The sequence below is a fragment of the Schistocerca americana genome, chromosome 8 (assembly GCF_021461395.2).
Source record: "Schistocerca americana isolate TAMUIC-IGC-003095 chromosome 8, iqSchAmer2.1, whole genome shotgun sequence".
Taxonomy (NCBI): domain Eukaryota; kingdom Metazoa; phylum Arthropoda; class Insecta; order Orthoptera; family Acrididae; genus Schistocerca; species Schistocerca americana.
In genome coordinates this window covers 453,849,292-453,921,380 of record NC_060126.1, presented here as the reverse complement: position 1 = coordinate 453,921,380, position 72,089 = coordinate 453,849,292, and positions in this window count along the sequence as shown.

The window sequence follows — 72,089 nt, the reverse complement described above, 5'->3', positions numbered from 1 at the left end:
GCAGGCTTCGTTGCATTTAACACGTCCCGCCCTTTAGGTTTCGTTTTATTACCATGAGAGGACGTTCCGTAGCAGCTATCGGTTGTTCCGTAAAATCAAATCGAGCTATCACACTCGAGATCGAGCTAGCAGCAAACTGTCTCGACGTCCACTTTCCAGGGCCACCTTTAAATCCACTGCAGCCGGCACATTTAACATTCTGGACAAATGTAATTTGCCTGAGCCCACGCGCGCCTGCGCACGCGCTGCTCTTTTGTCACCGCTGGCGTCGTTAGGCGCGGCCGGCGTCCCGGGCCGGTCACGAGGCGCTTCCCGCTTCCCAGAAGCCGGCGGCCGCTGACAGGTGCGACACGGCCCCCGGCCGGCAGCCTCCGCCCCCGCACCGTGGAGGAACCTGCCGCGTCACGGCCGCTTACAAGGCGCGGCGCGGCGCGCGGCGGAGAGGTCCCCGCGCCCTCAATGGCCGGCGTTTATCGCCGCGCGCCGAGGATCTGTCCCTTTATGCGATCAGAATCCCCCCTAATGATTTGTGGTCCCGCGAGCCTTGTCCGCTACCAAAAAGTCAGTCGCCCTTTGTGTGTCGCGTCGCGTCGCTTCGTGCCGGCGGGCTGCCGTCGCTGACGTGTCCCCAATTACGGCAATATTGATGTGGAAATAGGTGCGCGCCGTTCGTGTTACGCCGTGCTCCAGCCGCGTGTGTATTCAGTAGCCTCGCGTTATATGCTGCTTATTATCGTTTTCCCTGGCGGTAACTAGTCTTCTGGAAAAGCCTCCCTGTGAGAACTCGGAGTCAGCGCAAACACACGTACACACGCACACACACACACACACACACACACACATACACACACACACACACACACAGCATATATATTAGTGGTTTATTCGCCCGCGACCCTCCAAGATCCCATGATCTACAGCACGCCATTTTCTTCTGTCCTCCAGTATCTCCTGCTGACTTTCCAGATCGGAATCCATTACTTCTGTGTTGCCATCAATCCTCCTCATCTTTTCCTGTCTTCCTCTACTGTGCCTTCGATCTTGTTCGTGATTAAGTTCTTCTCATGAAGTTCCCAAACTGGTCAGCTTTTATTTGAGAATGAAATGCACGTTTGCCGTTCTCAGCGTGGAAGTCTGGCTACGAAATCTCCAGAAGATCGAATGATCTCTGATAGGATGTTAACGAGAACGGAACTTCGCATTGCCACGTTTTGCATCTCTTACCAAATTCATATTGGCTGCGTTCTGGATCTAAACAGTAAAAATGCTCCTTAGAAAATAGCAGCCCCTTTCCTCTGACTGATTAACAGGTGACGTTCGCCCTACGGTCTTCCGTAGAAAAAAGACACTTCAATCTCTCTCTATCTCTCTGTATGACCAATGAGAAGGTTTTCATCGTCACTATCCTATATCTCTCTATAACCTGTAGTTTATTTAAGTTAGCTAATGCTAGTGGTTCTTATATTGCGTAAACATTTGCTTTTTGCAGCGTCAGTATGTTCAGCCGTGTCTCACATTTTCAAAAGCCCTAATCTGTTGGTTCCCAATACGTCTCTGAGACGTTTATCTCTGTGGTATCCGGTGCTTTCTGGAGATACAGCCAACTTTCTGCATCTGAGGGCAATAGTGCCTTCTGCTAGGTTGTAAAAACGCTTTCGCCATGAGTTTTTGCCATGGGAGATCCTATCTGCGTTTGCCCAGAACAAAGGTGGATGACCTGGTGCGGCATTACCAAAGCAAAGAGCGGCCATTGGTCAGTTGGCTATTGACCCTCGCCTCACTGACCCTCACCTCACCCTCGTCAAGCCTTCTGCAAATTGGCGCTGGGGGCGGCTGAGACCTCTGCTGTCCCTGAAGATTGTTCCGTTGCTCAGAATGCTTTCAACGTTCACTCACTTCAACAAGGCACGCAAATCAAAATCATAAGTAAACGAAGAGTAAGCTTGCATTAGCCAGTTGCCAATAATCACTGTTACTGTTGTTTATCATATTCCTCAGCGTCAGTTCTTATCAAATGGGTCTCTTAATATGAATCTGCATATGTTGCATGACTGTTTCTGTTAAAATGGTCGCGTAACATCACGGTTAGCTTAACTGATTCGTCGGGCATCAAAGCACTGCGTATTTACAACTATACAACATACAAGGACACGTGATACAGAAAAGATATATACACTCATCAGCTATCTCGTTAATTGTACAAATAATACAATCTTTTTTAAAAGTTCTTATACCAAATTTTGAAAAAGTGAGTAAAGAACGGTATGCAATTCTATACACCATGTGATTGAATGTATCTAGACACCCACAAAAAATGCGTTTTCCATATTAGGTGCATTGTGCTGCCACCTGCTGCCAGGTACTCCATATCAGCGACCTCAGTAGTCATTAGACACCGTGAGAGAGCAGAATGGTGCGCTCCGCGGAACTCACGGACTTCGAATTTGGTCACGTGATTTTGTGTCACTTGTGTCGTACGTCTGTACGCGAGATTTCCACACTCCTAAGCATCTCTAGGTCCACAGTTTCCGACGTGATAGTGAAGTGCAAACGTGAAGGGACACGTACAACACAAAAGCGTACATGCCAACCTCGTCTGTTGACTGACAGAGACCGCCGACAGTTTAAGAGGGTCCTAATGTACAATAGGCTGACATGTATCGAGATCACCACACAGGAATTCCAAACTGAATCGGGATCCACTGCAAGTACTATGACAGTTAGGCGGGAGGTGAGAAAACTTGGATTTCATGGTCGAGCGGTTGCTCATAAGCCACACATCACGCCAGTAAATGACAAACGACGCCTCGCTTGGTGTAAGGAGCGTAAACATTGGACGATTGGAAAAACGTTGTGTGGAGTGACGAATCACGGTGCACAATGTTGCGATGATGGCAGCGTGTGGGTATTGCGAATGCCCGGTGAACGTCATCTGCCACCGCCTGCAGTGCCAACAGTAATATTCGGAGGCGTCTGTGTAATGGTGTGGTCGTGTTATTCATGGAGGTTACTTGCACCCCTTGTTGTTTTGCTTGGCACTATCACAGCACAGGCCTACATTGATGTTTTAAGCACCTTCTTGCTTCTCACTGTTGACGAGCAATTGGGGGATGTCGACTTCATCTTTCAACACGTTCGAGCACCTGTTCATAATGCACGGCCTGTGGCGGATTGGTTACACTAATGTAACATCCCTGTAATGGACTGGCCTGCACAGAGTCCTGACCTGAACCCTACAGAACACCTTTAGGATGGTTTGGAACGAAGACTTCGTGTCAGGCCTCACCGACCGCACATCGATACCTCTCTTCAGTGCAGCACTCCGTGAAGAATGGGCAGCCATTCCCCAAGAAACCTGACTGAACGTGTGCCTGCGAGAGTGGAAGCTGTCATCAAGGCTAAGGGTGGGCCAACACCGTGTTGAATTCTAGCATAACCCATGGAGGACGGCACGAAATTGTATGTCAGTTTCAACCAGGTATCCGGATACTTTTGACCATATAGTGTACGTCTTTCTGTATGAAAAGGGGTTTATTCCACACATTGCACATGTATTTTTGCAACTTCGTAACAGCGACATCATTGACATCATTTGTGAATGGGTTTTACTCCTGAACTAATGGCCTCTCAGTGGTGATCATCTTTGCATACCATCTATCGAATAACTAATTCACTACGCGTTAGTTTCGCTTTTTGTAGTGCATCTGTTGTTATTTGTGAACGCTCTTGTTAGATGTAAAGTGGCGTCAAGTATTGAGTTGGAACGTAGTGAAAGTACCAAGAATCTTTCATTTCTGGTAGTGTCTGCTGTTTTTAATTTAGGAAAGTCTGACACTGGACCAGTGGCTATTAATAGGAACAATACGCAAACAACACAACGTTTAGTTGAGTATATTCCGCTTGAACATTTCTGTGATGGTCTGACAACTGGCCTGTGCGTAACAGTACTGCTGATGATGAAACCATTTAGTGTGTACTTTGAAGAGAGATACAATACTGTGGAAATGTATGAGTAAAACAAAACACACAAAACGCTACTAAAAACATAACTTGACCACGCGAATGAATTACTTCCTCAAGAAAAGAATCTTTTTTTAATTTTGGACCAATTTTTCAAAGTCACTGCAAAACTTAGTAACCGCAGTAATGGCAAAATATCCATTTCCTTCTGTTCTTGAAACATTGGAAAACGCATACTGTTACGTTCCGTGCACTCACTGGCAAAATGTCTTCCTCAGTTCTTGAGAGCCGGCCGCGGTGGTCTCGCGGTTAAGGCGCTCAGTCCGGAACCGCGCGACTGCTACGGTCGCAGGTTCGAATCCTGCCTCGGGCATGGATGTGTGTGATGTCCTTAGGTTAGAAGGTTTAAGTAGTTCTAAGTTCTAGGGGACTGATGACCACAGAAGTTAAGTCCCATAGTGCTCAGAGCCATTTGAACTTCCTCAGTTCTTGAAAACTTGGGATTTTGGAGTAAGGTTCCCTCAGAAATGACTCTCAAATGTTCAAGGTGCGCATGCGTGCTTACCGGACACACATCCAAATGGCAATCCAGTTCTATTCATACGTGCACTAATCATCTTGCAGAGTGCGGTCAAAAGTTTGACATCTAGTGTGAACGCGAGCTACTCTGTAGCCTTCTTAAACATGCTGGGTGTCTGTATTTGTTTCATTTATCACACGTCTTTCTACGTCGAATCCTTGATACTAAAGAGTGTTTGAAAGCCGATTAATCATTTAGTCTAACCCTGCATAGCGGGAGCTATACTGTCTATTGCCACCGAACAAAGTGACACAGTGCCATTTTGTTCGGTGGCAAAAGACTTTCTGAAGGACAACGGTTCAAATTCCCGTCCAGTCATCCAGATTTGGGTTCTCCATGATTTCCCTAAATCGCTCAAGGCAAATGCCACAGCTATTTCTTTGAAAGGGTACATTCGATTTCCTTCCCCAATTTTCCTTAATCCGAGTTTGCTCCATCTCCTCATTGTGGAAGGGACCATAAGCACTTATGTATACGGTCCTTCGTCTTTTGCGATCGTACGAGGTTTTTATTCAGACAAAATGTGTTTCGTACTCACATTACATAATTCCCATGTGTTCTCCCATACACAGGTGCCCGTTTTCTGGTACACTGTCCTGCACTAGGCACAGTATTGTCTCGTTTGCGTGTTCTCCCTTATACATCCCTATGTTGGGCAAATGCCCTTTTTTTTTAGTTGTCAGTACTAAAAAGTAACTAAGTCTTTGAACTATTTGTGGTCTCCGTAAGCCGATATTTAAGCAAGATAAAAAAAAAATGGCTCTCAGCACTATGGGACTTAACTTCTGAGGTCATCAGTCCCCTAGAATTTAGAACTACTTAAACCTAACTAACCTAAGGACATCACACACATCCATGCCCGAGGCAGGATTCGTACCTGCGACCGTAGCGGTCGCGCGGTTCCAGACTGTAGCGCCTAGAACCGCTCGGCCACTCCGGCCGGCTAAGCAACAGTGACGACTGATGATTCTTTAAAGAAAAGCTATGCGCGTTTGGTCTAAGTAAGACTTTATATAGTCGTAAGAGGCGGCTTAATCCGCAGCTCGTGGTAGCATTCTCGCTTCCCGAGCATGAGGTCCCGGGTTCGATTCCCGGCGGGGTCAGGTATTTTCACCTGCCTGGGTGTTGTTGTGTCGTCTTCATCATCATCACCATTCATCCCCATTACGGTCGAAGTAAGGCAATGACAAACCACCTCCACTAGGACCATGCCTAGTACGGCGGTGCGGGTCTGCCGGATCGTTCCCCTACGCTATGTCTAGAGTATGGGACTTCATCATCATCATCATCAAGCGGCGGCTTAACCCTCATGTTATCTGAAAAAAAAATTGTGACTGCACGGAAGAAGCCTAAAAAACGTAAGAACGTGCAGGGTTTCAGAAGAGGACTGTGCGTAATCTAGAGGACATAAAGAAAAAATACACATATCGCTGGACAGAGCTTCTCTCCAAGCCTCGACTCGTAATACTCGCCGTGGCATGGTTACAGGGCACACCACCAGAGGACAGGCGTGTCAGAACATGGCGTATAACGGAGCGATGCGTGCGTTTTGTGACCTTGGATTCGTAAAATGCGAGGTAGCTGTGACAGACGCTTCAACGACGATTTCTTGCGAAATATCAGATAAAAGCTCCAACTGACAACAATACATTGATGCTGTAACACGTTCCTGTAGTCAATAAAGACCTTTTGATATTTTTTATTTTTCTTGACTTTTTTTAGTTTTATTTTGGCACTCCAGAGGGAAGCACAGTTTAGCCTTCTGCTAAAGTATATTTCGAAGCCTTTTTCCATAGTTCGGTTCCTGGATCAAGTCTATGGACGTGCAACAGCGTAAGAGAACACAATAGGACCGAAAACGCGTCTTGCGGAAGAATTTCACTTGCGACGTTTTCGATTTTCACACTCCAAATAACAAATAATGTTGTGTGTGTGTGTGTGTGTTTGTTTGTTTGTTTGTTTTCTTCCCTACAACGTCGTTGCTGCACGTAGTTTCTTACGGAATGTAGGAAGTCTACAGACAGGTACCTCACACGTACTGTTCATTCAAAATTTCGAGCCACCTGAAATGTTTATTTTCGACCTTCGGTTCTTCATTTAAAACACTCAGTTTAGCACCTTCTGTGGTGTTCACACGTTATCCCTAAATATTGGGAGTTCCTGTGCTTGCCGTGTAAACAGTCCTGGTGTTAATACGGAACGCGTACTTATTCATTAGTAACGATTTAGAATCACTACTTAACCAAAACCGTATACAAATTCTTTAATTACTACTTATGTTAACTTTAATGCTATTAAAATAATTAATTTTGATCGTGTTTGTGTGCTGTTGCTGCAAACGTATTCGATACATGCATGTGGGTGTTTCTGGTGCAAGTGTGTGTCGCAAGGCCAACGGCCTTGCCGCTATGGTAATACCGGTTCCCGTCAGACCACCGAAGTTAAACGCTGTTGGGCTGGGCTAGAATTTGGGTGGATGAGCATCCGGTCTGCTGAGCGCAGTTGGCAAGCGGGGTGCACTCAGCCCTTGTGAGGCAATCTGAGGAGCTACTTGATTGAGAAGTAGCGGCTGCGGTCTCGTAAACTGATATACAGCCGGGAGAGCGGTGTGCTGACCACATGCCCCTCCACATCAGCATCCAGTGCTGCCTCTGGCCTGAGGATGACGCGGTGGCCGGTCGGTGCCGTTGGGCCTTCATGGCCTGTTCGGACGGAGTTTAGTTTTTAGTTTAGTGTAGCGCATCGAAAGCGGTATGGGACGTTGACCGCTCAACTCGCCGGAGGGTGAATGTACAGCACGTCATTGGAAAATGCTGCCCCTACATTGTTACGCAGCAGAACGCCATCTTACTTGCCTACAAATTTATCGCGTAGTTAACCATTTGTTACAGAGGCAGAGATAAGTTTTGATCATCAGGAACGGGTTCATGCAGGGAATTAAAAGAACAGATACAAAACGAAATACGAAGAACTGTTGTTGAGATGTTGGAGCAGATACTAGCAAAATTTTGCGGTAGATTCTATGTGCTCATGCGTTGTGAGGGATGCCATCCATGACACTTAATTTTGAAACGTCGATCTTAGGGGTCACTGAACCTTTAAATGACATCTCTGTTGGTAAATTTCATGTCCGTAAAATGTTTCCTTCGAGTTGTTACAGTTTTGCTAGATTTTTCAAATATCATATGTTCTTGTGTCACTCGATATTTCAAGAAAATCAGGCACATGGCACAATATTGTCGGGACAACACATCCCTTTTCGAACTCCCGATTATTTCACTTACATATCCTTTGACGACGATAAGAAAAGATGAACATAGAATTGTATTCACTTATTACACAAAAACATTGAAAGCATTTGGAACCAAATGCTGGCAGGGAATAAAGTCATATTGTACTACTTTATCTACGAGACTGTAAATACGTACTACCGAACTTACGAAAGAACATGTTTCGCACAATCCCAGGAACAGAAAATATATACAGGGTGAGTCACCTAACATTACCGCTGGATATATTTCGTAAACCACATCAAATACTGACGAATCGATTCCACAGACCGAACGTGAGGAGAGGGGCTAGTATAATTGGTTAATGCAAACCATATAAAAATGCACGGAAGTACGTTTTTTTACACAAACCTACGTTTTTTTTTAAATGGAACCACGTTAGTTTTGTTAGCACATCTGAACATATAAACAAATACGTAATCAGTGCCGTTTGTTGCATTGTAAAATGTTAATTACATCCGGCGATATTGTAACCTAAAGTTGACGCTTGAGTACCACTCCTCCGCTGTTCGATCGTGTGTATCGGAGAGCACCGAATTACGTAGGGATCCAAAGGAAACGGTGATGGACCTTAGGTACAGAAGAGACTGAAACAGCACATTACGTCCACATGCTAACACCTTTTTATTGGTCTTTTTCACTGACGCACATGTACATTACCATGAGGGGTGAGGTACACGTACACACGTGGTTTCCGTTTTCAATTACGGAGTGGAATAGAGTGTGTCCCGACATGTCAGGCCAATAGATGTTCAATGTGGTGGCCATCATTTGCTGCACACAATTGCAATCTCTGGCGTAATGAATGTCGCACACGCCGCAGTATATCTGGTGTAATGTCGCCGCAGGCTGCCACAATACGTTGTTTCATATCCTCTGGGGTTGTAGGCACATCACGGTACACATTCTCCTTTAACGTACCCCACAGAAAGAAGTCCAGAGGTGTAAGATCAGGAGAATGGGCTGGCCAATTTATGCGTCCTCCACGTCCTATGAAACGCCCGTCGACCATCCTATCAAGGGTCAGCCTAGTGTTAATTGCGGAATGTGCAGGTGCACCATCATGCTGATACCACATACGTCGACGCGTTTCCAGTGGGACATTTTCGAGCAACGTTGGCAGATCATTCTGTAGAAACGCGATGTATGTTTCACCTGTTTGGGCCCCAGCAATGAAGTGAGGACCAATGAGGTGGTCGCCAATGATTCCGCACCATACATTTGCAGTCCACGGTCGCTGTCGCTCTACCTGTCTGAGCCAGCGAGGATTGTCCACGGACCAGTAATGCATGTTCCGTAGATTCACTGCCCCGTGGTTTGTGAAACCCGCTTCATCGGTAAACAGGTAGAACTGCAACGCATTCGCTGTTAATGCCCATTGACAGAATTGCACTCGATGATTAAAGTCATCATCACGTAATTGCTGATGTAGCGACACATGAAACGGGTGAAAGCGGTGACTATGCAGTATGCGCATGACACTACTTTGACTCAGTCCACCGGCTCTCGCAATATCCCGTGTACTCATGTGTGGGTTCATGGCAAAAGCAGCTAACACACCAACTGCACCCGCTTCTCCTGTGACGGGCCTGTTACGGACCCGTTTGCGTGCTACGACCATACCTGTTGCATACAGTTGGCGGTAGATGTTTTGCAATGTGCGGCACGTTGGATGCTCTCTGTCCGGGTACCGTTCTGCATACACCCTGCAGCCTTCAGCTGCATTTCATCGACACCCGCCATAGATGAGTATCATCTCCGCCTTTTCAGAGTTCGAATACACCATGGTCACAGTTCCCACAACACTACACTATCACAGACGTCTGGTAATACGGTGTACTACAGTTGGTCTGCGTGCGGAGACGAATGCAGAATAACAGTAGCAGCAAGCGCTACATGCGGACACTGCGACAGCTAGACCAAACCACAACAGTGCACTACAGCCACACTCGTAAACACGGTCGTCATCGTAAACATGTCCCTGCAGATGCTGCTCGCCGACCGTGGCCCGTGTTTGTTACAACACGCAACTGAACGTCGGAGGTTTCAAGGGTCAACTTTAGGTTACAATATCTACGGATGTAATTAACATTTTACAATGCAACAAACGGCACTGATTACGTATTTGTTTATATGTTCAGATGTGCTAACAAAATTAACGTGGTTCCATTTAAAAAAACGTAGGTTTGTGTTAAAAAACATACTTCCGTCCGTTTTTGTATGGTTTGTATTAAACAATTACACTAGCCCCTCTCCTCACGTTCGGGCTGTGAAATCGGTTCGTCAGTATTTGATGTGGTTTACGAAATATATCCAGCGGTAACGTTAGGTGACTCACCCTGTATAAATGAGAGAACTACAGCATAAACCCGTTAGCAGCTCATGCATACAAGTGGGATGAAATGGAATGGAAAATAAAATAAGAATCTGCCATCTGATGGCCAGTTTAGTTAAAGTAAGGATACTAGCAAGGTACCTCTGATATCGCGCTTTAAAATGGGAACAATATTTAAGGCCGGCCGGTGTGGCCGTGCGGTTAAAGGCGCTTCAGTCTGGAACCGCGTGACCGCTACGGTCGCAGGTTCGAATCCTGCCTCCGGCATGGATGTGTGTGATGTCCTTAGGTTAGTTAGGTTTAATTAGTTCTAAGTTCTAGGCGACTGATGACCTCAGAAGTTAAGTCGCATAGTGCTCAGAGCCATTTGAACCATTTGAACAATATTTAAGAAAAATCAGATACCTGATATGATATATAGACACACAAAAAGATTTGGGTAAAGTAAAATGGCGAAAGATGCTCAAATTCTCGGAAAAGTACAGGGATGCTACGATTAAAAAAATGGTTCAAATGGCTCTGAGCACTATGGGACTCAACTGCTGTGGTAATAAGTCCCCTAGAACTTAGAACTACTTAAACCTAACTAACCTAAGGACAGCACACAACACCCAGCCATCACGAGGCAGAGAAAATCTCTGACCTCGCCGGGAATCGAACCCGGGAACCCGGGCGTTGCTACGATTAAACATTCGCTACTTGAGAGGGGCCCCACTACAAACGAGTAAACCGAGAACAATGCAATTTTAAAAGGACATGCGGAAGAGAAATGACGAATAAACCGTTGAAAAAAATACATTTTAATTTCAACGTTACAGTAACAAACGTTGCTCATTGTGATGGCCATCTGTGTTCACGACAGCCTAGAACCGCACTGCTGTTAGCTCTACTGCTGTCCGAAACAACAATGGACCATGCAATTCTCAGCTGTCGTGACACAGCTCGTGTAGTGCTTGAATATCGTACACTGCGTCCAGAATTCTCAGCCATAACAACAGTAACTTCTTTAATAATTTGTGGTACAGCTGGCTGTCGGCCTCTCCCGAGAACAATTCCCAAATAGCCAATCAATTCAAACTTCGAAACACGTTCCTCAATCCTGGTGCGGAAAGAGGACGTCTCCGTACTGCTCTAAAGCGTCGATACTCGCGAAGAGCAGCAGCACTGTTGCTGTCGTTTCGATAAAACAGGCTTTACGAGTAAAACGCTGATCGCCTTCTCCGGACCCATGTTGACTGTCTGCACTGACGGTTGTGTTTCAACCCTACGTCGCCGTACCAGTACTGACGCCCGACTGCAAGTCACGACGCTACTAACAACGCAAATCCTGCCGCGTACAGTGTGAACATCATTCCTACACTACTGGCCTTTAGAACTGCTACACCAAGAAGAAATGCAGATGATAATCGGGTATTCGTTGGATAAATATACAGGGTGATTCAAAAAGAATACCACAACTTTAAAAATGTGTATTTAATGAAAGAAACATAATATAACCTTCTGTTATACATCATTACAAAGAGTATTTAAAAAGGTTTTTTTTTCACTCAAAAACAAGTTCAGAGATGTTCAATATGGCCCCCTCCAGACACTCGAGCAATATCAACCCGATACTCCAACTCGTTCCACACTCTCTGTAGTATATCAGGCGTAACAGTTTGGATACCAGCTGTTATTTCTCGTTTCAAATCATCAATGGTGGCTGGGAGAGGTGGCCGAAACACCATATCCTTAACATACCCCCATAAGAAAAAATCGCAGGGGGTAAGATCAGGGCTTCTTGGAGGCCAGTGATGAAGTGCGCTGTCACGGGCTGCCTGACGGCCGATCCATCGCCTCGGGTAGTTGACGTTCAGGTAGTTACGGACAGATAAGTGCCAATGTGGTGGCGCTCCATCCTGCTGAAATATGAATTGTTGTGCTTCTTGTTCGAGCTGAGGGAACAGCCAATTCTGTAACATCTCCAGATACTGTAGTCCAGTTACAGTAGCACCTTCGAAGAAAAAGGGACCAAAAACTTTATCGGCTGAAATGGCACAGAAAACGTTCACCTTAGGCGAGTCACGTTCATACTGAGTTGTTTCCCGCGTTCGAAATGCACGCTGAACAACTCTCGTCGATTCACTTCTGCCGTACTCAATAACACAAAAAGCTTTCTGTTGAGCGGTCGCCATCTTAGCATCAACTGACGCTGACGCCTAGTCAACAGCGCCTCAAGCGAACAAATGTACAACTAAATGAAACTTTATAGCTCCCTTAATTCGCCGACAGATAGTCCTTAGCTCTGCCTTTTGTCGTTGCAGAGTTTTAAATTCCTAAAGTTGTGGTATTCTTTTTGAATCACCCTGTATTATACTAGAACTGACATGTGATTACATTTTCACGAAATTTGGGTGCGTAGATCCTGACAAATCAGTACCCAGAACAACCACCTCTGGGCGTAATAACGGCCTTGATAGGCCTGGCCGTTGAGTCAAACAGAGCTTGTAAGGCGTGTACAGGTACAGCTGCCCATACAGCTTCAACACGATACCACAGTTCATCAAGAGTAGTGACTGGCGTACTGTGACGAGCCAGTTGCTCGGCCACCATTGACCAGACGTTTTCAATTGGTGTGAGATCTGGAGAATGTGCTGGCCAGGGCAAAAGTCGAACATTTTCTGTATCCAGAAAGACCCGCACAGGACCTGCAACACGTGGTCGTGCATTATCCTCCTGAAATATAGGGTTTCGCAGGGATCGAATGAAGGTTAGAGCCACGGGTCGTAACACATCTGATGGTCCATGCTGCTGCAAACGTCGTCGAATTGTTCGTGCAGATGGTTATTGTCTTGCAAACGTCCCCATCTGTTGACTCAGGGATAGAGACGTGGCTGCACGATCCGTTACAGCCATGCGGATGCCTGTCATCTCGACTGCTAACGATCCATATTACCCTCCTGAACCCACCGATTCCATATTCTGCTAACAGTCATTGGACCTCGACCAAAGCGAGCAGCAATGTCGCGAAGGCTACAATCCGACCTTTATCAAAGTCGGAAACGTGATAGTACGCACTTCTCCTCCTTACACGAGGCATCACAACAACGTTTCACCACGCAACGCCGGTCAACTGCCGTTAGTGTATGCGAAAGTCGCCACCGGCGCCATCCTTGTGTGAATGCTCTGAAAAGCTAATCATTTGCATATCACAGCATTTTATTCCTGTCGGTTAAATTTCGCGTTTGTGGCACGTCATCTTCGTGGCGTAGCAATTTTAATGGCCAGTAGTGTATAAAGCTGGGTACACATAAGGTAAACAGTCTTCCGTCTACACTGGCTCAAATAGCCAAAATTGTGTGTAAGCAATAGGGAAGAAGGGGTGATATATAGTATGCACAAGAAAGAATAAGAGAACTGAAGTCCGAGGAAGAAGTGGTATGATTGGAAAGGTTCACCCCTGCTAATCAATCTGTACATCAAAGAATCAATGATGCAAATAAAAGAAAGCTTCAGGAGTAGGATTAAAATTCGGTGCAAAAGGATATCAGTGACAATATTAGCTGACGACTTTTGCTCTGCCCAGTCAAAGTGAAGAAAAGTTGAATGGAGTGAACAGTTTAATGAGTGCAGAATATGCTTCGAGAATCGAAGCCAATCAGATTAGCGATAAACTTAACACCAAAATAGGGGACCACTTAGTAGATTATGTGAAGCGATTCTACCACCTGGCAGCCGAGCTAATACATGGTGGACGCAGGGAGAATTTAAGAAGTAGAGTAGCGCAGAGGGTATTCCTCGCTGAAAGAAGTATAGTAAAGTAAAACACAGGCCTTAATTTCAAAATGGTTCGAAGCACTATGGGACTTAACATCTGAGGTCATCAGTCCCCTAGACTTAGACCTACGTAAACCTAATTAACCTAAGGACACACACATCCATGCCCGAGGCAGGATTCGAATCTGCGACCGTAGCAGCCGCGTTGTTCAGTACTGAAGCGCCTAGAACCCTAATTTCAGGAAGAAATGTATGAGAATGTGCATCTCGAGCAACAGGGTAGTATGGAGATGAATGACTTACTGTGAAAATTATTTCAGATAAAATTCAGTTATTAGTTGCAAGTTTTTCTTCCTTTGCAATTGATGACTGACTTGACGACCAAAAAAATATGTAGAAACCACTGGTCATGGCGCAAGGATTAGACGCATACTAAAACATCAGAGAATAACATCCATAATACCAGAGTTAGCCGCAGCGGGCAAAAACTGCAGAGGAAGACAGGGATTGGAATACGTCCAATATATACTCTAAGGGGAAAAATCGACGCAACTCGAAGGAGTTACGCAAATTGGTCACAAATGGATATTCATACATGTGTCGATGGACTACGCAAAACTGTAAACGTTGGCGACCGATAGATGAATGTGTGACGTTGCAGCGCAATTTCACCGCGCCCCTGGCAATCGTAGTTACGATATTTTTGGCTCAGAAACTGGCGGTTCGGGCAATAAGTGGTGTTGTTCATGAACCTCTTCTCGACCTCTGTTCACGAGTCTGGCTATTTTGACATTGGCTTCGCGATACGTATATTCCTTATTGTAGTTTCTTGTTACCAATATTAGTTTATTCTCAAGAATAAGCAACTTTCACTCGGTTAATACTCGGCAGAAATCAAACCTGCATTTGGATCGGATTTCCTTAACTCTTGTGCTAAAAGGTGTGCAGTATACTGCTGCATCCATTTTCAATAAGCTGCCACTCGAATTCAAAAATCTCACCAGTAATCCACGCGCTTTCAAGTCGAAACTGGAGAGTTTCCTCATGGGTCACTCCTTCTATTCTGTCGAGGAGTTCCTTGAAAAATTAAGCAGATTTATACTGTATTGCTGATAGCGTTTACTTAAACTTGTGGGCTGAGTTTTTTAAGGCTCATGAACATTTATTTTTATCTGCCATTATGTTTATGTTGTATTTCGTGTACTGGCACGTTCTATGACCTTGGAGATTTGCTCTTAATTTGGTCCTACGGAACTTGACAAGTAAATAAAATAAAATAAAATAAAGAGCACATGTCGTAATAAGGGCATAAAGCTATTGCAAATTTTATCCCGTGTACGCAATTGGACAGTAACTATGCCTCGCAGACAGGTGCGTGAACAATATACGAAGATGTCCGTATTTGAGAGAGGACATGACAGTTGGGCTCAAAGAAACCGGTTGGCGTAATTGGCGAATCGCTCGACTTTGGAACAGGAGCGATGCCACTGTTCTATGACATAGGAAGGAATGGGAGAACCATACCCGAAGAAGCGTCAACAAGGAATCGGTCGACCTGGAGAGACGACAGAACATGAAGATCTGGAAATATCAAAAAAGCGGAGTCCCTGATTCGTCATTTCATCCACCCCACGTCCAACTGATGCTTCAATGAACTGCGTCAACAACCATTGACCTCCGTAGACCGTTTTCAATGATGTCGGGCACATTAGACCTGGGTTCTCATTGATTGGAGTATAGCTGTCTTCAGTGGTGAGTCCCATTTCGAACTGTCCCACGATGACGGGCGAAGACATGTCTGGAGACGCCCCAGACAGCAGTGGGATACCAACCTGACTGCGCGAGGACAAGGAGTGATGGTCTGGGGTGCCATTTCGTTTCACAGCAGGACCGCCTTGGTTGTCATTCGCGGCACCCTTACAGCATGGTGATACGTCGACAGTATTCATCAAGAAAAGTCATTCTTGGTTTACGTTACAGCAAGATAATACCCGCCTGCAGATGCTAAGTGTTTCTACAGCTTGTCCTCGTGCTTGTCAAATCCTACTTCGGCCAGCAAGGTCGCCGGATCTCTCCTCAACTGGGAACGTTTGGAGCATTACGGGCAGGGTCCCAACCACCTCAGGGTTTTGACGATCTGTTGTTGTTGTTGTGGTCTTCAGTCCTGAGACTGGTTTGATGCAGCTCTCCATGCTACTCTATCCTGTGCAAGCTTCTTCATCTCCCAGTACCTACTGCTGCCTACATCCTTCTGAATCTGCTTAGTGTATTCATCTCTTGGTCTCCCTCTCGATTTTTACCCTCCAAGCTGCCGTCCAATACTAAATTGGTGATCCCTTGATGTCTCAGAACATATCCTACCAACCGATCCCTTCTTCTCGTAAAGTTGGGCCACAAGCTCCTCTTCTCCCCAATTCTATTCAATACCTCCTCATTAGTTATGTGATCTACCCATCCAATCTTCAGCATTCTTCTGTAGCACCACATTTCGAAAGCTTCTATTCTCTTCTTGTCTAAACTATTTATCGTCCACGTTTCACTTCCATACATGGCTACACTCCGTACAAATACTTTCAGAAACGACTTCCTGACATTTAAATCTATACTCAATGTTAACAAATTTTTCTTCACCATGAACGCTTTCCTTTTCATTGCCAGTCTACATTTTATATCCTCTCTACTTAGACCATCATCAGTTATTTTGCTCCCCAAATAGCAAAACTCCTTTAGTACTTTAAGTGTCTCATTTCCTAATCTAATTCCCTCAGCATCACCCGACTTAATTCGACTACATTCCATTATCCTCGTTTTGCTTTTGTTGATGTTCATCTTATATCCTTCTTTCAAGACACTGTCCATTCCGTTGAACTGCTCTTCCAATTCCTTTGCTGTATCTGAGAGAATTACAATGTCATCGGCGAACCTCAAAGTTTTTATTTCTTCTCCATGGATTTTAATACCTACTCCGAATTTTTCTTTTGTTTCCTTTACTGCTTGCTCAGTATACAGATTGAATAACATCGGGGATAGGCTACAACCCTGTCTCACTCCCTTCCCCACCACTGCTTCCCTTTCATACCCCTCGACTCTTATAACTGCCATCTGGTTTCTGTACAAGTTGTAAATAGCCTTTCGCTCCCTGTATTTTACCCCTGCCACCTTCAGAATTTGAAAGAGCGTATTCCAATCAACATTGTCAAAAGCTTTCTCTAAGTCTACAAATGCTAAAAATGTAGGTTTGCCTTTCCTTAATCTTTCTTCTAAGATATGTCGTAGGGTCAGTATTGCCTCACGTGTTCCAACATTTCTACGGAATGCAAACTGATCTTCCCCGAGATCAGCTTCTATCTGTTTTTCCATTAGTCTGTAAAGAATTCGAGTTAATATTTTGCAGCTGTGACTTATTTAACTGATAGTTCGGTAATTTTCATATCTGTCAACACTTGTTTTCTTTGGCATTGGAATTATTGTATTCTTCTTGAAGTCTGAGGGTATTTCGCCTGTCTCATACATCTTGCTCACCAGATGGTAGAGTTTTGTCAGGACTGGTTCTCCCAAGGCTGTCAGCAGTTCTAATAGAATTTTGTCTACTCCTGGGACCTTGTTTCGACTCAGGTCTTTCAGTGCTCTGTCAAATTCTTCACGTAGTATCATATCTCCCATTTCATCTTCATCTATATCCTCTTTCATTTCCGTAATATTGTCCTCAAGTACATCGCCCTTGTATAGACCCTCTATATACTCCTCCCACCTTTCTGCTTTCCCTTCTTTGCTTAGAACTGGGTTTCCAACTGAGCCCTTGACATTCATACACACGATATAATGCTCCATAATTTGGCACAATACCCCTCAGGATTGCATCCAAAAACTCTATCAACGCCGAGCCGAGCAGCCGCTTTCATAATGGTCAGAGACAGACCAACAAGTTATCGACTTGCTCACTTCGTGAAGCTCTTTCTCTTGAATAAATAAATCCATTTACTCTGAAACAGTAATAATTTGTTTGTCTCTACATATATGTCACATCTACCGATTTATATCACGTTCGGATAAATCCTTCATGATGCGCCATTTGCAGCCACATAAAACCAACTAGGCGACTTATGACGCAAAAGAAATCCCTGATTTTCGGCCCAGAAGAAAAACAAACCGTAGAGAAACTATTGATGCGTCAGCTTTATAACTTAGGCCAGATGGGTGGAGCTACAGCTCAGGGAGACTGGGCAAACACATTCGTAGTGCTTCGAACCGGGGACTGCGCCCGCGGCAGTCTGGCCGACGTTCAAACTCGGGTAATCCTCGCAGCCATTAAGAGCGCACATCAATCAGATCGGAGGAGCGGACCGCGGCGGCTGGTGGGTGGACCCGTAATTATATTCACATTATTGCACCGCGCAGGCGCGCGACTGCTTCTAATCAATTTCCTTCTCCTCTCCTCCGCACTGTTTCCCCTCAGCTATCGCCTACTCGGAAAATTAGGGTTGCTCGGCGCGTCTGTTCTGTTTCCTTCCAGGGATCCTAATGTCCTCCTGGCTCCTTACTGTGGAATTTCCGGCTCATCACTCTAAGAGCGCCGTCCGGCATCTGTTCCAGAGTGTTTGACCGTCCCAGGGTCTGACTCTAGTCGATAACCTGTCCCCTGGGCTCTTCAGTGCCTGTACCGATGTGACCGCCTGCCTTTGTCACGCTCTCGTATACCACATCGATAGTGTTATGGTAACGGCTGTCCAAAAAGTATCCGACCTTAGTTTTTATTGGTGGAACCAGAAGTGGTATCGCGGCGTGCGTGCTTTCTTTGTTCGTTGTCATACGTATTGCGCACGCCTGATTATTTTCGCGATTGCGGAAATAACCAGTTGCTGGTTATCCGCTGGTAGGTAAACACGTGTAAGTGCTGAACATCTGATTTCGTGTTTTGAACAAAATAACAGAAAAATTTGAAACAACGTTATTGCATAAAATTTTGTTGTAAGCTCGGTGAGTCTCAATTTGAAACAATCCACAAGATTTGACAGTGTTTGGGAACGAAGCAGTAGGTACCACACAGATAAAGGAACGACGCACCCGTTCCAAAGATGGCCGATCTTCAGTGAAGAGTGGAGCCTCTCTGGGTAGGCCCTCAACATCCGCAAATGAGATCTTTATCGATCATGTAAGGTGTTGCTGGATAAACGAATCAAGATCGGAGAACATTCAGAAAAGCTTAAAATTAGTAGTGGATCCATTCATTTCATTGTAACGTAACAGCTGGACCTGAAGAGAATCTCAACAAAATCTGTGCCAAAGCTGCTAACTACTGAACAGGAACAATTTAGTTCAGAGATCGCACAGGTCATGGTGGACACTATAAACAGTAATCCAACTGGTGATGAGTCCTGAATTTATGGATTCGACTTAGAAACAAAGTTCCAGTTATCGCAATGGAAGAATCCATCACCTCCGTCAATCACGAGTACGCTCTAGAAGATACTAACGTTAGTAAGGTGTACTACCAAGAGGATCTGCGTCGCCTTTGTGAAGTAGGGAGACGCAAATGGTCTGACATTTACCACGATAACGCCCCTTCCCATTGTTCCCTAAAGGGACCAGATTTCAGAACAGGGAAGATACACGCATCATAAACAGTTTTGCATCGCCCCGGTTACCAGAACTCCGGAAGAGAGACGTTGACTGTGGATATTGTATCACAGATACAGTTCCTTTGACTGTTCAGAGTTGTCACTAAACCCGCCTTAATAGGTAAACAATCATGCATGAACAGCGCCTATTAGATGGAGGGAATACGACTGCCGATCAGTTCCTGTCATTCCACCAGCATGGAGGTACATGGCTAGTGTTGTCTGTAGTTCAACCATGCCTAGACGGTCAATACCGCGGTTCGATCGCGTTCGCATTGTTACTGTGTGCCAAGAAGGGCTCTCAACAAGGGAATTGTACAGGCATTTCGGAGTGAACCGAAGCGAATATTGTTCGTACCTGGAGGAGATGCAGAGACAGAGGAACTGTCGATGACATGCCTCGCTCAGACCGCCCAAGGGCTACTACTACAGTAGATGACCGCTACCTACGAATTATGGCTCGGAGGAACCCTGACAGCATCGTCTCCATGTTGAATGATGCTTTTCGTGCAGTCACATGACGTCGCGTTACGACTCAAACTGTGCGCAATAGGCTGTGTGATGTGCAACTTCAATCCCGACGTCCATGGCGTGGTCCATCTTTGCAACCACGACACCATGCAGCGCGCTACAGATGGGCCCAACAACATGCCGCTCAGGATTGGCATCACGTTCTCTTCATTGATGAGTGTCGCATATCCCTTCAACCAGACAATCGTCGGAGACGTGTTTGTAGGCAATCCGGTCAGGCTGAACGCCGTCCAGAGAGTGCAGCAAGTTGGAGGTTCAATGCTGTTTTGGGGTGATATTATGTGGAGCCGTAGTACGCCGCTGGTGGATATGGAAGGCGCCGTAACGGCTGTACGATACGTGAATGCCTTCCTGCGGCCGATAGTGCAACCATATCGGCAGCATGTTGGCGATGCATTTTCTTCACGGACGACAATTCGCGCCGCCATCGTGCACATCTTGTGTATGACTTCCTTCAGGATAACGACATCGCCTGACTAGAGTGGCCAGCATGTTCTCCAGACATTAACACTATCGAAAAAGCCTGGGATAGACTGAAAAGTGCTATTTATGGACAACGTGACCCACCAACCACTCTGAGGGATCTACTCCGAATAGCCTTTGAGGAGTGGGACAATCTGGACTAACAGTGCCTTTATGAACTTGTGGATGGTATGCCACGACGAATTCAGGCACGCATCAATGCAAGAGGACGTGCTACTGGGTATTAGAGGTACCGGTGTGTACAGAAATCTTGACCACCACCTTTAAGGCCCCGATGTATGGTGGTACAACATGCAATGTGTGGTTTTCATGAGCAACAAAAAGGGTGGAAATGATGTTTATGTTGATGGTTCAAAAAATGGTTTAAATGGCTCTGAGCACTATGGGACTTAACATCTGTGGTCATCAGTCCCCTAGAACCTAGAACTACTTAAACCTAACTAACCTAAGGACATCACAAACATCCATGCCCGAAGCAGGATTCGAACCTGCGACCTCAGCGGTCACGCGGTTCCAGACTGAAGCGCCTAGAACCGCACGGCCACACCGGCCGGCCGTTTACGTTGATCTCTATTCCAATTTTCTGTACAGGTTCCGGAACTCTCGGAGCCGAGGTGATGCAAAACTGTTTCTGATGTGTGAATTATGCAGAATTCGGCGGAGCAGCTGCGCTCCACAACAAAAGAGGCATTCCAGCTGTGCTTCCAGCAGTGGCAGCAGCGTTGGGAGAGATGTGTAGAAGCTGAAGAGGACTAATTTGGAGGTGACTCTTGTGAAACAGTTGTATGCGAGTGAAGACTGATCTAATAAACAAAAGTCGGATACTTTCTGAAGAGCCATCGTGTAAGTTGTACGTGGCATTAAGGGATTTAAAAGTTGTTGTTGTATTGTGCTTGTTCATGGAGAATCCGTAACCTGTGAAATCCAGTGGACCATGGTATGCTTTGTGCTGATCAAGCACCATTTACCCCCACCCAGATCGGCCAATAGCAGAAACTAATAAAACCGCCAAGGTCACTATGGTGCTAAGTTGAGAGAAGACTGTTTTTTATTACAGTTGTCACGTCTCAACGACAGTACATTACTGATTTGCTTTTCGGAAGCACTATGCCGTGAGTCAGCGATCTGAGAGGAATGATCATTTGAAGCAAAATAACTTCGTAAGGATATATGCGCTATTACGAATGCTTACCGAGACAGAGCACATTTAATGTACACTGTAATTTTTCTACAGTATAAAGTGCAGGAAAATGACTTTTAAGGCGGAATTTTACGTGCTCATACGATAGAGCGGTCCCATATTAGTCTTGTGCGATATTTGTTTGTTGATAGTTGTTAGCAGGGACAATGAAACATGAAGAATATCCAGCAGCGCAGACCAGGACACCGCTATTGCTGCTGGATTGCTGTTCACTCTTCGTGTTTTACTGTCCATGTTAATACATATCGATTGAACACTAAAGAAAACAAATGACAATGTATATAAAATGTGTTCTGTCTCGGAAAGCTTTCAAAATAGAGCACGTATCAATATGAAGTTTTTTTTACTTCAAATAATCGTTTCTGTCATATCGCTAAATACTGATCATTCTTCCTGGGACATCCTGTCTATATAATATACTAATCGTCTGCAGTAAATCGGTTACGGACTGGGAAAACCAACACCAAGTGTGCAAGGTAATAGATACACAATGTCTCACAATTCCAACCGAAAAGCTAAATACAAGATTTCATGGATTTTTATAGAACTTCTCATTCCTTTCCAACAATACTTAAACACGTATTCTTATATTTTTAACCGAGATCCAAATACAGATTTTAATAGATTTACCTTTGAAAATGCTTTTATAATGGATGATATACATAAAAATTGTTATCCCGTCTTGAATCCCCTTAGTGGTTGAATTTACAAAAACGTTGAAGCACGTATTTTTTTTATTTCTGACTGAAAAACGAAAAACCAAATACCAGTTTTTTGAAGAGGTTGAAAAAAATCAGCCAACCACTTGAAAACCAGAGGTCTATTTAGCCGTTGACCTAGGGGTTTCGATATTTCAAAAAATATCTTTTCCAGAAGGAACAGGCCTTGTTACATCACCGAGCGAGGTGGCGCAGTGGTTAGACACTGGACTCGCATTCGGAAGGACGACGGTTCAATCCCGTGTCCGGCCATCCTGATTTAGGTTTTCCGTGATTTCCCTAAATCACTCCAGGCAAATGCCGGGATGGTTCCTCTGAAAGGGCACGGCCGACTTCCTTCCCCATCCTTCCCTAATCCGATGAGACCGATGACCAAGCTGTCTGGTCTTCCCCAAACCAACCAACCAACCTTGTTACATCACATCGTGGTTAAGGTCCACTCCTGACGAAAATATTTTTAGACATATCGAAACCTAGGTCAGGGGCTAAATAGACCTTTGGTTTGCAGCTTGTTGGCTGATTTTTTTCAGCCTCTTCAAATCCATAAAGTTGCTGATTCGCAGCCGTGTTTAAGATTTTTACCAATGTTTTTAGTTATAATTTCAAAATTGCCTTAATAGCGACATATTTTCACAAAGCCTTTCATCCAGTATTTCACCCCATTAGGGATGGAATATCGGAAAAAGCGACGACTACGGTGTAAGATCAACACCCTTTGCAAATATCAAGTTTCTGTCCGTAGTGGTTTGGGCTGGGCAATGATGAGTCAGTGCATGAATCAGCCAGTAGGGACATTGCCTTTTATATAGAGAGAAAGTACACAATTTAAATGTAAGGAAGATTTCGTTTCCTACAGTATTTTTGCCGGATGAGGTCAGATCGATCTATCGCTGCCGCTGCTGGGCGAGAAACGATAAGCCTGGCGTCGCCCTTTTGGCGAAATCGAATTGCAGTGTCCCTTCACAAAGGGTTTTAGTATCTCTACTCCGAGCCACCGGGATGGCATCTTTCCACTCCTCCATCTGCTTCATTACAACAGCTGCATCTGCGGTTCCCAAAGCAAGTGTTACAGCCCCTCTGCTGTTCTTAATGTATATACCCGATTTAAGTGATCATCTCAGAAGCCTTCTTACTTTGTTTGCTGATGAAGCTGCGTAGTAAACTCATCAAAAGATCAAAACATGTTGCAGAATGTTTTAGGTAGGGTATCACAATGATGCATAAAGAAGCACATGATCCTGAACAATAAGAAGTGCGAGTTCTTCGAAATGAATACTAAGAATTCGTTAAGTTTCTGTTACAGGATAAATAGCACACGTTTACAATTTGCCCATTCAACTGGTTACCTAGAGCTATAATTTTGATCAACTTAAATTGTATCCATCACACAGAAAATGTTGTAGGGAAAGTGATCCAAAGACAGTGCTTTATTGTTAGAGAACTTGCATACGCAAAAAATCAGTTAAAGGAAAATCAATTAAAGGAATGCTTAAACTGCGCTTGTCCGTCTCCCTTTGGAGTACCGCACGCTATGTCTTCAATTATTTGTTGGATGCATTCCAATCTCTGCCTTCCCATACAGTTTTTACCCTGAACTACTCCCTCTAGTAATCCGACTAGTTACTCCCTCACACTGTCTAATTATCCTGTCCCTTCTTGTTGTCAATGTTTTCCATGTGTTGCTTTATTCACAGATTCTGCGGAGAAGCTTCTTATTCTTTCTGTTAACAGTCCAGCTAATTTCCAACATTCTTCTCTAACACTACAGCTCAAACACTTCCCTTCTCTTCTGGTTTTTCCACTGTCCATCATTCACTGTCATACAATGCTGTGTTCAAAACGTACATTCTCAGTGATTTCTTCCTAAAATTAAGGCCTGTGTTTGACACTAGTAGATTCTCTTGACAAGAAATGCCATCTTTTCTGCTTTTAATATCCATCTTGATTCCTGCATCATAAATTATTTTGCTTCCAGGGTACCAGAATCCCTTCAGTTCGTCAACTTTCTGATAACTTATTTCGAAGTTAAGTTCCTCGCTATTCTCATTTCTGCTACTTCTAGTTACTTTTGCCTTTTTACGATTTACTCTCAATCCATATTCTGTACTCATTAGACATATCCTTTCAACAGACCCTGTAACTCTTCTTCACTTTCAGTGAGGATACTAATTTTTTTTCAGCCAGTTTCAAAATTGAATTTTAATCCGATTTTTTAATCTTTCTTTTATTTCTGTCATTGTTTTTTCGACTTATAGACTGAACAGTAGGCGCCAAAGACTACATCTTGAACCATTTTCATTGACGCAAGCTTCATGTAGGTCGACAAATCATTTGACCGGATCATGATTTCTTTTTCTTACGAGATAAAACTGACGGAATACAATGACAAAGTTGAAGGAATGGCAGATCTTTTGTATTACGGCTGAGTGGGAAAGAGAGAGAGAGAGAGAGAGAGAGAGAGAAAGAGAGAGAGAGAGAGAGAGAGAGAGAGAGAGAGTTATATACATGATATGCGCATTGGCATGGCATTTCTAAGTTCTAAATATTGTAAGTATACCTAATTTTCTAATCGGATATTAAAGAATAAAACACGGTGAACTCGTCTCTTTTATAGCTACAATGCTAGCAGAACAAATTACTATAGTTTCTTTTGACAAAAAGACCACTTTTGTAGCACAGCTATGGAAACAAAAAAAATTCAAATGGATCTGAGCACTATGGGACTCAACTGCTGTGGTCATAAGTCCCCTTGAAGTTAGAACTACTTAAACCTAACTAACCTAAGGACATCACACACATCCATGCCCGAGGCAGGTTCGAACCTGCGACCGCAGCGGTCGTGCGGTTTCAGACTGAAGCGCCTTTAACCGCGCGGCCACTCCGGCCGGCGCTATGGAAACAAAATAAAAGTCTAATAATGACCAGAAAAATCAAGAATTTTATTTTGTCTAAGACCTAAACATGTTTCACCACAATTGTGGCATCCCCAGAGATTTAATTTTTCGTTCTTTGTTTATGAAAAGTACACACATAAATTTTGTGTATGCTAGGAATTCGATATATAAAAAGGGGTTGTGGTGTAAATTACGTGCTTACTTTACCTTTTTTATATTATACGTATGTATTCTGTTGCTGGAAACTATCAGTCGTTTAGTGCATACTTTTTCACATGTCATGTGGTGGGAGAAAACAGACTTGCGACATCTTGAACAGTTCAGGAAATATCTGAGGTGAACGTCTTAACCATCTTGTATCTACAGATCTCCCGCACTAATATCACCTGACCAAGACGTATGTGAAGACGTAATTACACTTCTAATTAAAGCAGAATTTCGTGTCTCTTGCCCAAATGCTGCATTGATGACCATAAGACAATATTTTATATGCGAGACGCACATCGCACCGTGTAAAGATGACTCATTTGATAGAATATGCCTCGAGTATTTCGAATCTCGGCTGGGCGGTCAACAGTAATCTCGCGAGTAAGTAAGCGATAGATCCGCTTGAGAATGACCAGTCAAATGGTAGAATATACAGGGTGTTACAAAACGGTACGGTCAAACTTTCAGGAAACATTCCTCACACACAAATAAAGAAAAGATGTTATGTGGACATGTGTCCGGAGACGCTTAATTTCCATGTTAGAGCTCATTTTAGTTTCGTCAGTATGTACTGTACTTCCTCGATTCACCGCCATGATTTCATACGGGATACTCTACCTGTGCTGCTAAAACATGTGCCTTTACAAGTTCGACACAACATGTGGTTCATGCACGATGGAGCTCCTGCACATTTCAGTCGAAGTATTCGTACGCTTCTCAACAACAGATTCGGTGACCGATGGATTGGTAGAGGCGGACCAATTCCATAGCCTCCACGCTCTCCTGACCTCAACCCTCTTGACTTTCATTTATGGGGACATTTGAAAGGTCTTGTCTACGCAACCGCGGTACTAAATGTAGAGACTCTTCGAGTTCGTATTGCGGACGGCTGTGACGCAATACGCCATTTGCCAGGGCTGCATCAGCTGCATCAGGGATTCCATGCGACGGAGGGTGGATGCACGTATCCTCGCTAACGGAGGACATTTTAAACATTTCCTGTAACAAAGTGTTTGACGTCACGCTGGTACGTTCTGTTGCTGTGTGTTTCCATTCCATGATTAATGTGATTTGAAGAGAAGTAATAAAATTGCTGTAACATGGAAAGTAAGCGTTTCCGGACACATGTCCACATAACATATTTTCTTTCTTTGTGTGTGAGGAATGTTTCCTGAAAGTTATGTAACACCCTGTATATGCAGACTCAAGCGGACAATGAAAATTTGTACCCAGGTCTACAGCTCACTAGGCAGATGCGCTAACCACTACGCCACACTAACACTGTGGCTTTGCCCAACTGTGCGGACGACCCTAGTACGCCTCCCTCCTGAATCAAAATTCCCAATGACACCTCAGCCCACTTGGTATCCCCCTAAACACGATCAGCATTGCAGAGGCTCTTCAGCTACACTACAGGCCATTAAAATTGCTACACCAAGAAGAAATGCAGATGATAAACGGGTATTCATTGGACAAATATATTATACTACAACTGACATGTGATTACATATTCACACAGTTAGGTTGCATAGATCCTGAGAACTTAGTACTCAGATCAACCACCTCTGGCTGTAATAACGGTCTTGATACGCCTGGGCATTGAGTAAAACAGAGCTTGGACGTCATGTACAGGTACAGCTGCCCATGCAGCTTCAACACGATATCACATTTCATCAAGAGTAGTGACTGGCGTAGTGTGACGAGCCAGTTGCTCGGCCACCACTGACCAGACTTTTTCAATTGGTGAGAGACATGGAGGATGTGCTGGCCAGGGCAACAGTCGAACATTTTCTGTACCCAGAAAGGCCCATACAGGACCTGCAACATGCGGTCGTGCATTATCCTGCTGAAATGTAGGGTTTCACAGGGATCGAATGAAGGGTAGAGCCACGGGTCATAACACATCTGAAATGTAACGTCCATTGTTCAAAGTGCCGTCAGTGCGAACAAGAGGTTACCGAGACGTGTAACCATTGGCACCCCATACCATCACGCCGGGTGATACGCCAGTATGGCAATGACGAATAGACGCTTCCAATGTGCGTTCACTGCGATGTCGCCATACACGGATGCGACCATTATGATGCTGTAAACAGAACCTGGATACAATCGAAAAAATGACGTTTGCTATTCGTGCACCCGGGTTCGTCATTGAGTACACCATCGCAGGCGCTCCTGTCTGTGATGCAGCGTCAAGGGTAACCGCAGCTATGGCCCCCGAGCTGATAGTCTATGCTGCTGCAAACGTCGTCGAACTGTTCGTGCAGATGGTTATTGTCTTGCAAACGTCCTCATCTGTTGACTCAGGGATCGAGACGTGGCTGCACGATCCGTTACAACCATGCGGATAAGATGCGTGTCATCTCGACTGCTAGTGATACGAGGCCGTTGGGATCCAGCACGGCGTTCCGTATTATCTTCCTGAACCCACCGATTACATATTCTGCTAACCGTCATTAGATCTCTACCAACGTGAGCAGCAATGTCGTGGTAGGATAAACCGCAAATCGCGATAGGCTACAATCCTACCTTTATCAAAGTTGGATACGTGATGGTACGCATTTCTCCTCCTTACACGAGGCGTCACAACAACATTTCACCAGGCAACGCCGTCAACTGCTGTTTGTGTATGAGAAATCGGCTGGAAACTTTCCTCATGTCAGCACGTTGTAGGTGTCGCCACCGGCGCCAGCCTTGTGTGAATGCTCTGAAAAGCTAATCATTTGCATATCAGAGCACCTTCTTCCTGTCGATTAAATTTCGCGTCTGTAGCACGTCAGCTTCGTTTTGTAGCAATTTTAATGGCCAGTACTGTATATTGGAATAGCACCTCAACATCGCACGAAGCGGAGATTCTGCTGGAACGCAGGCCGCAGGCATAGGTCTTTAATCAAATGAAACTGTATGATTCGAAAGTCCTTATCAAGTCTCAAGCAACTGTGATGTACATATACAGACTGAGGCAACAAATGAAAATATGTACCAACTTTGGGATTCGAACCAAGGTCTTCTGCTTACTGGGCTGACGCACTAATCACTACGTCACCCTGGCACAGTGGCTATGTACAATTTCATGGACTACACTACCACGCCTCCCTCTTCAACCCAAATCCCCATTCTCATCACTTCACATGGTATTCCGCCTAAACTGCGAGTGGACTGAGACATGGAGTTTGGATTGAGGAGAGATGTGCGCTAGGGCAGTCTATGCAACTTTGCAAAGCGAATGTACCATGGTGGCGAAGCTACCTAATGTGCAGGAGATGTGGGTTCGAATCCTGACCTCGGTACATATTTTCATTGGTCGCATCAGTCTGCGTGTATACATCACAGATGTTTGATTCTCTGTATCCAAAGAGTTTCATTTGACTGAATACTGGCTCTGCCCCAATCTGCTTTCCCTCCCACACTGGGCGTGAACTCCAGCCGACGTTCTGCTGTTAAGAGAACAGCCATTCGTTCGCATCAGGTTCCTCCACTTTCTCTCTCGGTGATTGCTGTCGCCATGGCAACCGCAGGCGGGCACGGCCGGCTGTTTGCTGGCGGTGGGAGTGGCCGGCACGTCGCGTCCCAGGCTCGGGTCCCGGGCGGTGATGGATTAGCGCGCGCTAACGCAGCACTGATCAGCGGCGCAATCTATAACTCGGCGGGCTTATCATTATAATGCTATTAGAGGCAGTGAGGCCCCGGGCCAGGCATTAGACGCGCCTCCATCAATTATTGGAGCGGCCCCGTCGCCGTCGCCGTCTTCGTCGCCCAGACGGCAGAGGTGCCCAAGGCGGTTCCATCATGCCCGTGGCTCTCCCACCGAGAAAGCTACCGCAGCCGTTAGTACGCAGGGCAGTCACAAAACTTTAATTAGCACCTCGGAAAAAAGAATCGAATCGAACTGAGACAACGAAAGTAGGTGACGATTTTCGGAGCACTGAAGATGGTCGATGCATTTCTTTCTGTACATGTTCACCCTTCAACGCTACGTGTTTAGTTAAATGTCCTACAGATCATTTGAACTAATAAGTGTCGAAATGGTGCGGGGGTAAGATTACAGGATATGTATAGGGTAAGTCCAGGGGAGTTGGACAACTGGGTCAGACGGACCAGTGGCATATTTCCAAAATGCGCAGTTGGAGAGCACCATATTTCTATATGGTCCATCTCTCACAGTACATTGAACCATCTCACCCATACACCATGGACCACTAGTGTATATTTTCATTTTATCTTACCTCTTGTACTTTAAGTGGCAGTGCCTCAATAATATATTGTAGTTACGTTTATGTGGCACTCTATGCGAACATGTTGTCAGAAGTAAAAAGAAAATACTGAATTAAAAAAGAAGCGACCCATCTCTCCGACTTACCCTACATTATCTTGTAAGATTCTTGGATGTATGCCGTGTTCACGTTGTAAGTTTCCCGTGATATCTTGACAAAGAGACATGCTACCTTTAGGCGGTATCTCATGGCACTCAACATTACACGTCTCGAAATAGTACTCTTACAATTATCATTACCAACTTTAGATTAAAACTGTGTGCCGGACCGAGACTCGAACTCGAGACCTTTGGCTTTCGCGGGGAAGTGCTCTACCAACTGAGCTACCCAAGCACGATTCACGCCCCATCCTGACAGCTTTAATTCCGCCAGAACCTCGTCTCCTACCTTCCAGACTTCACAGAACCTCTCCTGCGAACCTTGCAGAACTAGCACTCCTGGAAGAAAGGATATTGCGGAGACATGGCTTAGCCACAGCCTGGGGGATGTTTCCAGAATGAAATTTTCATTCTGCAGCGGAGCGTGCGCTGATATGAAACTTCCTGACAGATTAAAACTGTGTGCCGGACCGAGACTCGAACCCTTTGGCTTTCGCGGGCAAGTGCTCTACCAATTGAGCTACCCAAGCACGACTCACGCCCCGGAAGAGCACTTGACCGTGAAAGGCAAAGGTCCCGAGTTCTAGTCTCGGTCCGGCACACAGTTTTAATCTTCCAGGAAGTTTCATATCAGCACACGCTCCGCTGCAGAGTGAAAATTTCATTCTGCATTACCAACTTTACATTAATTGAAAATATACGCATTACCATTCATCCTTCCTATTCCTCTTTGTGTTGATTTAGGTTTGACTGCTACTATTGTTCCGTATTGATTCTTCTGAAGTAATTCTGTTGTCTCTGATATCCCAAAGGTATTCTACGCAAATAGATTGGTATGTTGATTCGGAGGAGAGGACCAAACAGCAAGGTCATCGATCCCATCGGATTAGGGAGGGATGGGGAAGGAAGCCGGCCGTGCCCTTCCACAGGAATCAACCTGTCATTTACCTGAAGCGGTTTAGGGAAATCACGGAAAACCTAAATCAGGATGGCCGGACGCGGTTTTGATCCGTCGTTCTCCCGCAAGTGAGTCCAGTGTGCTAACCACTGCGCCACCTCAATCGAACCATGCAAGTAGTATCTGTATCTGCGAGTGCTTCAAGGCCACCAAAATTTGCGTGACTTCCTGCCACCTTTACTAACGATATTCACGTATTACCTCAAAAAACTGGACTTACAAAAACAGAAGAATCGAAATGGCAGCCTAGGATTACATAGAGACTACTATAATCTGTTGTTACTCATCAAGGACCACCTGAAGATGGAAACAAGTCTGTTTGTCGATATAGCAAGAATATCTTAAGGCGTCAGCTGGGAGGACGCTCGAAAATTCAGGAAGTTAAAAATACGGCGGGGAAACATCAGATAGTATTTACAGATCATTTTAATTTTCGGACCAACTCATACAACAACTCCTAAAATTGGGTTATTTTATTTTATTTTTATTTTTTACAAGCTGTCAATTTTTATGTATTAATTCGTTTATGGAATATAAAGAGATGTCCATAAGAAATTATTTTATTTTAGATTTAAAACTACGTTTGCTACGTGTCAGACATATTTTGTTATTGGGCAAATCATGAAAAAATTGTGTTGGTGCATGTTGAAGTCCTTCCGGATCCAATGAATGCTTTAATAATAAAGTTATAAATAATAAAGCTCATTTTGTTTTCCTTTTTAGTATATTTTTGGTACGGACATCACTATTCTTCTCAAATTGAAATGCGACGAATTTCACTAGCGAAAATATATGTTGTAACATGCAGATTTCTAACGCCTTGCCGATGTACTTACCCTATGATTCTGTGTGAACACCATATGTTATTATTACTCTTGTGCAATCAGTACTTCCTGAGTGATGAGTTACTCCATAAATTTAGTCTGTAAGACATTACTGCATGAAAATGTGCAAAATATGTTAGGATGTTGATTTGTCAGTTTCCAAGACACAGAGAAAAAGTAGGTAGCTATTTGAACAACCCTGTACTACGTTTCTATCAGTGAAGGTTTTATCAACGTGTTGTGGCTCTTGTTCGTGTGGTACATCAGTTGTCGTTAAGACTATATTTGTTGTGAAAAAGGGGAATAGTGTCTTTTCTCAAAATTTATGGAGAGTTTATTTTCAAAAATCGACTTAATAATCTTTGAGAAACATTATTAACAACTTTTTCTGTTACTTTCTGTCTAATGGCACTTATTATAACAGTAATAACGTCTGCAAAAAGTATTGATTTTGCTTGGTGAATGTTACGCTGAAGGTCACACACACACACACACACACACACACACACACACACACATGCATAAGGAATAGGAGTGGACCGAAAACTGAACCCTGTGGGACCCCCCATGTGATTTGTTCACCTTCACTGAATTTCTCTCTCCTTCTGTGTTTAAATTATGCGACACAATTTTTTTCATACTTTTTGTTTAGTATGATTCAAACCAGTTGCTTGCAAAGTGATGGACTCCGTAAAGCTTAAATGTTTCTGATGGAGCAACTGATCTACGCTATCTTGGAAAAGAATACTATCTGGCGATATTTTATTAGTAATTAACGCTTCTAACGCGAACACATGTTTCTCCGCGATGGATAACTTGGTGGGGACCTTGGTTGTACAAGTCTAGATGTTGGCTGTGCTTTCTTCATACGAAGGAGGATGAAGAAGTCAATGGACAACAAGTAAAGAAGTAACAGTGCGCTGGCTGAGCAAAATCGCCGAAACGCGTAGAATGTCTGAATGCGACCTGTGCAGAACGAGCAGGGTGTTGCCGTGGAATAAAAACGCGTCCTTGGGCAGTTTCATGCTTCGCGTCGTCTTGACATCCTTCCGGATCCTCGTCAGGGAATGCTGTGTGGCGTCGTGGCGTCGTGGCGCAGCGGTAAGCGCTCAGGTTCGTAATCCGAAGGTCGCCGGATCGAATCTCGCGCCATGCAATTTTTTAATTATTAGTTTTTTGTAATTCAAATATATATATATATATATATATATATATATATATATATATATATATATATATATATACATGTTGGTGAAGGCGGATCGCTCTCCAATTGTACCGCCTCCATTTTTCCGTTTTTTTTTAACAGGGTGTACCAAAGCTCTCCCGTCCGCAATGATTTTCGACAATGTTATAAGTTGCGCTAGGGACCGCATCTACCTTCTTTCGAAGTTAGCAGGCAACTACGCTGTTATGCGGCGGCTCGTTTCGGCCCATTCAACATCTGTCATTCAAGTGTAACGAGCGAGTAACGGAGTTTATATTTCATACCTGCCACAGCAAATTTGTGTTCATGGGGTCTCTATTCTAATTCGAACGTTTGACTTACGCTATACGTATTCGTTTCGGAATATCGTTTCTACGTCTTCCGTTAACTATGCGTGGTTAACATTATGAAGACAATTAATAACATTTGTGAAATACAACTTTGTTTGCGGAAAACATAATGATGTTTGAAGTCGCCAGTTTTTCCACGACAAACGACTTTCAACAACTTATTATATGCATAATTGTTGCAACTGATTGCCGGGAATTATATATATCTTTGAATTATAAAAAACAAATACTAAAAAAAAGGTTGCATAGCGCGAGATACGATCCGGCAACCTTCGTATTACGAACACGAGCGCTTACCGCTGCGCCACGACGCTGTAGAGCATTATTAATCGTAGAGAGTATTTCACCGCAACGGTTTCTTTTAACTGTCGATTTTCTCGACAACGGCTGAGAAGTGCATCTTGGTGCTTTGCCATATTACACCTCTGGCCATGACCTTTTATTATGCGCAGTATGAAACGAATCTGAATTTCACAATTGGCGGCCTCCCCTTGTAAGCGAGCTCAGTTGTTAAATGGAATGAAATAAATCAGGTAGCGCGACGTCTTGAATGAGCAACGCCTGTGATGCTCGTGTTTGAAATGCTTAAGTTTTTGCATTGACATTTGTATTGTCATTGTTGCTGTTGTTGTTGTTGAGGTTCTCAGTCCGAAGACTAATTTGGTGCAGCAATGTATCCCGTGCAGGCATCTTCATCTCCGCGTAACTACTGCGACCCACATGCATCTGAACATGTTTACTGTATTCGTGACCTTTCTTCCCTCACAAATATATTCAGTACCTCCTCATTAGTTATTCGATCTTACAATCTAATGTTTAGCACTCTTCTGTAGCACTACAGCTGTAAAGCTTCTATTCTCTTCTTGTTTCAACTGCTTCGTCCACATTTCACTTCCGTACAGGGCCGCTCTCTAGAGAAATGCCTTCAGGGGAAATAATTTTGTACTTTAAGTGAGGGAAGTGTCAGTATGTCCAATGAAAAGACAGAAGTGTGCAAGGGGCATTCCTGGGCCTGCGTTAACGAAGCTCTAGTGAAATGCAACCACCAATCTAATCTCTTTAGTATCCGTTAAATTTTAATGTGTTCTATTGGTAATTTTCAACAGATGCAAATCTTGTAACACAAGAGCAATATTGTTGCTAGGATCTACCTGTACATGTTAAAATATTTTACGGTCGACAGCAGCATCTTCGGCGGTTTTGATATATACGTAACAAGATAGTACATTCTTTGGTACGTCATGGGCAGTTGACTTTAGTAACGAAATGAGCTTTGCTAAAAGTGTTATGCACCATAACACCACCAAAGAACGTACAAAGAACAGTTTTATGTTTCACAATGCGTCTTTGGTACTTACTTATTAATTTTGACTGTGCCGAATGCCATATTAATTTTAAGGTATACTTACTGCAGGGCAGCATAGATAGATTTATATTACATATGTGTTATTGGTGGTAGTAATACGAAGTAATGGTTTATGTTTCTTTGTATTACAGAGCTAGATAAATGGATAATACATTTTCGAAACACACTGTGTTAAGAAAAATCACGCATATTCGATAACTAGTGCGTAATAATCTCCGAACTGCTTTAGGAAAAAAAACCTTCTTAATCCTGAAATTGATATTCCAAGTTAACAATTTTTGAGAAATTCTTTTTTGCTATTGCTCCTCTATTTCTGCACTGATCAGTTATTTTGTTATCTAAATAGTAGAATGACCGACGACTTTCATTGTCTCATTTCCTAACCCGATTCCCTGAGCATAGCCTGAAGAAACTGATTACATTCCATCGATTACTTTACAATGTCTTTGTGGTACTATCTTATCGCCCGTGATGTGCCCACAGTGCAATTTAATACTGTTTATCGACCATAATTCACTACCGGATATGGAACATTATTCGTCACACTAACTTACAGAAACACACCACATTCATGATGCAGTGGAATACAGTGCGGGAGAAAGGGTGCAGGAGAACTGAGGTCATCCTATTTGGAAAAAGATTTTCTGTCAGGGGTACAAACTTGCAGGCCGCAAGAACTGACGGCGGTACTTCAGAAAGAATCCCCCGCACACTGGAATTTGAACAAATGACTTCGTGTAATTGTGTAAGGGAATTTCCATCTACAAGTACCAGACAACTAGCCTGTAAACACACATTTCGATTAATACGGTGTGGAGAATACTGGGTACGATGCAGCTGCGTTCTAATCATAAGAAAATAGTGAGGTCAAATGATATTGTACCCAGAGTGCAGTTCTGTCAAGGGATTACGTTGAAAATTATGCCTACTGACACATCATCGTCGGTCCGAACAGCTGATATTAACTTACGCTGCTGATGCGTGTAGTTTACATTAGTTTAAAAACTAATAATGAGTCGAAAGGGTCTGCATTCCTGCAAGAATACAATTTCGGTTTATTCCGAAAAGATGTTTCACAACAGCTGTGACATCTTCAGTGGTTTTCCTTTTATTGTTTCGAGTGTAAAATTATGTGTGCCCTGTGGCTGACGAACTAAATATTCATTGCGAATTTTGTTTCACGTGCCTGATGTTTCGGCTCCAGACGGTGGAGACAACATCAGAGGGTACACAGAGTCAGACAGCAATTTCATCCGTAAACAACATCAGCAACACGACCTGTTTATACATATTTATAAGGAGTATCCAGACTCGTTGCTCTGCTATATTAATTTTTATTTCTTTCCCTTTCACTACAGATATGTTTCGGTTAAACTGCCATTATCGAGAGAGCCTTGGTACAATGTTGGTGACATTATCTTCATTATACCTTTTTGTGTTCCAATAGAACGTTGAGCATGAATTGCTGCATATGTATATACTGTCTAAATGGAGTGACATACATTAACATCGTTGGCTACTGTATTTTGACTATCGTTCTATATTTCCTGAATTAATGTGATAATTAATTTCTTATGACCGTAATTTCATGGTTTTTTAGCTACAACGTTGCCCCCTTACAAAGTATAAGCACTGTTATGCAGATGAAATATACTTGTGCGTGTGTCTATGGTTGCTGTATGTTCATAGTCATCTATGTTTATAGCGATCGTAGGTGCTATTAATCTTATTGGGTAGTTGTTTTGTTAACATCGAGTATAGATTTAAGTGTCAGGAAGTCGTTTCTGAAAGTATTTGTATGGAGCGTAGCCATGTATGGAAGTGAAACATGGACGATAACTAATTTGGACAAGAAGAGAATATAAGCTTCCGAAATGTGGTACTACAGAAGAATGCTGAAGATTAGATGGGTAGATCATATAACTAATGAGGAGGTATTGAATAGGATTGGGGAGAAGAGAAGTTTGTGGCACAACTTGAGTAGAAGAAGGGATCGGTTGGTAGGACATGTTCTGAGGCATCAAGGGATCACTAATTTAGTATTGGAGGGCAGCGTGGAGGGTAAAAATCGTAGAGCGAGACCAAGAGACGAATACACTAAACAGATTCAGAAGGATGTAGGTTGTCGTAGGTATTGGGATACGAAGAAGCCTGCACAGGATAGAGTAGCATGGAGAGCTGCATCAAACCAGTCTCAGGACTGAAGACAACAACAACAACAACGAGTTGTTTTTTATTGGACGTGTATGCTTTTGTTAACTTCTGTTTTCGAGAATTCTCCGTAAACTATGAGATACACCTACGTGTTGTATTGAGGTTCTGCCGTATGTTTCCGGAGTATGTGAATGAGCAACGGTGTTAAGGCTTTATATTGGTGTGTGTCGTCTTTGCCCGTGCGCAGCGCTTTGAATTTACCCGGTCTCTTTCTAAAAATGTACTGTTGTAACGCAGGTCACTCGATTTAGCGGAAACAGAGCTGTTGTAAAAGGAAATCACAAAGCAAATTAAATGAAAAGTCTGGACACTTCTCATAAATATGTAACTTGCTGAATTATACTACGCTGCAGGCTCTATGGAACACATACTGTTTACACATACATACGCAACAGTCGGGTGTGACATCATCAGACTCTTCCTTAAGTTCGCGAAGGCGCGCCGACCGACATATGTTATGGAGCTTGTGATGGGGAAGGGCTGGATTTATTTACCACTAAGGACCGCAGAAAAATCAGAAACAGAAAAGAACTGTTAAAGTTGTTTTGTGCCTTTGAATTCCTACGTTTTCTAGCGTTGTCGTAGTCTATTTGGTGGTTCCCTGGTCCCAACGTACGATCTGCTGCCGCCAGTTTATCCGTGTTGTCCGTACGACAGTTGTTCTTATGCCCTTTAAACCGCATGTCGATGTTTCTTTACGAAGTGCCGAGCGGACTGGCGCAGTAGTTAGCAGAGTGGACAGGCATTCGCGAGGATGACAGTTCAAATCCCCGTCCGGCCATCCAGATATAGACTTTCTGTGGTTTTCCCTAAATTAGACAAATACTGGGATGGTTCCTTTGAAAAGGGCACTGGAGATTCCCTTCCCCATTCTTTCCTAATCTGAGCTTGTGGTCCGTCTTTAATGACTGCGATGTCGACAAGCCGGCCGAGGTGGTCGAGCGGTTCTAAGCGCTACTGTCTGGAACCGCGCGACCGCTACGGTCGCAGGTTCGAGTCCTGCCTCGGGCATGGATGTGTGTGATGTCCTTAGGTTAGTTAGGTTTAAGTAGTTCTAAGTTGTAGGGGACTGATGACGGACTGATGACCTTAGAAGTCAAGTCCCATAGTGCTCAGAGCCATTTTTGATGTCGACAAGCGTCTTCTAACCAAACTGCGTGGCTATTGCATATCGCCTCAGTTGTGCGACTGGATTCGTGATTTCCTGCCAGAAAAGTCACATTTCCTTGTAACAGACGGAAGGTCATCGAGTAAAGCAGAAGTAATATCCGGCGTTCCCCAAGGAAGTGTTGCAGGCCCTCTATTGTTCCTGATCTACATTAACGACATAGGAGACAATCTCAGTAGCCGTATTACGTTGTTTGCAGATGGCGCTGTTATTTACCGTCATGTAAAGTCATCAGATAACGAAAATGAATTGCAAAATGATTTAGATAAGATATCTGTATTTTGGGAAAAGCGGAAATTGACTCTGAATAAAGAAAAGTGTGAAGTTATTCACATGCGTACTAAAAGAAATCACCTAAATTTCGTTTATGCGATAAGTCACACAAATCTGAAGACTATATATTCAACTAAATACATAGGGATTACAATTATAAACAACCTAAATTGGAAAGATCACATAGATGATGTTGTGGGTAGAGCAAACCAAAGAATGCGAGTCATTGGTGGAACACTTAAAAGGTGCAACAGGTCTACTAAGGAGACTGCTTACACCACGCTTGTCCGCCATATTCTGTAGTATGCTGTACGGTGTGGGATCCGCATCCGGTGGGACTGACTGAAGACGTCGGAAAAGTTCAAAGAAGGGCGGCTCGTTTTGTTCTATCGCGAAATAGTGGAGATAGTCCTACACAAATGATACGTGAATTATTGTGGCAATCATTAAAACAAAGACGTTTTTCGTTACGACTGGATCTTCTCATAAAATTTTAATCACCAGATTTCTCTTCCGATTGCGAAAAAATTCTGTTGGCATGTACCTACATATGGAGAAATGATCATTACGATAAAGTAAGAGAAATCAGGGCTCGCACAGAAAAATTTAAGTGCTCGTTTTTTCCCGCGCGCCGTGCGAGAGTGGAGCAGTAGAGAGAGAGCTTGAAGGTGGTTCATTGAACCCTCTGCCAGGCACTTTATGGTGAATAGCAGAGTAGTCGTGTAGATGTAGATGAGACGGGACAATAAACTCTAATATTTGTCCTTTTTCTTCTCGTAATTCATATGTATATTTGACTCCGCGATCTTTGGCAACGGTATGATAAAGTCACGACCAGACTTTTGCATGGATACATATAAACAGTTCGGCTTCCTGAGCCTTTTTCAGTGTGAAACCGTTAACTAAGGCTGTGTAACCTGTATCTTTAGTTGATGATTTTATCATACTTAGTTTAGGTATTACTTTGACGCTATAGGCTAAGGACATCCTCAACGTATACTTAAGGGAGTTGATACAATTATCTGTTCTCTAGAAATGTATTTTTTTTAAATTTGTACCAAAAAATTCTTCGTTGCTTTAGCTTTACATACATAAAGTATTTAAAGGTTGCAGTTTTACAGAGGAACACGTATGTTGCTGCTCTTGTGATATCTGAACATCCGTTAGTTCCTAATTGTTAGTTTTCTGATCGTCACTTTAACCTAACATGGATTTCTCACACTACTGCGCCACAGACCGGTACTGTCTCATACCTTTTACGCATAGTTTAGTGCTTCAGTTGTTCTCCACAGAAACTGATGATAGTCGCCTGAATCATGTGTTATTGAGTGTGCACACTACTTTCTATGGATGTTTTACCGCGATTTCTGAGGTGATTTTTTTTATTTGGAACCCGAAAGCTTAAAGCATCTTATGAAATGAAAAACGCACGGTTTCGTGGAAACATAGCAATTTGCAGGGAAAAGGTAATAATCAAAACCACAGACCAAGTTTTTCAATGAAAAAAATGAGAACCTCTTCCATCGCTACAGAATCTACAACAAAGAGTGCAAATGTGATTTGTAATATCGAGTTAATTATTAAGAAAATGGATTCACTAAAAGTTCTTATGATTCATCATATTCCCAAGTTTGGAAGATACATCCAAAGACTGGCTTTCTTGGAGGAAGAATAGTGAAAAATTGGGACTCGAAATTGAAACTAATTATGGAATGGGTTGCACATTATACGTTATTGAGACACTTAAAGTATCTGTGGGGCAAGTGGGATAAAATGAAGAATGAAAACACGCGGAGAATAAATTCTCCCAAAAAAAAAAAAAGTCGAAAAAGGAAGGAAAGCAAGAAAGAGGCTGATTCTACAAAATGGAGCAAAGGAGGAACAAGAGTAAGGAGTACATTAGTAATCACTTTGGCAGTTTTAGTTCGTATAAGTCATCCTGAGCTACAGTGAGGAATTTTTTAAACTTCGGAGCTAATTTTCTCAGTTCGTATATTTACAAAATAGTTTCCCTGGTAACATTTTTGGTCTGGTGCAAGAATCATCTTATAATTTTCACAGGATACTCCACATATGACGGTATGCAACATACACTAGAATTTCTGCTAAAGACTGAAATCTTTTTAAGTTTTAATTTTGTAATAGATTTAAAAATGGTGAAACATAGTCAAGGAGCAGGCTATACTATAAAATTATTTCTACGAGGATTGATTTGATGATAATAGTGAATGTGCTAGCTATGCATTATACAAACAATTTGAATCAATAGAAAATTGATGAGTTTGCAAGGAAATAATGGAAATCAACATTGTTTCAAAGATAAGAATTAATTGTTAATTAAATCATTTGAAAATCATAAAAATACCAAATAAGCAGCAACCAGTCGCAAGATCATGTTTTCTTTTCTTAATTTTGGATATCAATTTCGAATGATTAACAGCCATTATCGGTGCTTTCAACGTGTATGTTCCCTGAGTTATAACACAGTCTTAAACAGACGTCAAACATGGAGTGATCACTCTATGTTTGACGTGCTTTCAACGTGTATGTTCCCTGAGTTATAACACTGTCTTAAACAGACGTCAAACATGGAGTGATCACTCTATGTTTGACGTCTGTTTAAGACAGTGTTATAACTCAGGGAACATACACGTTGAAAGCACCGATGATGGCTGTTAATCATTCGAAATCGATATGCAAAATTAAGTAAAGAAAACATGATGTTGCGACTGGTTGCTGCTTATTTGGTAATTTTATGGTCTACGGTCGCTGCACAACTTGGGAACCATATGGAGCCCCCATTCGCTTGAAAATCAGTTATTTATCTAACTGTTTGTCTTTCTCATTGCCTGTATGCATACTTATTCACACGGTAAATCAGAAGCAATAATCTCATGTTTTTTGAGTAACGAAAATTAACAGTAATTTATAGTGTGATAAGTGTATTTCTCCCCATATTGAACCTAATCCATCCTTGAAACTCTCGAAAAAGGCTATTCTGTCCGTTGCTTCACAAGTCTGCAACAGCAAGGCTTCGATTTCAAGAGCTTGACTGATCCACCATTCTTACGTAATTTGTACCCTGTCGAAATACCTAAATGAGGGGCACAAGAAGGGATAGAAAAGAGAGTGTGACAGAGATTCTCGTCCTGTTCAAAAAATGTGAGAGGGGAATGCTTCGTACTTGACTCTGCTGCTGTATCTGAGAAAAGCATAGGTTAGGCGGAATCTTAAACAACGGGAGACTCGAGCTGGCCGTCGGAAAGAATGTGGCTTAGCAAAGATTAATACTGTTATAAAAAGAAGTTAAAATAAAAGAGAATGATATTGGGTTAATTTTTTAGGACCGCGCAGTGACCACCTGTTGGCAATCTCACGGTTCGGCGCACACTGGACGCGCGGCCAGGTTTTTCGTCCAGCGTCTCCGCCGGCTGCCGGAATCGCCTACCCGAGAGCGAGGCCCGCGGAACCGCGCTGCGGACGTCTCGGTAACCGCATTACTTACCGACCAGCGGCACAATTCACGGACGTCGGTCCGGTCGCGGCGTACAGCAAGCCAACTGTTTAGCGGGTCCGCGGAATCCCATTAGCCACTGTGTCCCGCAGGAGCGGGGCCAGGCTGCAGTGGGGGCGGAGCGGCGTCGGCAGTTGTCGGCGGTAATAAGCGCCAAATTACTGCGGTTTTGCGCGCATCCCGATACCTCCTCTAGCCGGCTGGTTAGCCGACGACCCAGCGACCAGACCCACGCGCTCACTCGGCCGCCCACGGAGTGCATTCTAGCGGAAAATCCGCACTTTCGTCCGCGGCGCGCGCTTTGTCAGCCGTATAAAACGCGTCCACTCTCTCAACTTTACAATAATGCCTCAAAAGTGTAATATTATCATAACTTCAAACGGAACCGGGCCGTGCCGGCAGGGAAGGGCCGGCCGATATTTGGGCCACGATGCTTGTTTTCCGTCGGCCGAGTTGCTACGTGCGCCCCCGCTCTCGCTATCCCCCGACTCCCCACCCTACTTCCCCGCTCCTACCATACAGCGACAACAGCAGCAGGTCGCTGGTCGGACCGGCGTCCATTTTCGACTATGCGCCACTTTCTGCCGCGAAATTGTAATTAAACTAAAAGGCTCTCTGCCTCACAGAATCCGTTTGCCTGCCTTTTGATGCATAAGCTTAGCGCAAAATCCCACCCCTTCCAACTCTCTCGCGCCCCTGCCCTCCTCCATTCCTTCTCAACACACGCGAGCAAATTTAGCAGAGAGGATTGTTGTCAAAACAATGCAGCTCCAAATATAAGACCGTATTTTCCTGATGGTTTGTGGCTGTAACATTCCGCCCAGAACGAGCTGAATGCAGTCTCGACAATGATTTATCCTGGCAATAGTGAGGTAGAGAACTTCTCACAGTCTTTAAAGCAAACCTATACTGAATAGAGGGATAGAGAAACAATTAAAATCGCTCAAAAGAGGAAAGGCCGCTGGACCTGATGGGATACCAGTTAGATTTTACACAGAGTACGCGAAGGAACTTTCCCCCCTTCTTGCAGTGGTGTACCGTAGGTCTCTAGAAGAGCGTAGCGTTCCAAAGGATTGGAAAAGGGCACAAGTCATCCCCGTTTTCAAGAAGGGACGTCGAACAGATGTGCTGAACTATAGACCTATATCTCTAACGTCGATCAGTTGTAGAATTTTGGAACACGTATTATGTTCGAGTATAATGACTTTTCTGGAGACTAGAAATCTATTCTGTAGGAATCAGCATGGGTTTCGAAAAAGACGATCGCGTGAAACCCAGCTCGAGCTATTCGTCCACGAGACTCAGAGGGCCATAGACAGGGGTTCCCAGGTAGATGCCGTGTTTCTTGACTTCCGCAAGGCGTTCGATACAGTTCCCCACAGTCGTTTAATGAACAAAGTAAGAGCATATGGACTATCAGACCAATTGTGTGATTGGATTGAAGAGTTCCTAGATAACAGAACGCAGCATGTCATTCTCGATGGAGAGAAGTCTTCCGAAGTAAGAGTGATTTCAGGTGTGCCGCAGGGGAGTGTCGTAGGACCGTTACTATTCACAATATACATAAATGACCTTGTGGGTGACATCGGAAGTTCACTGAGGCTTTTTGCGGATTATGCTGTGGTATATCGAGAGGTTGTAACAATGGAAAATTGTACTGAAATGCAGGAGGATCTGCAGCGAATTGACGCATGGTGCAGGGAATGGCAATTGAATCTCAATGTAGACAAGTGTAATGTGCTACGAATACATAGAAAGAAAGATCCCTTACCATTTAGCTACAATATGGCAGGTCAGCAACTGGAAGCAGTTAATTCCATAAATTATCAGGGAGTACGCATTAGGAGCGATTTAAAATGGAATGATCATATAAAGTGGATCGTCGGTAAAGCAGATGCCAGACTGAGATTCATTGGAAGAATCCTAAGGAAACGCAATCCGAAAACAAAGGAAGTAGGTTACAGTACGCTTGTTCGCCCACTGCTTGAATACTACTCAGCAGTGTGGGATCCGTACCAGATAGGGTTGATAGAAGAGATAGAGAAGATCCAACGGAGAGCAGCGCGCTTCGTTACAGGATCATTTGGTAATCGCGAAAGCGTTACGGAGATGATAGATAAACTCCAGGGGAAGACTATGCAGGAGAGGCGCTCAGTAGCTCGGTACGGGCTTTTGTTGAAGTTTCGAGAACATACCTTCACCGAGGAGCCAGCGGTACATTGCTCCCTGCTACGTATATCTCGCGAAGAGACCATGAGGATAAAATCAGAGAGATTAGAGCCCACACAGAGGCATACCGACAATCCTTCTTTCCACGAACAATACGAGACTGGAATAGAAGGGAGAACCGATAGAGGTACTCAAGGTACCCTCCGCCACACACCGTCAGGTGGCTTGCGGAGTATGGATATAGTTGTAGATGGAGATATAGATGTAGAATATCAGAATGTAGTGTCTTGGAATTCTGTCCCTGGAAGATATTTGCATCACTCCTGGATTGAATTCTAAGCTACCCTGCAGGGTGTCATGGCAGTAAAGCACGTGACAATGTTGATAGTGATATATCCATCTGCATAGAAAGCTAAACAGGTTGTTGGAAAGTCAAGCTGAACACTTTTGTTTCGCTGACCTGGTTATGCCCCTGAGAAGCGGCAGGACATAAACACTGCAGTGTTAGTATGCAAAGCGTGTTGCCTATCACCCAGTCATCTGCTCTTCGTGAAAGGCGGGAGGCTGAGCAGAATAGAAGTTCCTGATTCGCTTCTAAAATAGCTTTCTCCATGTTTTCTTGTTAAAAAATCACTGTTAATTCACTGGTGTAGGTAATATCATGCACTCCCTGTTAGTTCTGCAAATCTTGTCATCCCAGAGCCAGGGAATACTGAAGGATGCCTAGTGTGGTTGTCAACCGCCAGCGAACATTTTCCCTCTAGCAAAAGCCGTTTCCCATGACGTGAACTGTCATCCTTTGCCGTTTGTCACAAAGAACTTAAAACGCCCTGTATACTAAATTCCCCGCTACCCAGAGTAGACTGCATAGCAGAGGGCATATTCTACCAATATTATCGATTGTCACTTGCCCTCTTCTCACATGATGTATTGAAAACTATGGGTGAAAGGCAAAAGACAAATTCCAGATTTCTAGATGTCCGGAAGGCATTTGACACGATGCCGCACTGCAGGCGCTGAATGAAGGGTTAATGCTAATGAGTAGGAAGGTCAAACCTCTAACGTTCGGATACAGAATTACTAGTGTCCTGCTTGACACAGTAAAGTAGTTTAAATATCTGGGCATAACGTTCCAAAGCGATAGGAGATGGAGCTAGTATTTGAGATCTGTGACAGGGCAAACAAACGATCAACTTCGGTTTATTAGGAGAATTTTGGAAAAGAGTGGTTCGCATGTAGAGGAGACCGCATATGGGACGCTGATGCGACCTATTTTCGAGTACTGCTCGAGTATTTGGGATTCGTACCAGGTCAGATTGAAGGAAGACATCGAAGCAATTCAGGGTGGGCTCTAGATTTGTTGCCGGTAGGGTCGAACAACACTTAAGTGTTACGGAGATGTTTCGGGAACTCAAATGGGAATCCTTGGAGGGAAGGCGACGTTCTTTTCGAGGAACACTACTGAGAAAATTTAGGGAACCAGCATGTGAAACTGACTGCCGAACGATTCCAAGCTGCGCACATATATTGCTCGCAAAGACTGCTAAGATACGAGAAATTAGGGTTCATACAGAGGCATATCGACAGTCGTTTTCCCGTGATCTATTTGCGAGTGGAAGGGAAATGACAAGCAGTGGTACAGGGAACCCTCCACCACGCACCGTTCGGTGGCTTGCGGAGTATCTGTGAAGATGTAAGTGTATTCCATTTGTGTATTACGTGACGGAAAGCTGGCCTTCCATCTGTCTCCAAACACAGCCTAAGCATTCTTATCATATTCTCATGATCCCTGTGGTATCGTCCAGACATCGCGGTGCCACATCAAAATCGGCAGCGCGAATCGATACCACATACGTCAACGAGGTCTCGCTGCAATCGGCAACGACGTTTCGGCGGTGCTCCTGAAGACCACGCCCCCGTCCTAGCATTGGAGCGTCCTCGGACTGTGCAAGGAATAAAACTATATCAACTAATTTAGCATCACGTGTTATTTTACTTTGTCTTAGATTCATCTACATTTTAAGAGAGAACACAGTCATTAAATCAAGTGGAAATTTTCTCCAGGTTTTTCTGCGATTCCATATCATTATCCAACGATAATACAATCCTGTACCCAATGCTATCGTCGGCGAACAATCCTACAGTGATTCTGATCTTGTCTGATAAATCGTTTACGTATAATGAAAAAATTTGATGTACCATTACGTTCCATGCTGTGTAATATTTCCCCGATCGGGATTATGCACTGGCTTCTGTTAGTTGCGAAGATGCTACGTATGAGCGTATCTTTGTTAATGTTGACGATGTAGCGTGGTGTCGAACACGTTTCGGAAATCTTGGAAGACTTTATCTACGTGCTCACCTGCATCTATAATTTTCAAGAGGCCATTTATGAGTAAAGGAAGCAAGTTTTTTTTTCTGAATCCATGCTGATTCTTTGAGCAAAACGGTGTTTGAATTTAGAATATGATCTAGGATCATTCAGTAAACAATTGGGGACGTTAATCTCGGCGCAACTTTGATGTTTTTGAGGAACAGGCAGTATGTCGACACGGGAGTTCACCATCTTCCTACTCTCATCAAAATGTGTTGTTCCATCTTACCTTAGCTATGCTGTTTTCACGACTGTTGATTCGTATATCTGAAGATTCAGTGAGCGCAACCATTTCGGACTTACAATGTAGAGCCGAAAAAACTGCTACACCTACCCTAACATCGTGTAAGGGCCCCGAGAGCACGCAGAAGTGCCGCAGCACGACGTGGCATCGGCTCGACTAATGTCTGAAGAGTGCTGGAGGGAACTGAAACCACGATTCCAGCAGGGTCATATACAAATTCGTAAGAGTACAAGGGAGTGGGGATCTCTTCTGAACAGCACGTTGCAAAGGACTCAATAACGTCCATGTCTGTGGAGTTCGGTGGCCAGCAGAAGTGTTTAAACTCAGAAGAGTGTTCCTGGAGCTACTCTGTAGCAAATCTGGACTTGTCGGGTGTAGCGTTGTCTTTTTGGAATTGCCAAGTCCGTCGGTATGCACAGTCGACGTGAATGGATGCAGATGATCAGACAGGATGTTTGTGTACGTGTAACCTGTCAGAGTCGTATCTAGACGCATCAATGGTTCCATATCACTCGAACTGCACACGCCCCACACCATTACAGAGCCTCCACCAGCTTGAACAGTCCCCTGCTGACATGCAGGATTCATGTATTGATGAGGTTGTCTCCATACCCGCCGACCGTTGTGGCCGAGCGGTTCTAGGCACTTCAGTCTGGAACCGAGCGACCGCTACGGTCGCAAGTTCGAATCCTGCCTCGGGCATGGATGTGTGTGATGTCCGTAGATTAGTTAGGTTTAAGTAGTTCTAAGTTCTAGGGGACTGATGACCTCAGATGTTAAGTCCCATAGTTCTCAGAGCCATTTGAACCATTTTTTTCTCCATACCCGCTCAGGTCCATCCGCTTGATACAATTTGAAACGAGGCTCGTCCGACCAGGCAAAACGTTGACAGTCTTCAACAGCCCAGAGTTGGTGCTGATGGGCTCAGGCGAGGCGTAAAGCATTGTGTCGTGCAGTCACCAAGAATACACGAATGGGTCTTCGGCTCCGAAGGCCCACATCGATGACGTTTCGTTGAACAGTTCACAGCCTTGGAATCTGCAGCAATTTGCGGAAAGGTTGCACTTCTGTCACGTTGAACAATTAAGTCGTCGTTCGTCCTGTTCTTGTAGGATCTTTTTCCAGCCGCAGAGATGTCTGAGATTTGATGTTTTACTATGGACTGAGAACAAAAGAAGAAGGAGGAAAAAAGAATATTAATTCCACTAGGTATGCAGGAGGACGTTTGTGAATTGTGGAAGAAAGGCGATGAGTTACTGATGGAAGTAAAGACATGGGGCTGGGTCATGAACTATGATTCAGGAGCTCGGTCGGTAGAGCAGTTGTCCACGAAAGGCTATTTCGCTTCAGTCAAAACAGTTAATTGCATTAAATTTGTTATGCAACTTAATAATTTTTTTTGGTAGGTTATCTGTTTCCTCTGTTGACGACTAGACAGAAAAAGAATGTCAAAAGCGTAGCGTTAATAGCAAAGCTGTCTATCATTCAGTAGGGTTTGTCATACAAAAAAGTGCTCCTCAGTGTCCTTAAACAGTGTGCCCGAGGACGGATGGTCATCATTCAGTAAATTTTCCGCGGGTCGTGGTCTTACAAAAGAAGTATTCAAATGTGTGTGAAATCTTAAGGGACTTAACTGTCAAGGTCATCAGTCCCTAAGTTTACATACTACTTAACCTAAATTATCCTAAGGACAAACACACACACCCATGCCCGAGGGAGGACTCGAACCTCCGCCGGGACCCCAGTGGTCTTGCGGTAGCGTTCTCGCTTCCCGCGCATGGGGTCCCGGGTTCGATTGCCGGCGGGGTCAGGGATTTTTCCCTGCCTCGAGATGACTGGGTGTTGTGTGTCTTTCATCCTCATTCACCCGCAAGTCGCCGAAGTGGCGTTAAAGAACTTATCGTGCGGCGGCCGAACCGCCCCGTGAGGGGTCTCCCGGCCACCAATGCCATACGCTCATTATTATTATTATTATTCAGTGAATTGACGGAACGGTGGTTCAAAGCAAACCGTTCTAGTAAACGTGGTCTCAAAACTTGTATCTTAGGTGCTACGAGCACATGTTTAGTAGCGAACAGCTCATTTTTATTACGGTATGCGCTTTAGAGCCACATTTGCAAGGAATTTTGGATCGAATGAGCTTCCCATCACATCACTGAATGCTGACCATTTTCCCTGGGACGTCGTGTGTGACTTACCAATTTACGACTGTTTCATACATCAAGCCACTGCAATAGAGATAGTTGGTGGCCGGTTGGCCTTACTGTAGCGACCACATTGCCCCACCTCCTTCTCCCTCCTGACGCAATCTGTGTAAGTACTCTGCATCTAGAGTTCTTTCTTTCTTTTGCTACTGCCTTTATCCCGCATTGTGCTCAGGGTCGGCAGGGTTAAGTACGGAATTGGCAACGTTAATTTTAAGGTGTGGCCGGATGCCCTTACTGCCGCCACCCCATACTCCCCGGGACGGAAGTATTGTACCCCAACAGTCTGCGTCTAGTGTAAATCGTGAAATAGTGTGAATGTGTTACATATGTCTGCGAGTCGTGTAACTGAGGCGGGACGTGGGGGCCAGCCCGGTATTCACCTAGTAGGATGTGGAAAACCGCCTAAGAACCACATCCACGCTGGCTGGCACACCAGCTGTCATCGTTAATCCGCTGGGCGAAATCGATCCGGGGCCGGCGCGCCTACCCGAGTCCAGGAAGCAGCGCGTTAGTGTTCTCGGCTACCCTGGCTGGTTTACTCTGCGTCTAGAGTAACTAGAGTAAATTTCATAGCGTTTATCTCAGGCTGGACGTGGGCGTTTACGACCTAAAAACCACATACAGGCCGACTCTCCAGCCCATGCCGTTAATCCGCGAGGCCTATCCGATCCGGAACAGGCTCACCTCCCCGAATCCTGGCAGCGGCGCGTTAACGTGTTCGCCTACACGGACGGGTCAACTAAATGTCACCGTATTCCACTGATAGTATTTTTGAGATGCCATCATTTCTGAGACTGCTTCTTGGCCCTTGCCACCTGCCGTGGAGTTAACTCATCTCGGAAGTAGTTACCACGGGATGCGTCAGTTCTTTGCCCGCAACGCGCTCGAGGTGGGGCGGTGGAGGCGGTCGGCTATCCGGGAAGGAGCGAGCAGCAATCGAATTCCTGGCGCGGCCGGGACAGGCCCTCCTTTCAGGCCAAAGGGCTGCTCTCAGCAGACGCCGCCGGCGGCGGCAGCAGCCGCGCCCTCCTGTATCGGGTAACGATATTTAGCGTCTGAGAGGAAGAATGCGAGAATGGCAGGGGTCTGGGGAAAAGTGGGAGGGCTTAGAGGGGGAGGGGTTGGAGGGAGGGAGGGAGGGAGGAGAAACCGGAACGCGGCCGCAGAGCGACTCGCGCATCGGGCTATCGACTGGCGAGCGACTGCGGGCGGCGGCGCCTTTGATGTCTGGAGCCTCCCGGCCCCCGAGGATGTCTGCGAACACGTCCGCCCGCCGCGCCGCCCCGATTCCTGACACGAGATGCGGCGTGGGCGACGCCGACCGACCGACATCCCGATAAGGCGACAGGTGGAGAACGCCGAACATGGGACGCTGTTTCAACCGAGACGGCTTCTCTCACGTTTTGCGTTAACATCGGCTAGCTTTACGCCGCTCTCACAAGGGCCGAATGTAATCGAGATTTGTGACGTCATAGCGTGAAATCCAAGGCCCACGAGACAGATAGGCCGTGGCGCGTACGTCACAGCACGTGACGGCGAAGGACCGAGGAATAATTACAATGAAATTACAATGAAATGAACACCCTTAGCTGCTTACAGGCGTTGACATACGTCAACTTGAACACATGAAAATGTGTGCCCCGACCGGGACACGAACCCGGGATCTCCTGCTTACATGGCAGACGCTCTATCCATCTGAGCCACCGAGGACACAGAGGATAGCACGACTGCAGGGATTTATCTCTGGCACGCCTCCCGCGAAACCCAGATTTTCAACGCATTGTCCCGCACTACATTCGTGGTGCCCCCGCCCATTACACTCATTACTCGTGGCGCGTTGCCGATTTCCGTATGAGTTCGGGCACTGTTTGTACATTCGCACAGAAGAAGAAGATGGTCAAGTGGTCGGTGAGCCTTAACTATACATATATACTAAGATGGTATCTGTCCTTTCGGACATGTTCGATAGAACAGATACCATCTTAGTATATATATAACGAGGAAACATTCTTAACTGCAGACTTAAACACACAAAAACTCTCGACAGTATACGGCCCAGTTAAGACCTATAGTGGGCACTTTTCAATTACACATTGATTTCCCGTGGGCACTGCACGGAGCCGAGCGTTCGCCAGGTGTGGTAAACAAGCCGACTGTTTTCACAAGCTCGTTGTGGGGCCCGTAACTTCTCGTGGGCCCTGGTGAAATTTCAGTTTATGGAGCACGGTCAAGCGTCATGGTTTCACTCCGTGGACAAGTACGCGCCGATGAGATGCAAGATCGAAATTCTGTCGTAAGCAGAACTTCCCAGATTTCATACTGAATCTAATCGTTTACAGTTGAAGCCCTTTGCGCATTCAGGGTCTCTCCAATACGAGTCTTTAGTTGGTACGATTTTTTGTAATAAAATACAAAACGGCATACTGCTATTTATATTGAAAGCTTTTGTGCTTGATTTTAGTCTTATATCCAGTGTACTGCGAAAGTGTAACTGTTCATGGCGCTGGCACATTGAACATTCGTCAAAAATGCATTTTTTCGTGCGATTTGCTGTAATTAAAGACATAATGACTGTTGAGGCCCTGAATACGTGGTAGTATCAAAGACACCCCCTTTAATAGGCGTCCGTTAACTGTAATGCAGTAAATTCAGTCGCTGAACGACATGCAGAAACTTTGTGTTCGCGTCCTCCTTATAATGTGCACTACTGACCATTAAAATTGCTACACCACGAAGATGGCGTGCTACAGACGCGAAATTTAATCGACAGGAAGAAGATGCTGTGATATCCAAATGATTAGCTTTTCAGAGCATTCACACAAGGCTGGCGCCGGTGGCGACACCTACAATGTGCTGACAGGAGGAAAGTTTCCAACCGATTTCTCATACACAAACAGCAGTTGACCGGCGTTGCCTGGTGAAACGTTGTTGTGATGCCTCGTACAAGGAGGATAAATGAGAATCATCACGTTTCGGACTTTGATAAAGGTAGGATTGTAGCCTATCGCGATTGCGGTTTATCGTATCGCGACATTGCTGCTCGTGTTGGTCGAGAGCCAATGACTGTTAGCAGAATATGGAATCAGTGGGTTCAGGGGGGTAATATGGAACGCCGTGCTGGATCCCAACGGCCTCGTATCACTTGTAGTCGAGATGACAGGCATCTTATCCGCATAGCTGTAACGGATCATGGAGCCACGTTCGATCCCTGAGCCAACAGATGGGGACGTTTGCAAGACAACAACCATCTGCACGAACAGTTCGACGAAGTTTGCAGCAGCATGGATTATCAGCTCGGAGACCATGGCTGCGGTTACCATTGACGCTGCATCGCAGACAGGAGCGCCTGCGATGGTGTACTCAACGACGAACCTGGGAGCACGAATGGCAAAACGTCATTTTATTCGGATGAATCCAGGTTCTGTTTACAGCATCATGATGGTCGCATCCGTGTTTGGCGACATCGCGGTGAACGCACATTGGAAGCGTGTAATCGTCATCGCAATACTGGCGTATCACCCGGCGTGATGGAATGGGGTGCCATTGGTTACACGTCTCGGTCACCTCTTGTTCGCACTGACGGCACTTTGAACAGTGGACGTTACATTTCAGATGTGGTACGACCCATGGCTCTACCCTTCATTCGATCCCTGCGAAACCCTACATTTCAGCAGGATAATGCACGACCGCATATTGCAGGTCCTGTACGGGCCTTTCTGGATACAGAAAATGTTCGACTGTTGCCCTGGCCAGCACATTCTCCATGTCTCTCACCAATTGAAAACATGTGGCCAATGGTGGCCGAGCAACTGGCTCGTCACAATACGCCAGTCACTACTCTTGATAAACTGTGGTATCGTGTTGAAGCTGCATGGGCAGCTGTACCTGTACACGCCATCCAAGCTGTTTTTGACTCAACGCCCAGGCGTATCAAGGCCGTTATTACGGCCAGAGGTGGTTATGCTGGGTACTGATTTCTCAGGATCTATTCACCCAAACTGCGTGAAAATGTAATCACATGTCAGTTCTAGTATAATATATTTGTCCAATGAATATACGTTTATCATCTGTATTTCTTCTTGGTGTAGCAATTTTAATGGCAGTTGTGTACTTTGTTTTCTGAAATATCCTGCGTCTTTCTTGCCAATGCAATAGAATTGTGTTCTGTAATGTTCCCTGTTGTCTATGTGTAACAGCGCTATCCGCGCTGTTTTGTTCGATTAAGTGGACGTGCCAGGGAACGTGAACCAAATGTTAGCCCAAAAAAAAGCAATCTACATTACTGACTGATTTGCTCGTAACTTACTTCTTATTTATTCGTCCAAAAATATTTCTAGATTGTAAGATACATCGCTTTCTTGCAAGCATTGTTTGTGAGTGCTCAGAAACACGCTCGGACGTACGCGCGCACACACACACACACACACACACACACACACACACACACACACACCAACGCGAAGTACAGATAATTTTAACAGCACTATTGTAGTAAATAAATTATTTTTTGTGTTTATCTACAAGGGAAAGTGCACTGTTTGTAATGGGATTTTTTTGCACTTTGTTTCAAGTTTCTTATACAAGGATGGACAAATATATGAAAACACAACACGTTACCATGCCGTAGGCGGTGTACAACTTGGTAGGAATGAATACTGGTCCTGTATGGTTTTCAAGAAAATCTTATGCAATTAGTCCTCTAAAATGACGGCGAGTTAAGGTAACGACGATGGACGTAACTGTCGATATTGAGATCTGGTGCCTATGGTGGTCAGAGAAGATGCTACAGTTTACCCTTGATCTCACAAAACCAACTGTGGACGATACGAGCAGTGTGAAAAGGGGTCATTCGTCTTGGAACGCAACATTAGCAGTGGGGAACAAACATGATATCATGGGATGAAACTAATCAGTCAAAAAGGTCACATAATTCTTGAGAGTAACCATTGTGCCCATGGAATACCACCATATGTGTACCTAGATAGTCTCGGAACCCCATGTTCCACTCTTGGTACGTAAACTCGGCAAGAAGTTGGAAACGTTGTGAGAGAAGACTAATCTAACCAAATAACTTTCCTCCATTGCTCCATAGTCCAGGTTTTTCTCTTATGGGCATTTCCCTCATAAGTATTTTTAGACCAAAACGAATTGTAAAATGATTTAGATATCTGTGTGGTGCGAAAAGTGGCAATTCACCCTACATGTAGAAAAGTGTGAAGTTATTGACATGAGTACCAAAAGAAATCCACTAAATTTCGATATCGCGATAAGTCACACAAATCTGAAGGCTGTAAATTCAACTAAATACTTAAGATTATATTTACAAGTAACCTAAACTGGGCCGATCACATAGATAATGATGTGGGTAGAGCAAACCAAAGACTGCGATTCAAAGGCAGAACACTTAGAAGGTGTAACTGTTCTGCTAAAGAGACTGCTTACATCACGCTTGTCCGCCCTATTCTGGAGCATTGCTGTGCGGTGTGGGATCGGCATCAGGCGAGACTGACAGATCACTTCGAAAAAGTTCAGAGAAATAGGGGTGATAGTGCCACAGGCATGATACGTGAATTGGAGTGGCAATCATTAAAACAAAGGCGTTTTTAGTTGCGAAGGGATCTTCTCACAAAATTTCAATCACCAGATTTCTCTTCCGATAGCGAAAACATTGTGTTGGTACATACAAACATAGGGAGAAATGATCATCACGATAAAATAAGATGAATCAGGGCGCGTACAGAAAAATTTAAGTAAAAATTTAAGTAAAAAATTTAAGTAAAAATTTAAGTTTTTCTGGCTTCCCGTTCGAGAGTGGAACGGTAGAGACAGCTTGAAGGTGGTTTGTTGAACCCTCTGCCAGACATTTAATTGTGAAAACGAAAGTAATCACGTAGATGTAGATGTAGAATTACAGCTGACCCAGCAACTTCCTGATTGTGGAGCTCCCTTCGTGTCGTTATGGTGCTGAGAGTGTTCGCGAATGCGACATTGAGTTTGCAGTGAATTCTGCAGCGTCCTCCACTTACTTTTCTTCACAGTCATCTTAAATTACCGCCTATAACGATCATTCATCACACACTTTCTTCCTCGTTGTTGCTTAGCGAACGATGTTTCTCTGCTTTGTCTCTATACGATATAAATCTTCGTTATGGTGTCTCTTGAGATATCAAACACTTACACTATCTGAGTTACGGAAGCACCCACCACCGTAGGAGCACCAACAATTTGTCTTTGTTGGAAGTCAGATAGCTCCGACATAATGCACTGGCAGCTACATTGAACACTGTTCTGACCACGGCTGACATTTGCAACGTATTGAGGACATTTTTCACACCTGCCGTTCCTGTTCAAAAACAACTGCAAAACATCAGCCCTTACGTTCAGCCATGCATTTCTTGCGGTTGTCCGTGTTTTTGGCCAACAGCTGTATTTCTCATGTATAAAATCTGCTACTGAGTAGAAGTAGTGAGCCGAGAAGAATGAAAGTAAGAATTATGAAATAATTTTTATCACATGTGACAGGCTTTTTTAAATTTGATTGGCACTATTTATAATGGAAATTTTAACGTCTGGTGTCCTTAACTGGACATGAAAAATACCTTTCATTATGTTCACATATACTGAAGATTTTATTTATGTGCAATGTAGACAGAACATCATGAAAATGCATATGGGCAAGGGAGAAAGTGTGCGTTTTAAAAGCGCTACCGTATCAGTTCTACGCCCAGCCCTTTTCGTAAACAAACTGTGTGGTATGTGAACCACGTAAGGCCGACAACTGCCACTCGAGAGCGCTGCAGTCACAAATCACGTTAAGGAACACGTTCTGTGTGATGATTCAGCTTGTTTCTGAGCGTACACCAACCACCAAGAAAACCACGATCGCGTTCTTCACGATGAGAAAAGCGTCCCCTGTGAGGACTGTTTTAGGAATTAAGCCATTTGTAATTTCCTCAGACATGAAAAGTCTCTTTTCTCCGATCGTGCTGAACCTTCCTTGATGTTCAAAACGTGTCATTGAAACCTCCTCGCAGATTAAAACTATGCAACAGGCCGATACACGACCCCAGTACCATGCAGGAGAGCTCTTGTGTAGTTTACAAAGTTTAAGAGAGGTACTGGCGGAAGTAGAGCTGTGTGCCCGAGTCCTGCCTGGGTAACTCAGACGGTAGATCTTTGGCTGTGAAAGGCTAAGTTTCTGGTTTGAGTACCGGTCCAATACATAGTTTTCATCTGGAAGGCGGTTTTGAAAGAGCGCAGTATTCGTCGCGGAATGAGAACTCTTCGAAAGGTGTCATGTTTAGCTTTCGAAGTAATTCACCATTTTTATCAGCAGCTGACGACAGTCGGGTTTTAAAGTACATGTTGCTGACAAGGTACGTTGTGAATGTGTCGAAAAGTATTTAGTGTGGACAATGCGAACCGTTTCCGACGGCTGTACTCAACATAAACGTTATTTAAGGTGCAGAAGGAAAAGTCAGCGATAACGGAAAATAAATAATATTCTTCTGGTTATTATGCAGGGATCTTTTTGAATCTCTTAGGCAACCCAGCGTTTCGTCCTCATCTGCGGAGGTTACCCCCAGAAGCGGGGAGGGGGGGAGGGGGGGGCGGGTTCGTAGCGTCGATGTCGGCGTCTCACCAGTCAGTGACGTTCAGTCTCTCTGTCGCGTACTGGAGCGCGGATGGAGACCACGAGAAATACGGGTATTACAATTCCAGTCGGCTTGGCAGTCATACTTTACAAACGCTCGGCTCCATTCAGGGACAACTGAAAATCAGTACGCCAATGAAAACGTATACGTTAAAGAACTTTTCTTGTGTGGTATCGAAAGCTTTCATGCCGTGTACCGCAGGTCTCTAGAGGAACGGAGGGTTCCAAATGATTGGAAAAGAGCACAGATAGTCCGTCTTCAAGAAGGGTCGTCGAGCAGATGCGCAAAACTATAGACCTATATCTCTGACGTCGATCTCTTGTAGAATTTTAGAACATGTTTTTTGCTCGCGTATCATGTCATTTCTGGAAACCCAGAATCTACTATGTAGGAATCAACACGGATTCCGGAAACAGCGATCGTGTGAGACCCAACTCGCTTTATTTGTTCATGAGACCCAGAAAATATTAGATACAGGCTCCCAGGTAGATGCTATTTTTCTTGACTTCCGGAAGGTGTCGATACAGTTCCGCACTGTCGCCTGATAAACAAAGTAAGAGCCTACGGAATATCAGACCAGCTGTGTGGCTGGATTGAAGAGTTTATAGCAAACAGAACACAGCATGTTGATATCAATGGAGAGACGTCTACAGACGTTAAAGTAACCTCTGGCGTGCCACAGGGGAGTGTTATGGGACCATTGCTTTTCACAATATATATAAATGACCTAGTAGATAGTGTCGGAAGTTCCATGCGGCTTTTCGCGGATGATGCTGTAGTATACAGAGAAGTTGCAGCATTAGAAAATTGTAGCGAAATGCAGGAAGATCTGCAGCGGATAGGCACTTGGTGCAGGGAGTGGCAACTGACACTTAACATAGACAAATGTAATGTATTGCGAATACATAGAAAGAAGGATCCTTTATTGTGTGATTATATGATAGCGGAACAAACACTGGTAGCAGTTACTTCTGTAAAATATCTGGGAGTATGCGTGCGGAACGATTTGAAGTGGAATGATCATATAAAATTAATTGTCGGTAAGGCTGGTGCCAGGTTGAGATTCATTGGGAGAGTGCTTAGAAAATGTAGTCCACCAACAAAGGAGGTGGCTTACAAAACACTCGTTCGACCTATACTTGAGTATTGGTCATCGGTGTGGGATCCGTACCAGATCGAGTTGACGGAGGAGATAGAGAAGATCCAAAGAAGAGAGGCGCGTTTCGTCATAGGGTTATTTGGTAACCGTGATAGCGTTACGGGGATGTTTAGCAAACTCAAGTGGCAAACTCTGCTAGAAAGCCGCTCTGCATCACAGTCTAGCTTGCTGCCCAGGTATCGAGAGGGTGCGTTTCTGGATGAGGTATCGAATATATTGCTTCCCCCTACTTATACCTCCCGAGAAGATCACGAATGTAAAATTAGAGAGATTAGAGCGCGCACGGAGGCTTTCAGACAGTCGTTCTTCCCGCGAACCATACGCGTCCTGAACAGGAAAGGGAGGTAATGACAGTGGCACGTAAAGTGCCCTCCGCCACACACCGTTGGGTGGCTTGCGGAGTATCAATGTAGATGTAGATGTAGACATGTAAAAGCTAAGTTAAGAATTATTAAACTCGTCTGCAGTAGTTACTCGCTTTCCGGCGGAGACGGCTGCTGGCACTCGTCAGACCTGTAGCGTCACTTGCTGTGACGTAAGCACTGCCGCCTGTCTTTCTTGCGGGCTTCAGGCGTGGGGGTGTAACGTCACGTGAGTTTGGAATGCGGACGCAGTTTGACTTTCTGAGGATGCTGACGTCACCGTCCTTGTCGTTCCCTTACAGCAGAGTAGTGTATTTCTTCAGAACCGAAAGCTGAATACTGCTGAGCTTGACGCCTTCTTCGCTCCGATTTATTGCCTTCCTATACAACACCGTTAGTGGCTGCCATGACTTGCGTTTCCTCTGGTAAAATCTTACTTCCTCCCACCTGCAAAGCGTGTTCCACTGTAGCTGATTTATCCGTTTCCCCTCTGCGACAGCTGCCTTTGTCATCTTCTGTTCTTAATTCTATCGTTTCCTTTATGGTACCCAAGTTCACCTGTCCACGGTATTCTGTGCACTCACGCTTTCTCCAGAGGCTGACATTAGATATTCACGACTCTTTTCTGTTGCTTTATATATTACCATAATGTTCCGCTTCTCTAAGAACTTCAATATGCGGTCATTGACATCATTAGTGAAAGGTACAATCATACAGTATATAATAGGTATTTCATTTATATTATTGTAGTGTATTTATGGCCTTTTACTTTCCTTCAGTAATTTCATTTCAGTCAACTGTATTTTCATTTCATTACTCATAGTCATTGTCCAAGACCAACGGTAAATGTTATTATAAGGTTTGCTATTAATTTATGAATTTAAGCTTTTTATCCTTCATTGTCTTGCCGTCCGGTGTTCAGTCTTCTGGACCACACATCATCTGAAGCTTAGTTATTTTATTAGTTGCGTCTTTTTTTTTCAGGGAATATCGCAGCCCACATACGAAAATATTACACTATTTCGATTGAAAGTTCGTATTCTTGTTATTATTCCTCAAAGTGTACTTACTTTTTACTAATATTTTTAGCAGATATGTCTTCCATATTGGATTCAGGAGATGGTCTCTACAAACAAATCGTTTTCCGTCTTTCGAATTACTTACGTGTCTATTCCCAGATAATAATCTATGTTCAGTCTGTAACAGTGTAATCTATGCACACACTGAAGAAAATAGCCGGAAATCTACGCTGTTGTCGCAGTCTTCTTAGGAACTTTAATGGCACTGTTTTGTCTTTGTCTGTGTCTCTTACTGGTGTGGCAATATAAACCGTTTATCACTCTATTAAACTGCAAGTATACCGTCCATACTATGCTACAAATATTCCTTCTGTTCACTCAGTCGAAAATTTTTTAATAAGGTAATGATCGAAGTGGACGAAATGAATCAAAATATTTGTTGCGGCCGAGATTCGAACCCAGGAATTGTTGCTTGCTAGGCAGAACTGCTTACCATTACACCACCTCAGTACAACCGTTAAGTTTGCTGCACGAACTACCTAAGCTGAGTGCCCTCCCAAACACAAACTTCAATTCATTTTTCCCTTACATATTGTCACTACTGCCAGGGCTCTCCGATATTGGCAAGCACTCGAGCTTTGGACGTAATAGGACGTCCCAGTACCATTGGTGATTTTATAGATTTTGTAATTAATTGTTTGCCTGAGATATTTAAGTCTCTTTTTATTTCTCTTTTTATTATCTACGATAATGATCAAAGCAGACGAAATGAATTAGAATCTGTACTGCGGCTGGGACTCGTACCCGGGCCTTCTAGCTTGCTAGACAGAAATGCTAACCATTACACCACCGCAGTGCAATGGTCAACATTGCTGCACGAACTACCTCTAGCCGGCCGGTGTGGCCGAGCGGTTCTAGGCGCTTCAGTCTGGAACCGTGCGACCGTTACGGTCGCAGGTTCGAATCCTGCCTCGGACATGGATGTGTGTGATGTCCTTAGGTTAGGTAGGTTTAAGTAACTCTAAGTTCTAGGGGACTGATGAAATCAGATGTTAAGTCCCATACTGCTCAGAGCCATTTGAACCATTTTTGAACTACCTCTCCTTAGCCCATCCTCGGATGTCGCAACTGTGCTGTGGCCCCCGAACGCCGCGTTGGAAGTGTACTAGGCGCCGGGTACACTTCCAAAAAAATGGTTCAAATGGCTCTGAGCACTATGGGACTTAACATCTTAGGTCATCAGTCCCCAAGAACTTAGAACTACTTAAACCTAACTAACCTAAGGCCATCACACACATCCATGCGTTAGGCAGGATTCGAACCTGCGACCGTGGCGGTCGCGCGGTTCCAGACTGAAGCGCCTAGAACCGCTCGGCCACACCGGCCGGCAGTACACTTCCACCGCGGCGCTCGGGGGCCACAGCACAGTTGCGACGCCCGAGGATGGGCTTAGGAGAGCCCGAAACCGGTCGTGATGGTAAAAGAAATTTACAACTGAAGCTGTATTTTCAACTTCTAGTGTTTTTCTTTGATTGGATTATTTATTTTATAATCTCTTATTCTGAAGCAGCTTCTCCTCCTGTATTTCTTCTTTCCCCGTATTTCTTCCATTGCTTCTCTGATAATGTGTGATTTTTTCCATTGGTGTGTTAACGTTGTGTAACTTCGTCTTGCACATATTGCTTGAGCCATTTGTTACCTGAGATGCCTTTTACCTTTTCCTTGTAAAAGATATACTTCCTCATTTCTGTGTAGCTTATTTATTTATTTGTTCCATCCGGATGACAGAAATAGCAATAGTACTTGCGATTACCGAGCCACTGCAGGTTCATAGACAGATGGACGTGTTACAAGATCACTGCACCGTCGACCAAGTGTAGCGAGACACTGCAGTGATGGTTGCATGGGGGCTTAATTAAATAAATTTGAAAATCATCTAAATATTTAATAGCTGTATGTCCGATTACGCTGTCTCGTAAACGGTTGGCCCTGACTAGTATTATTACGCAATCTGACTGCATAGAATAACAACAAAGAATGAAAGAAAATTTTCGTTAACACAGTTAATTAATTAAGTCCCCAGCAGCTACAAAACCAACGCAACAACAAGCACAAGTATAACTGTTCTGTATGTGGAAGTATGACTCAACGCACATCTGGCACGGTTCTTCTTCAACAAGACAAGAATTTTTAAATACCAATTATACTGACGTGATAAAAAAAATTAGAAATACTATAATTGCGCAAGAAACCCAGAATTACACTCTAATACAAGAACACACGCCAGACGCTTTGTTGACTGAACCTGTAATGACGTATTATTCAGGACATTGAAATAATGAGAAAAAAAAGAAAAGTAGTTTGTTACCTTAATTTATATTGATGAAAAGCACTCTAATACATTACAATCTCTCCACACCGACTCGCTACTACCACATCTCAACAAGAACCTTTCAGTATCACATCTCAGCAAGCACTCCCTGCTACGAGTTCTTAACAAGCACTGACCACTACGAGTCCTCGACAGGCACTGACCATTACGAGCTCTCCCCAAGCACTGTGGAGGCGGCTTAATAATACTCTTTGGCGCAATCTCTGGCGCAGTGGCTCAGTGTAGCCACCTTTCATGGTGTTTGCGAAAATGACAGAAATGTAGAAATCGGTAACGATACATTTGTGAAATGGAGTATTGTTACGTTTCCGGTAGTTACAGTTCACTGCGACCTGGTACTCATTGCAAATCCATTCGCATAATGCACATTACCAGATATACACACAAATATACACAATGTTAAGCTGCACTTGGTTTCATACATATTCATAGAATCTAACACTGGATGTAAATACAAAGAATATGTACACAACAGGTACAGCACTTTGCTACAGCATAATATTTGACCTGAGATGCTTTCTAGTACAAAATAAATATCTACAAGGACAAATAATATATTGATGCGTCTCTTGCTAGCTGCAGGTGCGTTCTTGTGTTGACAATATACAAGTAATATAGATTAAAAAGGTGCACAAAAGATAAGCATATAGAGTGAACCACACTGAAGAGCCAAAGAAATTGGTACAGCTGCCCAATATCGTGCAGGGGTCCCGAGAGCACGTAGATATGCCACAACACGACCTGGCATGGACTCCACTAATGTCTGAAGTAGTGCTGGAGGGAACTGACACCATGAATCCTGCAGGGCTGTCCGTAAGTACGTAGAAGTACGAGGGGGTGGAGATCTCTTTTGAACAGCACATTGCAAGGCATCCCAGATGTGTTCAATAATGTTCATGTCAGGGGAGTTGGGTGGCCAGCGATAGCCACTCTGTAGTATTTCTGGGCATGTGCGGTGTTGCATTGTTGTGCTGGAATTGTCCAAGTCCATCGGAATTCACAATGGACATGAATGGATGGTGGTGATCAGACAGGATGGTAGGTCCATGAATTCATGGGCTTGTCTCCATACCCGTACACGTCCATCCGCTCGATAACATTTGAAACGAGACTCGTCCGACCAGGCAACATGTCTCCAGTCATCATCCGTCCAATGTCAGTGTTGACAGGCGAGGCGTAAAGCTCTGCGTCGTGCAGCCATCTAGGGTACACGACTGGGCCTTCAGCTGCGAAAGCCCATATAGACGATGTTCCGTTAAATGGTTCGCACACCGACACTTGTTGATGGTTCAGCACTGAAATCTGCAGCAATCTGCGAAAGGGTTGCACTTCTGTCACGCTGAACGATTCTCTTCAGTTGTCGTTCGTACCGTTCCTCCAGGATCTTTTTCCGGCCGCAGTGATGTCGGAGATTCGATGTTTTGCCGGATTCCTGATATTCTCGGTACACTCCTTAAAAGGTCGTACGGCAAAATCCCCAGTTCATCGCTACCTCGGAGACGCTGTTTCCCATCGCTCATGCGTCTATATAACACCACGTTCGAACTCCCTTAAATATTGATAACCTCCCCTTGTAGCAGCAGTAACCGATCTAACAACTTGTCTTATATAGGCGTTGTCTGCCTGTATACATATCTGTATATTTGAATACTCAACCCCATACCAGTTTCTTTGGCGCTTCAGTATATTTACTACGTAATTACAGCGTGAATGAGCTCTAGCACGTCATAGTTAGTACATGACTAAGAAAATGAAATATTTACTTTGTAATTAAAGAGTAAACGATTTACAGAATGCCATAGATGTTAGAAGACCCAGAGAATTTAATTTATTCAGGAGAATGAATATGTCTACTTGTTGACCTTTCTTGTGTTTTGTCCAGAATTTTTCGAAAATTATGGAAGAAAAAGTTTTGCATTGATTCAGTTTGTTTGTTCAAGATTTTTTGTGGTGGTTTTAGCTTTTGAATTTAAATCTCTAATTGTCTGAGGAGATCCATCTGGTTTTTTTTTCAGCGATATGTAGAACAGAAAGATTGTCGTTAAGCTCATCAACAAAGTGTTCGTGATGAACTACATGTGATGCACAGACTTCTTCGAGGAGCATCCACATGTTCTTTGTTGCGGGTTGCAAAGTTTATACTTACTCCCGTTGAACATTTAATGCCAAAAATCTTGCAATCTATAAAGAACGTTTTATTAGGTGTGGGTGTAAGTTCTTTTATGCTTCCCAGTTTCTATAAAAAGCACAGTCTTGTTTCTCTAGATTCGCGTTTCTCAACGGTGTAAATTTGATTACTTTCTCGTCTGTTTCGTTTATTACCTGTCTTGCATCTCATTTCCCGAAAATTCCGTATACATTTATCTCGCATCAGCGTTCTACTTAAGTTACGACAGCGTTAGCCAGAATGGGCTGCACGAAAAATTCCCTTTGTGTATTGGATTGTGCATGCCGGGTTTTCATTTAGATAAGGAGAGGCCATTTATCGTTCTCCGCGGAATTGTCTTGCATAATTTCTGGCCACATACTTATGGTGGTCGTCTGAATGAAATTTGTGGTCGTATCGCCTGCAGAGGTAATAGGGGGCCGACGGGGCGCCAGTTAAGTTGCTCGCCGCGTCCACCTGCCGCGTTTCAGACTCCCGTGGATAGATGGCGCTGCGGGCTCTCACACTGCCTACCGGCTCGACGCTCGTGAGGCCCCAATTACCGGTTCAGCAGTCCTTCGCGTGCAATGTTATTGCGAGGGGACTTAGGACATGTTGATCACACATTATTATGGCAGTCCACGTTCTTTTACTGAATGCTGCACTACACTTCAAAGTGGCACACATGTGACACAGCTTTTCTTCAAAGTCATCAAGTCCCTGTAAACAATGGGTATAATCTACCAATCGGTCGATCCCTCGGATACAAATCCCGGTGCTTGCTGACGGAGCCTTTCGAAAACCACTGTGTTTGCGTCCTCACTGTTGGATAATCTGCGAATCAGTTCTTCGGTTGTCGGGACATAGTCGTTGTGGTCGATTTCCACGACTTTTTTCCCGATCAGCATCAGCCACATCTGTACGATCTTGATCAAAGTGCTGGCACCATTTAACTACGGCTGGACACGACATTATATATGGTCCACATACCTCCATGCACATCTCGGTGCAAATTAAACTTTTTGATCACGAGAATTCTACTGACCGTCGTACTTCAACTACACTGAAGCTCCAAAGAAACTGGTATAGGCATGAGTATTCAAATACGGAGATATGTAAACAGGCAGAATACAACGCTGCGGTCGACAACTCCTATATAAGACAACAAGTGTCTAAGGCGGTTGCCGGCCGGAGTGGCCGTGCGGTTCTAGGCGCTACAGTCTGGAACCGAGAGACCGCTACGGTCGCAGGTTCGAATCCTGCCTCGGGCATGGATGTGTGTGATGTCCTTAGGTTAGTTAGGTTTAATTAGTTCTAAGTTCTAGGCGACTGATGACCTCAGAAGTTAAGTCCCATAGTGCTCAGAGCCATTTGAACCATTTTTTTTGCATACGATAATTCTTAGGCTATTGAAGCCACGCATCATCAAAGGGACAATCAGTTTACAACACTTACGTCCACTGATCACATTAGTGCACTGAAGATGTACCGAAGTCACATTTTATTTGATACCTTACTTAATATTATTAATAATATATAAATATCAGTCAGTTCTTCTAAGAAATTCGTCACTGGAGCAGAAAGCGGGGACCACAATTATACGCTTTACGCTCTTCTTAAGCTGAATTTTATTACTAGTTAAACATTTTTGGCTGCTGGCAAACTATTGAATAATGGGCACCTTTTTGGACTGTAGTAAGCGCCTATCAGTCTTTGTGAATATTACTCTTATTTCTAGGACTGATTCCATGAACCGAGCTGTTAGTTTGAAAATAAAAAGATTAATTATTTATGACAATTTTCATTAAGAGAGAAATGTATTAGGACACAGAAGTTAATCTCCTCCAGTTCGTTGAAGAGCTCTGTGCAGGATTTTCTCGAGTTCACAGCACAAATAATTCGTATTACACATTTCTGTTTTAGGAGAAGTTTTCCTTGGCTCGATGGGTCACCCTGGCACATTATCCCCTGTGACGTTATGGAATGAAAAACAGCGAAATATGTTACCTTCTTTTTATTTTTATGTCAACTATGTCTGACGACATCCGCTCTGCGAACAGAGATACGTTTAGGAGCTTCAGCAGTTCGGTGATAAGCTCTTCCCACGTGAATTTATTATCAAGCTGTAACCCGAAGAATTTAACACTGTTGACCTTTTCTATCTCATATGTTTGGCTTATATTGGTGGGGTCCTCTTACAGATTCAAAACTACCTGTGATGTGTTTTTTCTAATCTTAGGGACAGAGAGCTGGTCAGGAATTATTTATTATTTCATAAACCGATCTTTCTGAATCTATACGTGATTTTCTGCTCATTGCAGACAAAATAAAGGTGGTATCTGGTAATGTTATTGATGAAAAATTACAGACATGCACAGGTAAAAGTAAGGGCCCTAAGATGGAACCTTGTGTGAAATCAGATGTCATTATTTCTCGACTTGATGATGTCTGGTAGCTGAGTATAGGACTCTTTCCTTTTGAAACCCTTTGTTTCCTGTCAGAGAAATACAATTTGAAACATTCTGCGGCATTTCCTGGCTCACAGTTAAATTCTAATTTATTTAAAACAATATAGCGTACCTCAGTGAATACTGCCAGCGTATGCTCAGCGAACTTGCAAGACAACAGTTCACTCTGTTGGTGTGCAGGACATAATGCACGATAATGTTCAGCACTCTCTGTACGTCAATAGATATGTGACGTTGCACGTGGAAAGGCAATAAGGAGAGGAAAGTCGGACAAGAAGCCAACAGAAGAAGATGTAGATTATTCTCTACCATTACGAGGGACGAAAATTCATTGAAGAGATTCACACCTAAAATTCAACATGAATTATTGGTGAAATAGACATTTTTCGCTAAATATTTCTATCAGTTCACCATTATCAAATAACATGAAATTATTTACGTCAGCCTGTGTATTATTGTCTTTACTGCGACGTCAAGAAAATAAAATACGAAACCACTCTGCGTCACGGAAACTGCCGTCAATAGTAGAATGGAGTAATACGATCAAACATTGCATATATCGAGGTTGCAGGCTACAGTGTGAAGTGCACTATGCATAATTTCTTCAGATATATGCGAGCTACTTGCCATCACCTGCACAAAATACATTTTTGTCATTAGGAGAAATTTTGAGGATACCACGGTTGTAAGGTAATAAACATGTATCAACCACAAAATAGATGACATATTTTAAGCCTCGGTGTTTTGGTTAAATCGTGTGAAACTTACGCGATATAACACCGTTCAGTGACGAGCATTTTAACACAAACCAGCTTTCATTGTACTGACAAAAGTACACAATACAGTAAAAAATTAATCGGTGTTACGCATCGCGTCTAAGAACCTGGACAGTTTCTGCTGCACCATGGTACTCAAAATATTCAACAGAAGTTTTAACAGATCGTCAGGTGAATATAACACAGCAATATGACGGTCCATAAAATGTTCTAAATCTTTAGTGACAAGAAGCAGTAAAACATTTTTAAACTATATAATCAGATTTGTGATTGGTACGTGTTTCGAAACGAAAATTCATTTGCCGGCCTCGGTGGCTGTGGGGTTCTAGGCGCTGCAGTCCGGAACCGCGGGACTGCTACGGTCGCAGGTTCGAATCCTGCCTCGGGCATGGATGTGTGTGATGTCCTTCGGTTAGTTAGGTTTAAGTAGTTCTAAGTTCTAGGGGACTGATGACCTAAGATGTTAAGTCCCATAGTGCTCAGAACCATTTGAACCATTTTTGAAAATTCATTTGTTTATTTATTTCAGTTGTTAGGTTGTTTAGGATGCACAGAGTAGTCGGTTTCTGTCATAAAACACTTATTAGGTGGTAGGCCTACCACAACCCATTGTATTTTCTCGTGATTAAATATCGCTTACCATGTTTCGCATCGCCTCCATCGTACCTTGCCTGAAACCACACTTAAAGCTTTCGTTGTTATATTGTATGTTGATGCATTTCAGCACATGAATTCAACTGTATAATGAGAATAGAAGCCATCTGCAGGTTGGATTTGCCACTAGAAGCCGGTAACGGCATAACTAAATGTTTTTTTAAAAGTGGCTGACTGTTGTTTTTACTGGCTAATTACAGTCACGGAGTTTCTCAGAACAGCCACCGTGTTACAAAATTAGACGTGCATTAGTATGCGTGAGAGCTACCTAGTACTGCAGTCAGAATTCAGTGATAACAATGAACTAGACAGAAATACGAAGAACGACATCAGTATTAGGAAGTAGCTTTTTCGGCATGAAATCTATTTTTACGTAAAAAAACAAATACAATTTGATAGGAGCTGCCTGACTTGGATTACAGATGAATAAATCGCATGATATCTTAGTGATTTTCATGTCTTTTTATTTTCAAAGCCTTTCATTTAGCATTAATCAGCTGAAGAATGTGTTTGCGCGCTACATGACACCACAAAACACTTGGGGCACAGTAGTCAGTACTCAGTAAAATGAGCAACAACCAAAGTGACACTGGAGGTAAGGAGTAGCTTCATAAAAAATGTAACAATGTAAACCCTCTATAATTCCTAGTAACAAATAATTTTTCATGCTTTTATGTCTCTACAAGTAACGGTCATTCGAAGTTCCACATGCTTTACAACACACATTTCTAGAAGAAGAAACATGGCAAGTAATAGAATAAGAAGAAACCTGATAAAGTATGTGATACAGTATGGACTCTTTCATGATTTTCAAGGTACTTTGTGTCAGGCATTCACATTAATTCTTACCTTCTGAACAGAGGGATGTAGGTTTCTGGGCCATTTTTGGCACCAAAATGTGCCATCGATGAATCATTGGATTCGCCATCCCTATCCCCTTTCTCGGTTTACAGTGAATGGATGGTTCTTCACCATTGTGTTACCACAAAAAATATCGTTTCCCTCTTTATCTGTAAATTCCGTTAATTAAGAGTCCGAAAAAATGCCATTAATTTCAAGTTTAGTAAATGCTGGAAAACGCCTGTTATTTAGTACCCCGAAAGCTGTCTGCTGTCGGAAGTCACGGGTTTATACAGAATGATTCGATGATGATGTTACAATCTTTCAGGGACGACGGATAAGGATAAATCTATAAATGTGAGGTAACGGATCAGAGTCCGAAAACGACAGAATCGAAAACTATAAGCGAAAATCGTTCTTACTCATCTGACAGCGGACCTCGTGTACAGCGAGCTGTTTGCTTTCCATATTTTGGGAGGAGATAGTATGGACTATAACAAGAAAAATGACCAGTGAAAATTGGCTCCAAAACGCATGTCTTCAGAGCTAGAGCACTTGCTCCAGTGAAAACTGATCACAGCTCGTAAGGTATCCATTTTGGAGCCCATGTTTACTGGACAACTTTTTGTTGTTTTGGTCCATACCACCTCCTCACAGAATATGGAGCTCAAAGAGGTAGTAGCAGAAGAGGTCACTGGCAGAGGTATCAGAACGATTTTCTCTTATCGATTATCGATTGTCGTTTCTAGACCCTGGTCCCTTATCTGAAATTAATATATTTACGCTTCTCCGTCGTCCCTGAATGACTGTAACAACATCGCGGTATCACGCTGTACACTCAGCATATACTTAATTTCAGCCTCTGGCTTCCTCGATCTACTTGTTCTCGCCCTGCCTATCTAATAGCATAGATGATGTTTTGTAGAAGTAAACATTATTTAGTATTATCCAGAATAACTCTACAGCAAATAGAAGCTTATGACTGTTAAGAAAGAAATAATACCAACTGACAGTGATATAGTGCGCATAACAGTTACGAAAGAATTTCGACAGCATGTGAGGATTATCTGTAGCAAACTACTTGAAAGAACTTACGTTCAGCTAAGAACACAATCCTCCCAAAGGAAATAAGGAAAACTATAAATGAAATGTGGAATGGCAATGTTGGCGCTCACGACGGTCTGATGACTGAAATTCTTAAGCTTACCGATGGAGAAACGGAATAATATTTCGCTAAATTTTTTACTGCTTGTTTACATATCAATTTACTGTCTATTATCTACGAAGTCTTCATAAAAAAAAGCACAAATGCTGTTGCAAAACACACAAACCATAGAACAATATGGATTCTACAGCGTCTCTGTCACAAGTGACCATATACAAACCATGTGTGAAGTAATTAGTCGAGTCAACGAATATAAAATGTCATTATGCATAGATGTTAGAGATTTTGAAAGGGCTTTCGATTCTCTCAGCCACACTGCAATTGTACAGGCACTGCTCGAACAATATGTGGATAGGTAGTACATAACCAGATCATGCAACGTCTATGATACCTCAGTGGCCTATGTAAGCAATGGAAAACACAGAGGGGAATTTCCATAGGAATGAGAGTAAAGCTGTATGACACCATATTCTCGAAACTATTTATAACAGTCCATGACATGGCTATGTCCAAAATCATTTGGGAAAAGAGGCGAATTACAAGGAATGAGGAAAGGCAAACTAACTTTAGATTTGCTGACATGGAGAAGAATATGATAGAACTACAATCTTTTATTAAGGATTTATTGGACAGTTACTGCAAGACACATAACACTCAACAACGTCTAAATAAAATTAATGAATATGTTTGTGGACAGTAAACTGATATAGGAGTAAACTTAAAAACCCGAATCAAGATAAGTTGGAGGGCTTACGGATAAAGATGTAGGCTTTTTACCTCTAATATGCCAACGAACTTAAAAAGTTGTTTTCTAGCAGTGTGTTCTTCCAGTGATAACATATGTCTGTGAACTTGGACTATAAGCGAGTTTTTCAGACGAAAACTACTTACAGCTCAGAGATATGGAAAGGTCACCCCTTCGCCTCACTAAGGTAGGTCGGAAAACATGTGAAGAGCAGTAACAGGGGATTAGGATGGTGTGGTAAGGGCAATGGCTTTAAAATGGAAATTAGCACGACATAACGCACGAACAAATGAGAGATGGTCGAGGGGAGTACTAGAGAGGATTTCCACGGAGTGGTGAAGACCACAAGGAAGATTGGATATAGGACGGAAGAAAGTACTGAATATAGGACAGACCCGATACAAGGGCGACGCACTTGAGGACAATATTCTGGAAATGGAAGAGAATGTAGATAAAGACGAAATGGGAGATATGATACTGCGTGAAGAGTTTGACAGAGCACTGAAAGACCTGAGTCGAAACAAGGCCCCGGGAGTAGACAACATTCCATTAGAACTACTGACGGCCTTGGGAGAGCCAGTCCTGCAAAACTCCACCATCTGGTGAGCAAGATGTATGAGACAGGCGAAATACCCTCAGACTTCAAGAAGAATATAATAATCCAATCCCAAAGAAAACAGGTCTTGACAGATGTGAAAATTACCGCACTATCAGTTTAATAAGCCACAGCTGCAAAATACTAACGCGAATTCTTTCCAGAAGAATGGAAAAACTGGTGGAAGCCGACCTCGGGGAAGATCAGTTTGGATTCCGTAGAAATGTTGGAACACGTGAGGCAATACTGACCTCACGACTTATCTTAGAAGAAGGATTAAAGAAAGGCAAACCTACTTTTCTAGCATTTGTAGACTTAGAGAAAGCTTTTGACAATGTTTTGGACAATGTTTTGGACATAGCCATGTCATAGACTGTTATAAATAGTTTCGAGAATATGGTGTCATGCAGCTTTACTCTCATTCCTATGGAAATTCCCCTCTGTGTTTTCAAATTCTAAAGGTGGCAGGGGTAAAATACAGGGAGCGAAAGGCTATTTACAATTTGTACAGAAACCAGATGGCAGTTATAAGAGCTGAGGGACATGAAAGGGAAGCAGCGGTTGGGAAGGGAGTGAGACAGGGTTGTAGCCTCTCCCCGATGTTATTCAATCTGTATATTGAGCAAGCAGTAAAGGAAACAAAAGAAAAATTCGGAGTAGGTATTAAAATCCATGGAGAAGAAATAAAAACTTTGAGGTTTGCCGATGACATTGTAATTCTGTCAGAGACAGCAAAGGACTTGGAAGAGCAGTTGAATGGGATGGACAGTGTCTTGAAAGGAAGATATAAGATGAACATCAACAAAAGCAAAACGAGGATAATGGAATGTAGTCGAATTAAGTCGGGTGATGCTGAGGGAATTAGATTAGGAAATGAGACACTTAAAGTAGTAAAGGAGTTTTGGTATTTGGGGAGCAAAATAACTGATGATGGTCGAAGTAAAGAGGATATAAAATGTAGACTGGCAATGGCAAGAAAAGCGTTTCTGAAGAAAAGAAATTTGTTAACATCGAGTATAGATTTAAGTGTCAGCAAGTCGTTTTTGAAAGTATTTGTATGGAGTGTAGCCATGTATGGAAGTGAAACATGGACGATAAATGGTTTGGACAAGAAGAAAGTAGAAGCTTTCGAAATGTGGTGCTACAGAAGAATGCTGAAGATTAGATGGGTAGATCACATAACTAATGAAGAGGTATTGAATAGAATTGGGGAGAAGAGAAGTTTGTGGCACAACTTGACAAGAAGAAGGGATCGGTTAGTAGGACATGTTCTGAGGCATCAAGGGATCACAAATTTAG